Raw genomic sequence first — 60,948 nt, forward strand, 5'->3', positions numbered from 1 at the left:
CTGTCCTTCTCGAATTCTTTCTGAAAGCAATAAAACACAAAGCGAGGTGCTATTCTCTTCTGTCCTCTAGGTAATGCAAACTCCCACACAAACACCAGTGCTAAACACAGCCTCGCAACCGCATTTTCCGTACGAGAGCACAGATCAACCTTACGTAACGCTCAGCAGCTCCGGCTACAGTGACTTCGTATCTTGGAAACATATTTTGACTGCTTATTGGTAATCGGTTTAATCTCTCAGACAGACGTCCACTAATTTCCAAATGTCAAACAACAAGCGCTAGCCACAGGATGGGAAGTGCACCGGGACTGTAATGGCTGGCAGATGGTTTCCACTTAAAGCATGACGTCTCCGCTGATAACCCTTTATCAGAGCTCATTTCTGGCAGCAAACATCATAAACCAGCAGAGAAAGAGGAACCGGCTCTCCAACCGAAACTGGGGGGCGGAAGACAACTTAGATTAGCCTTCTGTTCCAGAGCGGCACAACTGCCCAACTGTCTCCGGTTTCAAACACTGCAACTGTGTGTGTGTGTGTGTTGTAAGGGGTTAGTTTTAGGGGTGGTAAGTGTGTATGGGCGTGGAGGAAGGGGGTTGTTACCCTGTGCTGAGAAATCGGTAACACTTTCCAACTTTATTTATGTTTTTAATACTGTCTTAACTAATATTAGTTAAGGGTGATACAATATATTGTTATAGAAATATATCGTATAATATAATTTGGTCTTATCATTACTGAAACTTCCTATAACTTGCCGCCCAGTTTGACTTGGAAAGATCCTGCTTCATTACTCCACATTGTGGCACTATATTTAAATGAATAGGGTAACGTGCAGTAAAGAATATTTGTTGTTAAATTTTATGAAACTGATACCTGACATAGTTTGTAGATCAAGCCTTTAATTATAACTTTTTCTATTTTGATGCTATATTTGTGATAAACAATATTACTGGGGCTCTCCGTGGTCCATGGGTCTAAATTGCTGCCACAAAGAACGGGAGATTGCTGGTTCGAATCCCGATTATGCAGTTTGCCATCAGCTGCTGGAGCCCTGAGAGAGCAATATTGCGCTTGCTCTTTCTGGGAGGGTAGATGGCGCTCTTCCCCTCATCACTCCAAAGGGTGATGTGGATCAGCACAAGGCTGCGTCTGTGAGCTGATGTATCAGAACCAAGTCGCTGCGCTTTCCTCCAAGCGTTAGCGCTCTGATGCTACAGTTCAAAAAGATCTTCACATGTATCAGAGGAGGCATGTGCTAGTTATCACTCTCCTTGTGTTGTGGCATCATTTGTGATATGGGATAGACAGCTCACTAGAAGCTGAATGGGTGGCAAAATCGTCCTAGCTAAAAAAAAAAAATTAATCAATAAAAAGACCAAAAAATATATAATCGTAATTTTAAGTAAAGCTTAAGTCAAATATTACGGTAATCAAAATGTGCAGCCTTCCATGGTAGGGTGGACCTTTGCATGCAAATGAAAATAAAAAGTGAATACGCTGGAAAATATGATTTCTTTGTGATCTATCTTATAAATATGATAAATAGTCAAAATAATGAATAATCTTAAGTCATTGATAATGACCTGAATGAAATGACACACACTTCAAACATCTCAGCCCAGCACATTTCCTGTGTTCTTTGAAACCAACACTTATTATTTAATGACTAATCCTCAGCATTACTGTTCAGATCTTTATCTTAATGTTGGTTATTTGATATGTACACATAACCGTAACTGAAAGCTTACTCTAGTACAGTATGTAGTCATGCAGTTCTGAGGATCTGAGGTGGGTTTAAGGGGTTAAATTTCATACAGGCGTATCTTAACAAGTCTCTTGGCTTACCGTCTCTAATGTGGAGTTAAGTGTTTTTCTGCTCGTTTAGTCAGCAGGTGGAGGCTTGAACCCACACCATTAATATGCGTTTGAGGCCAGCAGCTGTCTGCTCCACTCCAACCTCAACCAGACAACCATCAGCAGCGGCAGCAGACCTGCCACTAACAGACAGCATAGAACCGCTTTCATTGAAATGCACATATGAGTGTTTGACAATGACTGTAAACAGACAAATGACTGTAAACAGACTGTAAACATGATCTTTATGTTGTCTAATACAATAGACCTTTTTGGAGCTGATAAACACAAACCTATTGGCACCATGCCTAATGTCAAGTGTGGGCTAGAGGGGTATAAAGTAGTGCTTAAATCGGGCCTAAAAAATCTGTCCCATGTCTGTGCATGTTCTGCCCGAGCCTGAGCCGTCCCGACCCATAACCTGTCATTATAAGCCAGAGCCTGATTTAAACCCCACATTTTTTTACTAAGTAGAGCCTTAAAACTGAGCTTTTGATGAAAAAATCTGAATGAGCAAAATCTGTTCAGAATGATGTTAAATGACTTTGCAACACTGAAGAAGCACAGACCTGTTATTTAAGAACAATGTTTATTAGCAGAACTCCGAAAGATTAAAACACGAACAATGTGAACAATGATCACAGGCCTAAACACCGCTAAATTAGGCTACAAGAATGATGTCTGAATTACTTTCCTCTAACATAATTTCATTTAACATGGTTTTAGAATGTAAACCATTTTTAAATATTTATTTTATATTATTGCTGTGCAAAAAGACAAAAAAACAGACATGTGGCAGTGCACTGCACAATCATTAAACCCTAATAGACCAAGAACAATAATAAATAATAAAGTCAAAGAAAAGCTATTTTTGTACCTGTTGATTAGGAATGGGTTCTGACATGGTCATATACTGTAGACTTATTTGTGCATTTGAAAAGATTTGGGTCTTTTAATTGTGTTTTTTAAATTGTAGGCCTAAATAAAGTTGTAAAGTGTGTGTGTGTGTGAGAGAGAGAGAGAGAGAAATTCATAAAATAAATAAAAAGTAATTTACTTTTCGAACTCAACAGTAAGGGGCACGGTGTTATATCCCTAAATAAATCCATTAATAGGTCACCAGTCTCTAGAAACATTGTCACATGATTAACAAGTTCATTTTTCTTATGATAATTAAAGTTTCCAAATTAGTTGCATGCATTAATGCATCAATGTTGACAGCACTGCAAAATTGCAGGTACACTGCAATTATAACTGCACTAAATTTTGCTTAAACGTGCTGTAGCTCCACCAGAGGTCTATTAAGACATGTTGAGCAGCTCTGGTTTCATGGGCTCAGATTAGTCGATTAGTTACCGATTATTTCTGCTATGTCCTCCATCTCTAAAAATGATAGAAAGAGCTGATTGTGAGACTTAAAAGGCATTTAAATGTAAAGATGTTGTTTAAATACTGAAAGTGCTGAAATATTTAGCAGACATGTATAAAGTAAAAGTACAAGTGCTCAATTAAACAAGCACACTTACTGTTAAGTGGAAGTAATAAGTATTCAACATTTTCTGTACTTAAGTATTGCAAGTAGTTTATTGTAAAATGTAGTACTGAAGTACTGAAAGTAACAGTACAGTACTGTTATGTAGTAATTACAGAAGGCAGGGTGAAAGGTAGAACGGGAGCAGCTAATGCATGGGAACAAGGTGCTTATTCTTGGCCACGATTTATTAAAGTGGGGGAACAGGATCCTAATCCATGGCCACAACTTATTAAAGCGTGGGAACGATTCTAATGCATGTCCTATGCTTCCGTTCTACCTTTCCATCTGCTTTCTGTAGTACTGTTCTTTTACTTTCAGTACTTCAGTACTACGTTTTACAATAAACTACTTGTAGTAGTTAAGTAAAGAAAATGTTGAATACTATAGTACTTCCACTTACGTTTTTTCCGATTGAGCACTTGTACTTTTACTTTAACCTCCTGAGACCCAGACTTTTTCATTTTTAATTTGTCCTTTGATTTTTTGGGATTAGTAGGAAGTATAAAAACTAAACTTAGACTTTATAAAAGAATGTTTTTGCAAAAAAAAACAGTAGTTTATTTAACATGTAAAAATAATAATTTCCGTTTGGCTTCAGCAGGACCCAATCAGTCCAAAAACAACAAAAAATGCTTTCTACAATAAGTAAATAAACTAGTATAAAATTAAATGCATATCTTTACCTGGCCCGTGTTAATGTCTGGACTGGCTGCAGAAACCTTTGACTGGGATTCCTGTCATCATGTGACCAATAGATGGTAGGGGCAGTGTCTCCATATGAGGTCAAAGGCTCAAAGTTTTAAAAAATGAAGTGTCATGGTGCAAAGGAGCAGAAATGTAATGTCCACGTATGAGGACACAGGGTCTCAGGAGCTTAAACATGTCTGATATTTAGTGTTTACATATTTTTGGAGACATAGATTTGAGTGTAAGTTGAGTGTAAACTGTGTGAGCGAGCCATTAACCCAAACCCCTATTGTGCTTCTGTCCCCAGCACTTTGTGTAAATCAGAACTGTGACAAATAAACGATAAGTCGACAATATGTCCTTAATGGTAAAATCTTCATTCAGAATGCAGTGTAGGAGATGTGCTGCAGAGCATTGTTGTTTTAATGCTCTATGCACTACTTCTGATCAGAGGTGGAAAAAGTACAAAAAATTGTAGTTAAGTAAAAGTACCTTTACTTTGCTTAAATTCTACTCAAGTGAAAGTAAAAGAACCCATCTAAAAATCTACTCGAGTAAAGGTAAAAAAGTACTCAATTAAAAATGTACTTTGAGTAAAAGTTACATAGTTACTTTTAATTATATTATGTAAAAAAAGAAAAACACAGAATAATTTGGACCTTTCAGGCAGTATTTATTCAGAGCACCGCATAAAACATTTTCAAGAACAAGTGGCATAGGTTTCTATGATCCATTTTTTTCTTTACTGTTAAAAGGTTATGCTCATATATGTGACTATGACAGCTCTGTGCGGCAGGGCACATTTTGTATTGCATGAGGAAGTAATTGCCTTGTTATTCCATGTGTGAGCATCCGTGCCAATTATTTGTTTATTTATTTTATTTAGACAATTGTTTTTTCCCAGCATTTTATTTTTTTACTTAGTAATTGGGAGTTTTTCAATGTAGCAAAGTAAATTACTTGTGTCAAAATGTACTTGAGTAAAAGTAAAATTTCGTATTTTAAAAACTACTTTAAAAATGACAAATTACTCATAAAATCTACTCAATTACATTAACTTAAGTAAATGTAATTCATTACTTTCCACCTCTGCTTCTGATACAGTGACCCATTTGGGAAAGTTTATTAATCAAAGAGTAATCAAACATAGAGAAAGGCCTTTTTATAAGAACCTGATTATTACCTGCACACTAACAGTGCTGACCTGTGTGTGTCTGACGAACACTGTTTACTCACCTGCTGTGGGATTAATTACAGCTTTAACTGTAGCACTGTTTCCACTGAATCAATACTGCTCCACTAAAACACACTTACTACAATATAATAGACCATGTGTGTGGGTGTGTGTGTGGGTGTGTGTGTGTGTTGATTACACATGTAAGTCCACGTCTATATAACAGAACATTGCAGGATGACGGGAAGTGGTCCAGCTGTCCAGGCTGATTGGGTTTCATGGTGCTGCACTCATACACTATTAAAGGCCCACCTGTCTACAGTCTATTCATTCACAGCGGTTTGGGTTATCGGCTATTTATTACACACTAAATCTAATAAAAACATATTTATTTCCCTAATAAAGTAAAGCAAAACTAGAAGACAGTGCAGTTTCACAGTTTAAATAACTTCCAGGTGGTTGCAAGGGTGTTGATAGACAGTTGCTATGGGGTTGCTAGGCAGTTGCTCAGCTGTTGCTGGTGGTTGTAATGCTGTTGTTCAGCAGTTCCTTTTGAATTGTAGTTGTTTGCCTGTTGGTTTCTGTTACTTAGAAGTGTTTTGCAGTGTGCTGTCAGTGATCAAAATCTTACATTACAATGCTGTTCACAAGTAAATCTATGGAAGCTCATTTTGGCCACTTTTAAAAATAAGGGCCCTCTGTCCTCTGAGTCATAATAATGAGATACTTAATCATAATTATGATATATTAAGTCATAATTATGAGATGTTAAATCATAATAATGAGGTACTCTGTCATAATTATAAAATGCTAAGTAAAAATGTATATATTAAGTCATAAATTAGATACTTAATCATAATAAAAAATAATCTTATAATATACTAAGTCATAATTATGAGATGCTATGAGAGTCATAATAATGATATCTTAAGTCATAAAAATAGGATACCTTGTCATAATAATGAGACATTTAATCATAATTATGATATATTAAGATTATGAGGTGCTAAGTCATAATAATGTCATATTGATCGCATAATAATACTTTGTCATAAAAATTAGAAACTGTGTCATAATAATCAGATACCTTGTCATAATAATTAGATACTTAAACATAATTATGATATACTAAGTCATAATAATGACTTAAGTCATAACAATGAGATACTTTTTCACAAATATGAGATGCAGTGTCATAATAATGAGATACTTTGTCATAATTATGAGATGCAGTGTCATAATAATGAGATACTTCTGCATAATAATGAGATACTTAAACATAATTATGACATACTAAGTCATAATAATTATATACTAGGTCATAATAATGAGATACTTAGTGATAATAACGACAGTGTAAGTCATTAGTATCTCATAATTTTGACTTGCTATTTCTAAATACTGACTAAGTATCTTATCATTATGGCTCAGTATCTCATTATTCCGATTAAGTATCTCATCCTTATGACTTGTTTATCTCATCATTATGACTTATGACCTACTATCTCATAATTATTACTTAGTATATTAATATTATGACCTACTATTTCATGATTATGAATTAGTATCTCCCAATTGTGACTTAGTATCTTAGTAAAAATCTATTGGAATGTATTTCCTGGACAGTAAAGACAGTTACAGTAGTGTTGGCCTGTCTGTGGGTCTTAGTGGGTTAAAAGTTTATTTTGGCTGTAATGTACTGTGTTAGTGTGTGTGTGTGTGCGTGTGTGTGTGTGTGTGTGTGGGTGGGTGGGGGGGCTGACTCTGAAAACCCCTTAAAATGAGACCCACAAGTGTTTCTGTTTCGAGAGAACAGTTGGCATCTTTTTTTAACTCGTCGACATTGACATTGTGATGCGTTTCCTGCCCAATCTCTCCAACACATCCTGTCTGCACATGTGGGCTGTGTATCTGCATCCTCCCTCACTCTCTCTCTCTCTCTCTCTCTCTCTCTCTTTCTCTTTCCTTTTCTTTCTTTCTCTCTTCGTCTCTCTCTTACTTTCTTCTTGTCTTTCTCTCTCTCTCTCCCCACCCACATAAACACATGCCCACTGTTTTGCCACAAACAAACAAAACAGACCCCTCAGCCATGCGAAACGAAACCCACCCGAGGGAGGAATTTTCTGGTTTAGAGCTTTTATTGTTTACTGTTTTCGATTCTCTGCTTCACTCATAAAAGCTGGGGAATAATCAGTTTGCCATGGGTCGAGAAATTACCTTATTACCCAAAAACTCCCTCATGGAAACCCAAACATTAGAGCGGGTAAACACCAGAACCTCAGACCTCGATTCAGAGAAGCACTCTGATCCCAGATGTAGGAAAGGCACTGCTGAGGTCTGGGAAGGCGGCATTATTCCTGAAAGATGGTCGTTTTTTTTCCTGTTTTGAGAAGTTGATCATTAACCTCATGTGGGATGAATATTTGCATTGGATTTCTCATTTATTTAGATCAGTTGCTGTATGGATAGAGGCTCATTCAGTTCAGAGAAACAGATAAGCTGTTGTATAAGACTGAGAGCACCTCAATAAAAGAGGTTTACGGGTACGGATTGGACAATATATCAATATTTACAACTATCATATCGATATGTGGCGTCAAATAGCGATACTGTTACAGATACTGCTTCATTACTCCACATGGTGGCGCTATAATCAAATGAACAACCAGTAAAAAATATTGGTTGTCAAATTATGTGAAACCAACACCAATAAATCCCTGTACACAATTCCTGATATCTTCTTATTTCCTTCATCTGTAACATTATCATTAGATAAGAGACATATAAGACACAGTAAGAGAGGCTTTTTGAAGGACAGTGAGCATATTGTCCTCAGAGATTCAGGAGAGCCTCACTAACCAGATTTATCAGATTCAATATGGCTGACCTGAACATCAACAGTACTAAAAGCATTAGTATTATACAGTGTATTACCTCTTCTATCTATTATTATCATCTATTATCTACTGCCTCACTTCTATCTGTGGACATGTAGTTGACATTGTAATTAACTGGTTGAAAGTGGGACAAAATCATTTTAAGCTTGCCACAAAACACTGGTAAATAATTGTTAAATAAGTAGAGCTAAATTCCAACATCTTTAGATATTTTTGTAGAAGGCAATCAAATCTCCTATGCTCCAAAATCTACCAGAAAGCCTTGATTCATTAATTGTAATTTTTTTAGAACTAGATAGATAGATAGATAGATAGATAGATAGATAGATAGATAGATAGATAGATAGATAGATAGATAGAATGCATTCTGACATGAGAATGATTTTCCTTTATAAATCATTGATGTTTGAATCAGCAATTTTAGTTAAACAAATCATATAGCAGACGAACACAGTGATATTTGAGAAGGAAAATTAAGATTATAGGATTTACAGAACGTGTGCAATAATTATTTGAACTAAATTAGGCCGGTGCATAAATTTGGGCACCTCAACAGAAGAATTACATTAATTACATTACTTTGTAGATCCTCCTTTTGCAGGAATAACAGTCTCTAAATGCTTCCTATAGCTTCCAATGAGAGTCTGGCTTCTGGTTGAAGGTATTTTGGACCATTCTTCTTTACAATTAGTGCTAAAGGTATTCAAATCAATAACATGATAAGGGTGCCCAAATGTATGCACCTGCCTAATTTACTTAAAAAAAATTTTGCACACTTTCTGTAAATCCTATAAACTTCTCAAATTTCACTTCTCAAATATCACTTTGTTCTCCTGTTATATAATATATATTTAACTATAATTGCTGATCTGAACAACCAATGATTTATATATTTATGAAGGAAAAACATGGAAATAATGAAGGGTGACCAAACTTTTTCATACTATTGTATATATAATATATATTATATGTTTGAGTACAATGAAGATTGTTGTTTTATTCTATAAACTACGGACAACATTTATAATTTTAGGACCATATCATCCACCCCTAGTGTCAATCCAATACAGGATGTACATTATTGTCTGTTTGTTTGTTTGATTGTGTGTGTTTGTTTGTTTGTTTGTTGTTTACCTCATAAACAGAGGCCCACTGTACACCAGTTGCCATTTTAACCTCACCTTCCTGTATAAAAAGTGATGTCTTAGCTTAGCATCTGCCTAAAGTAAGTCAGTGAGTGCACCCACTTCTTTCACTTCCTGTGAGGCTGATCCTCTATCAGTACTGCTGCTCTGGAGGCAGCATGTTCTACTGCATGTCTAAATTCTTACCATTAAATACTCCCTCAAAAACTGACCTCAGGTCAGTGTGGAACGCCTGCATCTAAAAGAGGAAGGCATGAGGGGAAAACGTGGTGCAATAGAAATGGCACAATGTGCACGGTCTGGCACGTATTGTCTTGTCACTTGCGTGTTTAAACCGTGTTTCCTTTCTTTCAAGTGAATTTAAGATTTATTGCTGTTATGTTTGTATGTTTGTATAATTTCCTAATACAGCTGGAGTATAAACTAGCACACATGGTTGTCTTTAAAACAGCCTTCAAACATTCCTGAAATAAATCCTCTCTGAAGTAAAAGCAGATTTATTGAACCAAACTTGTTGAGAAAGAAATGCAAATGGCAGAAATCCCACAAGCACTTGACCTACAAATCCATTCATTCATTGCAACTGTGAAGCAGGTGGACAAGATTTACACAAAGTAAAATAAAAGTTCTTTTATTTCTCAAATTTATTTACAATAATTTGTGGAAAGAAAAAAATTTAATATTAAATTAAGGTTTACAGGTTCATACTTACAGTAGTAGAGACTTAGAAAAAGTAATAAATAAATAACATTTGGTGTTCCTAGCTCATTGTTTTTGTACATTAAGCTACGTTAAGCTGTTCTCACGATAAGTGCTTTAAACTCTTCCTTTATTATATGACTAAAAATCTCTTTTATTCTCTTCTATTAATAAACTTTTATTAAAAAGCCCACAGTGGGCGCTGAGTGGTCCAGCAGTCTAAAGCGCTGCCACTATGAGTGGGAGGTCACAGGTTCGAACCCGCACTCATGTAGCTTTGCCATCAAGCTGCCGGCGCTCAGAGGCAGCACAATTGGCCCTGCTCCCTCCGGGTGGGTAGATGTCGCTCTCTCCCCACATCACTCCTGCGGTGTTGTCTGCAGCACAGGGCGTCTGTGAGCTGATGTACCGGAGTGGTGGCTGACTTCACATGTATCGGAGGAAGCATGTGCTAGTCTTCATCCTCCTGGTGTGTTGGGGGGGGCATTACTAGTGATAGGGGGAGTCCTAGTGAGTGGATTGGGTAATTGGCCGTGTAAATTGGGGAGAAAATGGGAAAAATTAGAAAAAAATAATAATAATAAAAAGCCCACAGCAGTTGCTGAGAAAGTGCGCTGCAAGAAGTAACATTTTTAAATTTCAAAATAATAAATAAATTATTTTCTCTAAGATTTTATGTCTTAGCTAAGCATTGTGTAAAAGTGATATTATTTTGCTTATTTTAGGAATAAAGCTCTAGATGAGTCTTACTTAGAATTTTCACCTTATTTAAAGTACTTTGACTCAAAATAAGAACAAAAAGTCACTGGTCAAGTTCTGAGTCTTGTTTCCAAATTTAAGCTTAGTTATTTTTACCCCGTTGGCATAATATATACATATACAGTACTAGTCAAAATTTGGACACACCTTCTCATTTCGTTTTATTTCATTTATTTTCTACATTGTAGATTAATATTACATGAAACATGAAAAAACATAAAAAAAGAAACTTTAAGTGATAAATATGGAATTACATAGTAAACAATAAAAAAAAAGTTGATGATGGTGAGATGGTGATTTGAGGTGATTTAATTGGGATGAGCTGGAGCTTCACAGCGTGAAGGAAAAGCAGCATCTATTGTTCAGCACCTCCAGGAACTCCTTCCTTTAAGATGCTGAGAAAACTATTCCAGGTGACTCTCCCTCATGAAGACACTGAGATTAAAATCATTAAAAACCAAGAGTGTACAGATCTGTCCTCAAATATAAATGTGCTACTTGGAAGAATCTAAAGTATAAAACATATTCTGGTTTGTTTAACACTTTTTGTTTAGAGAATAATTCTGCATGTGTTACTGTATAGCTTTAATACAGTCTTCAATATTACATTTACAATGTATAAATAATCTATATATATTTTCTTTATATTTTGTGGGCAGAGCATGAATAGGTGAGTTTTCTTTGGTGATTTGGATCCCTGTCCAGGCCGTCTATGAAATTCCTCTCTGAAAGTGACATCAGGATCTCAGTATGACTGCACTGCTGAGCGCTGAGAACCAGTGACCCATGTTTAGGTTGAGCGTGTTCCTGTTTAGAGAAGTGAGAGCAGAATCTCCATAGCGATGCAGCAACAATGCTGAGGAACTGAAAGAACACATTCTTCACATTTGTAGAGAGAATCTGCACGCACATTTGCATATCAGTCGTTTTATCAGTCAACCGAGCCAAGCTGAAATGCAAAAATGCCTCAGGAATCTTATAATGAGAAAAGCAAAAAATGCTCACTTCTTATTCATACTCTTCTTGTGAAATTACAAGGACACGTGTACATAACCTACTCATCTTGGGGTTGTTCTTTAATTGTTTAAGCAATAATACACTCGAGGCACTGCTGTGCCAATATTACACACTATAGCACGAACCTCGAGTGTATTATTGCGACTATACCACAGTTTCATTATTGCTGTTTATTGAAAGATTTTGAGTTAAAGAGGAAGAGAAAATAGTTTGGTTATAAACACTCCACCAGTTAAAAGAGTTCCATTGCTGCTCTGTTTGTAGCTGCACTGTTTGGCTTGTAAGCACTGCATCGTTGCTAGGTTACCTGTATGAGGCGCAGTAACACATAGAGAGCTTCAGTTATGCTGCATTACCAGCTGATAACGGTACTCATAGAACTATAGAACGGTTAGTGCATTATAGGACTCTGTGCCGGGGCCTAAACTTTTGTTTTTAAATGCATTTTTTTTCCCTTACATTACTTTCACTTTAATATTTTAGGTAGTTTTGAAACCAGTACTTTTACTTAAAGAGTAAAAAGCTTGAGTTGATGCTTCAACTTCTACAGAAGTATTTTAAAGCTCTAATTCCATCTTTTTCATTCATTTTCAAAATGTCTAGTCAGACTGTCAGTGTAGTTATCAATGCCGCAGATTCCCCTCCCTTCCCGCAGCATTGATAACTTTTCTTTCAGCTAAACTAACGCTACTAACTCTTACCTCAGACTTTGTTATTTGGTTCTTGGGGAGTTTCACCACATCGAAGCCCCAGAGTTCGCTCTATATCATAAATCATTTTTATATTAATTTTTATATTCATAAATTAGTACCTGTTATATTAGCCATAGTTCACATTTATTCTCTGTACTGTTGTTTTGTTCTGTTATTTGTTTGTTGTTTGTTTGTACTGAGCGGGTCAACCCGAGTAGGATGGGTTCCTCGGACTGAGTCTTGGTTCCTTCCAAGGTTTCTTCCTCTTAAAGGGAGTTTTTCTTGCCACTGTGTCTCCATAAAATTGGCATCTCTGTGGTGCTGCTCATAAGAGGCGTGGACCTGTTTTTCCTGTAAAGCTGCTTTGTGACAACCTTTGTTGTAAAAAGTGCTATAGAAATAAAATTGAATTGAATTTAATTGAATTTAACAAAATCTGATGCGAACAGGACCCGCTTTGACCAGTGTTCTGTCGAGTTGTGCTACCTCGTCAAACCGTACTTCCCTAGTGTATAATTAAGGTCTTGGTAAAACTTGGAATCAACCGGAGATCTGATTTAAACCTACAGTTACGCACCACAGATAGCTAACGCTAACTAGCTCTGTAAACAGATTAAACAAAGTTTTAAGCTCCTCCTTAGCTATAGCTCCTTCTGCTGCAGCCTGAGTTTAGCTCTGCCTGTGAAGTCACTGGTTAATGTAGACTTCTGACTCTTTCCTGATCAACTCGTTTTTCTGAGGCTTTTCTTCTACTAGCTACTACAGACAGTGGAGGCTGAGGGACAGTTTCATATATGTGCAGCATCTTATACAACTCAGAGAAGTTATGGAATGGACCTTTAAACTCTAGCATTTATACTTCTACCTAAAGAGTAATGAATGTGATCACTTTTGACACCTTTGCTTAAAGAAAACTAGAATTCATTCCAGTCCTCTCACTCTCACTGTATGGTATAATTAGGAGCACACTCTTAGACAGAGAGTGTTTGTGAAAAAGTGGGAGGCGGTGGCTAAGAACTCTAGTAACTCTGTATTAACACCGGCCAAGTCCCTGCTGCTGCCTGGACTTCCTCCTCAGCCCTGCCCTCCAGAGATTGTGACACAAAGACAAAGGCCTTTGTGCACAGTGGACAGAACAAGGCCCCACAGCCCCGATTTCCTCTTTATACTGTTACACTGCCTCACTCTGTTACAGGGAACTTTGCGTTTCTCTCCGCCTGTGCTGATCTGTGCACAGTCCGGCCACTGCATGACTGTTTAGCTGCAGTTTGCTGAGTCTGAAAGCTATATCAAGGATTCAAGGATCCAAGGAGATTTTATTGTCATTCGCATCACATGTGGTACATGAGGTGGAACGAAATTGTGATCTCACGATCCAGTTTTACACCCAAAGAGCTGTTATTAATAGATATATAGATAAAAAAAAGAATACAATAAAAGAAATAGAATATACAAAATAGATAGATAAATATCCCAAAGAATAAAAAAAAATAAATAGAGAGTAGAAGGTTCAGCAACATGAAGTCCAGAGTGCAAGTGTGCTATAGCAGCATGATAATGTGAATTAGAGCAGTGGAGATAAAGTGTCTCAGTCCAAGTAAAGTGACCATGTTGGTAAACAGTAAACAGTAAATTGTCCTTGGTGTCAGTGCAGTGTGTTGTTAAGTGGAGTTTAAGAGTCTTACAGCTTCCGGAATGAAGCTGTTTCTGAGTCTTGTTGTTTTGTACTTAATGCTCCGCAGCCTCCGGCCTGAGGGGAGTGAGACAAAAAGTGCGTGTGCTGGGTGGGTGGGATCCTTCCTGATGCAGGTGGCCCTTTTCCTGCACCTGGAGGTGTAAATGTCTGTGGTGCTGGGGAAGCTAACTCCAACAATCCTCTGTGCAGCCTTCACCACCCTCTGCAGTGCTTTCCTGTCTGCAGCAGAGCAGCTTCCATGCCACACATTGATGCTGGAGCACACGACGCTCTCCACCACACATCTGTAGAAGGAGGTGAGGACTACGCTCCCGAGTCCAGCTCGTCTCAGCCTCCTGAGGAAGTAGAGCCGCTGATGTGCCTTCCTGACCAGAGTGGAAGTATTGTTGCTCCAGGTGAGGTTGCTGGTCAGGTGCATACCCAAGTACCTGTAGCTGTCAACCACTTCCACCGCAGATCCTCCAATGTGCAGGGGGAGGTGGGCATGCTTGCCCCTTCTGAAGTCCACAATCATCTCCTTTGTCTTTTTTACATTGATGCAGAGGTTGTTTTCTCTGCACCAATCCTCCAGGTGTTCCACCTCCTGCCTGTAGCTGGACTCATCTCTGTTCGTGATGCATCCAATCACTGCCGTGTCGTCCGCAAACTTCACAATATGACACCCTGGATGGAGAGGTGAGCAGTCATATGTGAGCAGTGTGAACAGGAGGGGGCTCAGCACACAGCCCTGAGGGGAGCCAGTGCTGAGGATTATGGAGGGGGAGGAGATGTTGTGAATCCTCACAGACTGCGGCCTGTTGGTCAGGAAGTCTAGGACCAAGTCTAGCAACCACACGCCTACAGAAGACCCACACCGACGTATTAACAAGCGCACATTAACGCTCACACCCTGCTATAAATAAGAATCAGAAGAGGCCTTAGTTTCATCATGCTTCTAACTCCCCCACACTCACGCTGTTTATGAGCCTGCGCTAATTAGCCGGCCGTCGATTGCCTGCCCATTGTCCAGCTCAGCCTTTTAAAGCACTGTTCACATTCTCTCTTCAGATCTACAGCACTCTCGTTATGCATTCAGCTCGTTTAACAGCCCAGCTCACTCCAAACACTCTTAACGACCCAAACACAAGCATCGCTTACGTCAGCCGCCAATTTACCCCCCTGTGTCTCCGCCACTCACACAGACAAAGGGGCAACAAATCACAGGCGGCTGGGTGACATGTCTGCAGGCCAGAGTTGGGAGAGGGAGTTCTTTAAATTTACTTGATTTCTCTGTAATTATATAAATCTATACTTAAATACACAGTATTTGTAAATAAAATATTCTCAGTAAAAATGAAAAATGTGTCTAAACTTTTGGCTGGTATTGTAAATTTGTTAAATTTTTTACTGAATCAAAAATGGTTCTTCTATATCATCACACCAAGAAGCATCTTCATTTTTAAGAGCTTAGACACCAAAGTAAAGTGTGGCCTGTGAAGATGTTCAAGTTGGCCCATCAGAAAGTTTCCCCAAATCCGTTTTAAAACTACCCACCATTTCTGAACCTCAGCCTTAACCTTTTTTTGTTACTAGAGCATTTAACATGTCAAGCTTTCTGGATATTCTTAGAACTTTTTCTCACTGGAACTTTTTGGCACTAGTTCATGTAATTGATTGTTCGTGCGGCTTTACACTTACTAAGGATTCCAAGATCCAGATGTGAAGACCTCCACCAGAGAACCATTCATGTAGTGAATGGTTTTGTAGCTGTAAACAACATTTGAAGTGGTCAAATTTATTTTACAAGCCATTACGTGGCGACCACAAAAAAAAATTCTGTTTTGAAAAATGAAATGTAATGGGATGGAGTTCTACAGACTAGTAGCTACTAGTAGAACTAGTAGAGCTGGTAGAACTAGTAGAACCCAATTGCAGAATAGTTGATATCAAAGCAGGTAAAGCCAAGAAGAAAGGAAAAAATAAATTAATTAACACACCGCTGCTCACGTGGGATCAAACCCATGTTGTCATGGTCCAATACACTATCGCTGACCCAGATAGTAAAAAACGGCCTTATAAGGAGATAGGGAGCCCAAAAACAAGTGGAAAAAGAGAACAGGCAGAAACTAAAGTCTTGTCAAGCGCAAGCATTTTATTATTTTTTTTTTCATTGTCATTCTTTATAGTTCAAACAACCTCACGGGCCAGATGTTTCATACCTATTGCCGACCCTTGCCCTATAGTAAAGTGCGGCCTGTGAAAATGTTCAAGTGGGCCCATCAGAAAGTTACCCCAAATGCATGTGAAAACTACCCACCATTTCTGAACCTCAGCCCACCATAGACATTACACTGCCAACAGATTTGCCATGTGTGAAAAGCCTTTTTAGAGTTTAGAGAACTAACACTTGCACCCTTTACAGGGACACCACAGAACTACCACTTCTGTTTCCCCAAAGAAAAGCATGTTTGAAACTGAGCTTGTGAAATCTGAATAGATAGTGTGAAGCTTCTGCAGCCTCTCAATGATTATTTTAAGAATAATAAATGCTGAAATCACTTTCACATAATGTTGAACTTTTGGTGGCATTTTAGGAACTCTTCTTTGACTCAATTCTAGATCTTAGATCTTTTCATTGTATCTCATTTACAGAAGTGGTCCAACTAACTGACAGTTGAAAGGTTTTGTTGGGGAAGCAAAAGTGTTTTTTTAGGTTCAGTACTGACTTGAGAAGTCTTTCTATAGCATTTAGATTCTAAAATGTAGGCTAGATCTTCTCGCTTGCTGGTGCACAAAAATGTTTGCAAAGGATTCTTTCCACGATTTCTAAATCGTAGAACTTGGATATTCTCACTCACATCTTACTTAGAAAAAAAAACTTTTTTTTTTTCTGTGATTTTGGAACACAGTCATAATGTGAAGCTTTGGTGACAAATTTTACATAGAGTGTGGGTCAACACACTTCAGCCAATGGCCATCCACAGAGGCCCTGACGTACTGGGCACCGGCTGTGGGCAGAAACAATGCAGGAACGACGTAAAGCTGGAAAAAGGGACTGTCATTGAGGGGAATTAGGTGACCCCAGAGGTCAGGCCTGACACTGAGGCGAAAGCCCTCCTGATGAAGCCCTCTGTATCTTCTTAAAGCACCAGGGGGACGTGTTATTGTGTGTCTGTGGAGGCCGAGGGTTCAGCTGTGGCCTGGAGGAGGAGAATAGAGGAGGAATCTGGGGGTCACTCTTTTATCCACACATTCCTATGCATATTCACAGCAGCCATTCAGGGAACGCTCCCTGGAACAGCCTCAGTTTCCCTCTCTGTCGGAACACCTCCAGCCCTAAAACTCAACTCTAACAGAGGAATGCAATCAGCCGTTCCATCTCAAGCAAGGGGGCGGGGGGACAAACACCCGCCCCGAGGTAATTAGATGTTTTTTGAGGGAACGAAGGTTATGAAAGCACAAAGAGGGCGCATTGTTTCAGACCACCAGCTTTTATAGTAATAGTGTCTGAGAAATATTTAGAAAAATATTTTTCTGCACAATAAAAGCATTGATGCAGCAGCCAGAGTAAGCTATTTGAGGAATTCTGTGTGAAATGCTTATTGGGTATCAGAAAACCACGAACAACAACCATAATCAGCACCGGTGGCAGCCGAACTGGGAGTAGGTCACGATAAACACGATAAGGTTTTTGAACAAAAAAAAACTTTGTTTAATTATTGTTATAATAATTATGATAATACACCGATCAAGCACAACCCCCTTGTTTCTACACACATTATCAATTTTAGCAGCTCCATTGAACATATAAGAGCACTTTTAGGGCACTATGAAATTGTTTTTATTTTTTGGCTAATTGTTTTATTTATCTTTTTTTTTTTTCTTCACATTTTGAATTTCTAGGATTTTAATAGTGCTGTTAGGCTACAATAAATATTAAAATTAATTACATGTGCTGTGCTTAATGAATCGTCACTGCATTTAATTATATTCATCGTCAGAGAATTTTAAACTATTCAATTTTATTGAATTTTAGCTAAGGAGCAAATAATTTAATAAATGAATAGACCTAAAATAGATCTACAAGGTCCCTAAATATTGTATATCTCTTACAAGACTAGACCAATTTATTATAGCTGCAGTTTTATTTACCTGAAAATTACAAAACTATTATAGAAGACAAATTTAAATATTTGACCATATTTTTTTCAATCAAACGTTTACCTAGTAAAGTCCAAATTAGGGGTTGGTGATATGGCCCTAAAATAATATCATGATATTTCATGGTATTTTTTTGCGTTAATGATATGCTTGGAGATATGACAAAACATAAAAAAAAAACAATGTAAAACAATATTTTAAGAATACTCTACTGCAAAAAAATACAATTATTTTATTGCATACAATATAATAAGGCACACCTCTAACTGAGATATTAAAAATACAAGAAGTTGATCAGATTTGTGACAGAAGTCAATAATCCAGAATGTCATGATACTAATAATAACGCACTCCAAATATCTCCATATATCCAAGATTGAAGTTAAATAAATTATACTGGATACTTGTAGATATCTAATGGGAAATGATAACAGTGTGATTTTTTCTTTTTGCTGAAAACAGCTAACAAAAACAAGTAGTACCCTGATGTGATCATTAGAGGTGGGTGATGGGGCAAGATATTTCAAGGTATAATATAGTTCACAATATAAAAAAATGTTGGCGATATTAATGCATATGATACGATATGGCACACGCCTACTACAAATAAAATAAAATAGTTGATGTTACTAATTGTTTTAGTACGTGTTAATGTTATTTGCCATTGGGACTTTTAATATGAAGCCCAAAACAGCAGATTATCGATTAATGACTAACAGCTTACTGGCGATGCCAGCTGATTTCTGAGCCGGCTGATGTTTGATTACAGATGGATGGTGCTGTGCTGCTAGATAAGGCAGGTTCTGCTGTTTGATATAATATGTGTAAGATGTCTGTACATGATTCTGGCCTTCGGTTAGCGTAAACATAGCTCAGTAGCTAGCGTGCTAGCATAACATATCTAGAAAGATAAGCTAATAGCTTAGTAGCTAGCGCTAGCATAGCTCAATATATAGGCATAGCATAGCTAAAAAGCTAATGCGCTAGCCTAGCTAAGTAAACAGTAAGCTAGTGCTAGCATAGCTGATTAGCTAGCGCGCTAGCATTGCTAGGTATATAGGAAGCTTGCGCTAGCATAGCTAGTTAAGTAGCTAGCATCCTAGTGCTAACATAGCGCCGTTAAACCGCCAGTCTGTTCTTGGGAAGTTGCATTAGTCAGTTTTTAAAAGCCTCCTGGTTTATATCGTTAAAAAAGAGATATTGTAAGGTGTTTAGTTTAGACAGCATTAATTCATAAGACAGGGACATAAGCTGTTTAAATTAAATAACTTAAGTGCACCAGTACTTAATTGAATATATGAACGGGTGACTATCTAAAGCGACACAAGCAGCTTAGTTAATAGATAGCATATTAAAAACTTAGTCCAAAGGGCGCATTATTTAAACACTCCTACCCGTATTTCCATATTTTATTAATAACAAAAAAGGTGTTATTTTTAAGATGTTACCCAGTTAATGCAAGAGTAAGTCAATTTGTTACCGTCTTTGATAATTGCAGCATCTGTAAAAACTGAATCTGATGAATGTAAACTATATCCTTTGTATTTTTGAATAACCCTCTATTTCATTTAAATGAATAATTTATTATTAATCTTATTATAATACTGGAAAATATTACACGCAGACAGTTAATAACTCTACAAAAAAACTAACATGTTATGTATCTTCTATAAACTCGATATTTAAATATATTTACAAACAATTAACGTTAAGTCAAGGGAACCCCTTTTTGAATAAAAAAACAGTGTGTAGATCCCTAAAAGTTTTGAAGCATGATTTCATTTAAATAAAAAAAAAAAAATATATATATATATATATATATATATATATATATATATATATATATATATATATATATATATATATATATATATATAATTATATAGTTAATAATTTATATAAACAAGCCGCTTAGTTCGCTTCAACAGCACGAGCTTCCGTAGGACAGACGCTGCGCATGCTCAGAAGCTAATTCCTTAAAGGAGAATTGTGGGGGAAAAGGGCGCGAGGTCGGTAAAATGTGGTGTATCTTGATCTATCTGAGTGATTTTCTCAGTATCTGTGTGTTTTATAGTGTAGTTTAAAGCGGATAAGTCAGTGTGTGGTTAGATATTTACGGTTTAAAGTACACAAAGTGAACTCATGACATAATAGCTAGCCAACATGCTTGCAAACTAGCTAGCTAGCGTTAGCTTGCTAACGAAAATACATTAGAATAGCTACTACAGCTGTTATTTGGTATGAAAGCCCATTTCAACCAAAAAAGGGTCATCCACCAAGTCATAATATATTATCATAATTATATACTATGGTATAATAATGATATACTACGTCTGGGGGTATTATGTCATAATTATGACAGTATATCTTTATGGCTTAGTGGCTCATAATAATGACAGTATCTTATTATTAGTAAATATATACTGTCATTAGATAATGACAGTATATCTTTGACCATTTTTTTCAAGTGGGGAAAATGGGCTTTCATACTTACACGTAGGCCTAATGTTTTTTTAAAGTGTAAAGAGTAACAATACAGCTCATATAAAATGTATCCGAGTATAAGTATTGAACTTAATTGAATGTGTAGTAAAGACAATTTGAGGTAGGAGAAAAATAATTCAACTTTATTGTCATTATACTGATACTGGTTTGTACAGTACAACAATCCCTTTGGGTGGAAAAGTACATTAGTTGAGTACTACAGAGAGCAGACAATAAATACAAGGATGTACATGCTGTAAAATATAAATGGTGCAGCTATTACTAACTGTAGAGAACATGTAGTGCAGTGATTTAATTGGACGATGTGTGTATAGTGAATAGTTCAGTTATGAGGTGTAGTGTGAAGAAGTAGACTAGTGTAATCTAAATCAGCTTGTAAACAGAATTAAAAATGAAAGTATGAAAAGGTTGTCATTGTTCAATATTTTGTTTTACAATTGTTTGTAGGTTGAAGCAAAGGTTATACGCATCATTTCTGTCCCTGCAGCAACTAGATTAACACTCTTCCCACCTGAAGAAGTTCTGCAAAGGAAAGGAGGAGCTACTGGGCAAAAAAATCAGGAATACATTTGCAGATGTGCACAAGGTGTGTTTTTCTAACAAATGTGTGTTCATCTAGAACACTTGTGCTAGTTCAGTTTACTTTATGAACTGTTGTGTAGTTATATTACTTCTAACAAAATTTAGTAAAAGTTCTCTTGTTAAAAGAGAACATTTTATTCACACTTACTTGCTTAATTTAAATTTCCTATCATGGTGACTAAACTGTTCCCAAAAAGTTGGGAGCATGATCATGTCCAAAATCTTTTGTACTTTTATTACCTTCATTCGTTTTCATTTAATTATGACCAAGGTTATTGTTGCTTGTTGCACTGTATATAGATGGAATGGATACATTAGGAGACTAGGATGTATCTCTGGTGTGAACTGCAGTACAGTACAGTATAATGTCTAACATTTTACCTGCATTTTTGCTACAGAAAGGTGCCATAAAAAGCAGAAGAGTGTGTATACTGAAGGCACTAATTGTGTTTACCTGACTGAAGACCCAGAAGACACTTGTAAGTATTTTTGCTTCAGCTTTCTACAGAATTCACTCTAGATGTTATGTATTAGGCTTTGGAGTTACACACAGTGCTTGTTAATCCGTTTATCATTAATTATTTTGGTATTCAGTTGAGAATCCAAAATTGGATAATGAAACAAACTATTAACATATTTTTGATTGGATCATAAAATCAAAAGCACAATAAAAAAGCATTTTTTGTGTGTTATAAAAATAAAAAATAAAAAAGTTTTTTTTTCTTCCGAATTTGGATTTTCATTTGAATACCAAAAGAAATATTTTTTTGTTATTAGAATGGTTAATTTGTAAAGTAAAGCTAAAAGACTGGCCTGACATGTCATTTAACCCATCTGTGTTTCCCTCATCACAGACAGAATTTCATGGTAAAATTTATTTTTACTAACTTTGTATACCTTCTGTTATGTTCCGGGTCAATTTGACCTGTTTTAAAGTTTGAAGAGCTATGAAAAATAGTTAAAAGTATTTTTTTTGTATAAAACGTTTTCTGCTTGCTTAAATTAGTGTAATCAACATTTAATATAAAAATGGTTCATCTCAAATATTTGCAACCAACCCCTGCAAAAACTTAAACACCATTGCAATGTTATGTTTCAATCTTATGTAAAACTATTGTTTTATATGTTGGTCTTGAGTAGTGAAACGTTAAAAAAATTGCCTGTTACCTGTTAGAGGTAAGGAACACCATTGCACTAAATATTGATGGAATAATTAGCAATGGATGCTACTGCCAAAACGCACTGCTTGTAAGGATTTTTTTTTTAGTTTCACACATCTTTTGGATTATTAAAACGTGCACCGGGTCAAAAATAGAATTACTATTGCTGTTCCTGACAAATTAACATTATAGGAGGGTTAAATTAATATTTTAAGGCTATTGCCGTTTCATTCCTAAAATATAATGTTGATTGGAAGTGTGTGTGTGTGTTTTTTTTTAATGGTGTGGGTATGTAAGTACATAGTTTGGCTAAAAGTCTGTTTGTTCTGTCTTTAAGGATGTTGAGGACAAGCAGGAGATGGAGCAGAAGATTCTGGGAGTTTTTGCTGTGAAGCAGGAAGGTGCAGAACCTGCAGATGACCTGGAAGATGCCGATCATCTAAGGCGTGGAATTACTTTTTATTTGGCCTCTGCTGGTTAGATGAGGTAAGTTATGCTGTTTGTTACGTGTATAATTGCTTTACATCACTCTGCTCTTCAAGTAGAACTGCAGCACCAGGTTACAGTGCCGTTCACTGCTGTTTTACATAATCTAATTCTGTATATTCCTGATATTTAAGAATATTCAGCCATTGGAAATGGAATATAAAAATGTTAAATTATTCTGCTCATGCATATTAATCAACTGTGTTAAAAAAATGTTTTTTTTGCTTCTCATTAAACAAACTCTATGGGTAATATTAAAGTCAGCAAAATTATATAGGTTATATCCATAGTCTCCTAAATAAATTCATAATGTAATTATCATGAGGCCAAACTAAGTGAGGGTAGAGTGAGGACACAGCAGACAGAACTGATAATAACACACATTTATTTTACAGTTTTCTTTTGGCATCATTTTCAAAGTATAAAAAAAAAAAAAAAAAAAAAAGACACTGATGAAAAACAACCATCAGCCAAAAGTAGGCACTTCTGAAATTTCCTCATCAACTAAATGAGGCTGGAGACTCTAAAAAATTACAAAAGAAAAGTCCTTCACTAAGAAACAAAATAAATAAATAACTTAAAACAACGTTATAGAAACAAAAGTTCTGTACAAATGTTGAGTGCGCGCAGGGCTTACGCCGGGAAGCCCTGCGCGCCCTGTAACAGAGCGTGGAAAAGTGTGGCAGAAATATCTGGACTGAGGATGCACTGAAATAAAAGCTTTTGGCTAAAAATGTAAACTGACAAATGAAACATTCAAGCCCTTCTGAAGAAAAAAAAAAAAGGACAACTTTTTTTACAGTAAAAAAACAAAAATTGATTTATTTAGATTTTCTTCATTTATGAAGGCCCTTAAAATAAAATACTTCACACTATTAAAGAAAATTTGTATATGGTTATTTGTTGGAAGGGTTCATTTAGACAAAGGCCAAATATTAAAGACCCAACACTATTGTTTATTGCATTAATGTAGTATTCTTGTTTTTTACAATATAAATTATTTGTTGCTCATTTAGAACAACATTCAAATGATAAATTTACGTTCAACTAAATTTTTTCCAATGCTAAATATTTGGTGCATTCCTTGTCTTTGGACACATTTATGATTGTTTTAGCTTTTAAATTCTCTGTTGATTTAGGATGTTGTTTATCATTAGTATTGTTACCTGCATAAATGTTATAAACAGATTTGGATCTTACAAATGATCAAAACTGAGTAAACTAACTCAAGAACTTAAGAGCTGAAATTAAACTGACCAGCATAAAATGGTAAAAAAAAAAAAAAAAAGTGGTTGTTAATTATAATAACCCTTAAAGCAGTTTGGGTGAAGCTACACACCCAAAGCACTGCCAGCTTCCGAATTCCAAATACAGATTTAGCATTTTTTCTGTATTTTGTCATTTTTTTGTCCATATTGCTTAAGTGTATATTTGTCTTGCATTTCAAAGAAAATGTCACTGTTCAGTCTAAATTATTCAGCCAAACACAAAGTGCTCTGGTAGAAAGAATTTATGTTCTTAGTTAGTTTAAAAATCTTGTTATTTTACTCCTAAAGTTGGTGTGTTTATTCTATAAGAATTAGTATTATTATTTTCGACATAAATGTTAATTGACAATTGCTTTGAATCTTGCAGATTGTAGAAAAAAAAACAAGCAATGTGAACTAACCCAAGAATTCCGTTTTCTTTCTGATTTGTTGGATAAACAGATGGCATTCCTAGAAGTAGTAAAGACACCAAAGCATTCCCAGCTTCCAAAAGAGTTCCACAGTAACAACTGTTTCTGTAGCAGGGTGTCTGTTTGACCTGTGTCTGAATCTGCTGAATGGCTGCATTCTTCGGGTTGTCCTGGTGTCCACATTTGGTCCGTCCAAGCTGCCAGAAGGTATTTGAGTGTGTGAATGTGTTGAATGCATGTTTCTGGTGTTGAGCCTGCAGTCTTTGGCTGTATGTTGGAGTTTATGTCCCTGAGTGTCTCACAGTTTGCTCTCCTCTTCCTCCAGCGGTCGGTTTAAGCCGGGGATGTACTTCAGCAGCCTCCGTCTGAAGCTCTTTTGTTTGGGCTTCCTCTGCAGCGAGCTGAAGCCTCCACACTGCTGCTTCTCTCCTGCGCCGGGTGCTGAAGACGAGCCCCTCATGTAGCTCCGCGTGCTGGCGCTGCGGGTCAGCGAGGTTTTGGCCGAGGCGAACAGCTCGCTGGCGGGCCGGAGAAGCCGATGGCGCCCCGACTGCAGCCTGTTCTCTGATGCCTCCCCGGGGTTGCTGGACGTGTCGCTGGGGTCTTTGGAGGCGGTGCCGTTTTCTCCCTGGTAGATGCAGGTCTGGTAGAGCGGGTCGTCGTCGCCGGCGACCGAGCTGAGGTGGCTGATGCTGCTGTTGGTGCTGCCTGTTCCCGTGCAGCGGAGGGCTCGCATCACCACGGGGCTTGGAGCGCCCAGGCTGCCGTACACACCGGCCGACTCTAGAGACTCGTACACTGCTGTGTCACTCATCACGATACCTGGAAGAAAGGAGATGACCCATTATACAAACCTGCCCATAACATATTTTCAATCAGTATTTCCCAAACGCTAACAGAACAGAATTTTTTGTGACTCTTAGACTCATGCATACAAGCAAACTATATTCTGATTGGCTGCCCTGTACTTTACCTTGGTTTGCACAGTTAATACATTTTAATTAACCAACCCATGCAAAATTAATTCTTATTGTTTGATACAATGATGAACTGTTGTACCACTTACACCACACACATTTTATATAGGAGGGCATATAGGGAGTATAGGGGATTTTAGGGTAGCGTAGAGATTATAGGGAGTGTAGAATGTATGTGTGAGTATGGGTAGTATACCGAGTGTAGGGTAGTGTAGATTGTAGGGGAGTAGCAAATGTTGAGTATATAGTAGTATTAGTATAGGGAGAATAACAGCTGTATGGGGGAGTATTAAGTAAATGTAGGGTTGTATGGGTTTTAACCCATACATACAACCCTACACTACTTAATACCCCCCTGTAATAAAAATTCTGCTTATACTACCCAATACTACTTGATACTCCCTTAAATTCCCCTATAAGACTTGATATTCTACCTAAATCACCTATACTATACACTTCCCATACTCCCCTAAACTCTACCTTATACTCCCTACATTCATTTCTACTCAACACTACCCTGCACTCTCCAAATTTCCCCTATACACTACCTTACACTCCCCATACTCACCAAACACTCTACACTACCCTATACATCTAATACTCCCCTACACACACCATATGCTACCCTATACTACTATATATATATATATATATATATATATATATATATATATATACCCTACACTCCCCCAATACTTGATACTGCCCTATACCCCTGGTACTGCTTGATAATCCACTATACAACACTTCACTTCTCTACACCTTGCATTATATTAAATAGATGAGCCAATGCTTGTCTTGTATGACGACAGCCTAAAAAATACAGTCAAAAATATAATTCTGCTAAAAGCAGACAGAGGTCTGCAGAGACGTATGTGTATATTAATACTTTAAAAACATCCTGGCAGTGTTTGTCAATTTAAAATAAAGCTATGTTGGGTTTAATTGGATGTAGCCCTTTTAAGCCTTTAATGCACATAAACAGTACAGTGCGTTATTGCAGCATTTGTTTATAAGTGCGTGAGAATAAAGAACTCATCTGAAGGTCTAATGGCAGCAGTAAACACACAGCTGCTAACCAGCAGGCATCTACAAACATAAACCACATGCTAGAGAAACTGAGGTCTATGGTCTATATGAGGTCTGTTCTGACACTTCACACACACGCTACACACTCACGAGTGTAAAGGGGGGACAGAGCATAGCAGACAAGAACAGCACTTAGTAAAGCTTCTAGAAATAGATAAACCTGTGGAGCTCCAATACTGTATATACCTGTATATAAGGTGGAATGGGGAAAAATGTGAACAAGAAACTACAAAATAGCTTGCATTAGGAATTAAAGGTGGATATGCCTGTTACACTTATCATAGAATTTAATCATAAAAATCTCAGTAATTGTTGCTGATTTTAATGAAATAGTTAGTATAGTAATATATTTTATTTATTTAGGATATATTAAAATATTAATAATCCAATATGACCATTAATAATAATCAATAATCCATTTAAGGCCCTTTTAGAGATATGAGGTTTTGGCATGACAGTAACTTTTTACAAGTTTCTGAATCACACAGGCTAAACTCACCGTGAACCAGTCTCTGTTCCTGCACCATCAGGGATCTGTACTCGTCCCACTTCTCGTGCAGCGTTTGCTGGGAAAACAAAATGAGACCGTGTCACACAATGTTGGCTATTCTGTGTCACGGTTAACGACCTTAATCAGAACAAGACAAGCTTTTTAATGAGAAAAAGAGAAGTGGTGACAGTCGCAGTGAACAAAGCAGTGTCTGTTCAGTGTTTATATACATTTCTACTTTTTAAATGTCAGTATATGTTAAGCGTGTTCCAGAAAAACATCATTTATGGTCCACTAGCTTTAACTTAAAGTACTTATCAAACAAATAAAAGTTCAGCAACAATTAAAAAAACAGTAATAAAATATAATGTATATTGATATATACTAACTGAGCAATTTACTAGGAACGTGAACATGCAATTATCCAATAAGCAAATGGAGGCGAATCGCAAGTTGCAGGGCATCTCATGATACAATACTATCCCAATACATTGCCCATGAGCAGTAAGTCATTTCCTAATTTGAGTTTAAGAGAATTTAGAGCGCCTGTGTTCCAGTAACAATATTTGTATTTAATGCCACTTGTTGATAATTCCAAAACGAAAACCAGGCGTTATTTATCTTATTTTTCCAGACACAGAAAAGCTACTCTACCAGTTGCTGCAGCAGCATTTTCAGTGTTCACACACTGCGGTCTAGACGTGTTCTTAAGCAACAGCTCTGCTGAGAACAGGCCTCAGGCTTGCGCAGTTGTGATGGTGTTAAAAGCCACTTCTGCTTTAGCCGCTCTGCCAGAAGGCCCGCTGTTCCGCTGAGAGGAATGTGCGGCTGAGTGGAGGTTCAGCTCGAATCTGCTCCTTCAGCTGTGTGCTGGTATGCTGGGGGGATTAGGAGAGGGCACAGGCACGGCGACAGGTGGGGTGAAGGAGGCTAGGTGGGGTGAAGGAGGCTGGGTGGGGCGGCGGGATCAGGCCGGCCGCAGTCGCACCGCAAGCTCTGAGCTGCTGTGTTCATTACGACAGTTTGACACAACATGCTGGAGCAGGGCTGAAAAACCTGGCCGGGCCTAAGTTGAGCTAGCCCAGCCTAGCCGGCCGTGTCTGATCAGATCAGACATGTATAAAAGTACCAGAGAGCCAGATATGAGTAAAAGCACCAGTGCTCCATCAAAAAAGTGACTTGAGAAGTTGAAGTGTTCTTTAAGCTTCACACTAAAGTGGAATACTAAACTAGTTTATTGTAAAATGTAGTTCTGAAGTACTGAAAGTAAAAGTACAGTACTGTGTTAAATAGTAATTAGCAGCAAGGTCTTCTTACAAGATCAGCTTGACCTCTTGATTCACTCAAGTACAGTATCTACTGGAGTATAATTTGTAATTCACTACTGTAGTTTAGTACTGAAATACTTTCTGTATCTACTGCATCTATTAGAGCATCTACTCCAGTAGATACAGCTACAGCGTTTTAGTACTTAAGCACAGTAGGGAAGTAAAAATAATACTCCAGTAGATGCAGATACAGCATTTTAGTACTTAATTACAATAGTAAAGTAAAATAATACTCCAGTAGATACAGCTACAGCATTTTAGTACTTAAATACAGTATCTACTGGAGAATTAGTTTTACTTTACTACTGTACTTCAGTAGGAAAAGGCTGTATCTGTATCTACTGGAGAATTAGTTTTACTTTACTACTGTACTTCAGTAGGAAAAGGCTGTATCTAATTGGAGTAATATTTTTACTTCACTGCTGTACTTAAGTACTAAAATGCTGTATCTACTGGAGTATTATTTTTACTTCACTAGATACAGTTTTTTAGTACTTAAGTACAGTAGAAGTAAAATAATACTCCAGTAGATACAGCTACAGCATTTTAGTACTTAAGTACAGTAGTGAAGTAAAAATAATACTCCAGTAGATACAGCAGTTTAGTACTTAAGTACATTAGTACAGAAATAGTTCTTCTTCGTTACTGTACGTCCCTGGGTCTGATGTGGGCTGTGTGATGTACTGGGCGTTAGTATAATGTGTGTGTGTATATTGTACGTGTGTATATTGCGTGTGTTGAGAAAGATGCTTACCTTTAAATACTGTAGGCGCGCCTCAAGTTCTGCTTTCCTTATAGTATCACTGTATACAGTTTCTAACCTGGAAATGACACAGAAAGCAGCACAATTAACCAACTGTGACACACAGTTTCCTGAGTTTCACTACAAAGTTGATTCAACTCAGTAGAACTCGCTTGTTTATCCACCCACAAAGCTTCAACAAATTACAACGACCTGCAGTGAAGTTTAAAGAATAATTGAGTGTTTAGCTTCATCTGTATCTGAATGTGTTGTACAGTACAGCGTGAACATACAATAATCAATAAAACAATGATCTAATCAGAACGTATTATTGCAATCAAAATTTTGGACAGGCCACTGAACTAGATTTGTTCAAAATATGAATTCAATATGTTTACAGGTGCCACACAGCTATATTTGGAGTGACCCCTAAAGAGCTTTATTTGAGGAAATCTGGCCCAAAAGTAGTAGCTTTTACCACATTAGCAGCAATACAGGTTATATTATTGAAATGGAAAGAGAAAAAACTTAACTTTTAAAAATTAGGGAATGACAATGCAGTTTTTGGTTTTAGTAAAAAATGTATACACTTTGGCAGGCTGTATTAGTGATTTTTCATAATATTTGGCAACCTCTTGTGACTTACATAAACAATATGGACTCTGGATTAGTCGGCTGATAACTGCCCAGTTTAAAAACGAATTTAATGTCTAAAATCATGAAGAGATTTAAATTTGTCTATTTATTTACCTTTTTCCTTTATTTTGAACAAATGTAGGCGCTTATATAATCTTGGTCATATTTGTATAATAATATTCGTTTATTTAGTGAAGAGACAAGTTCAAGATTGATGCGGTGGGGCAGGAGGGGCGGTTAATAGAGCTGGTGACCTCGTTTTTTCTCTTTCCTTTTTTCCTTCTACCTTTTTTTGTGTTCTTTTAAGTTATTTTTTATACTATGCAAATAGCAATAAACAGGTTTGGCACACCTCACTTAAAGTGTTTTCTTTCTTTTTATGATTTTTTAAATTACATTGTAAATTTCATATTAAAGATACTAAAGCTATATAAAGTAAAAAGTGTTAAACTAGAATATGTTTTATACTTTCTCAGTCCTCAGCCATATGATTAAGCTGCTGCAGACGAAACAGGAGTATTTATTTAAGAGCCGTCTCACAGCCCTGTGTAAACTAGTCCTTTAAAATTAGACCCCAGACAACAAACGAGTCTGGGTTCGAGCTCGGTCGTTTACAGGCCCGACTCCCCCACACGGGTCTGATTTCAGCAGTGGGTAACTTCAGACACGCATCTGAAGGGGAAGTGTTTTAATAGGCTGATAACTCTCTCATTTACAGCAGCGCCTTGTGCTCTGAACACTGCAGCAAATTGTGCTAAAGGCCGCGAAGAGAGGAAAGCCATGCCCCGCTCTGCGTTCATGTGCTTCACATAACCCCCGCCCCCCTCCCTCCAGTTTATAAACGGAGCTTCATTTACGCAGCCTTTTATCTTTTATTAGTCCAGAGAGAGCGAGAGTGTGGTTCCAATCAAGCCTCGACCCGGCTAATTCTTCACACTAATAAAAAAAGGGGGATATGGAGTGACTTAGAGTGGACCGGCAGATGAAGCAGATCCGTATCTGACTTGACGTCAACAAATGTTGGAAATTTGAAGAAGCTGCTCCAAATAAAGAACATGATTAAGGCCAAGTTCAGTTTTCCAGCCTATATCTGATTTTAGATTGGTTTTTGATCGTCTAGACAAACATAAACTACATAATATTTAAAAGAAATCTGATTTTCAGAATATTTAGATTGTATCCATTTGATTTTTGATAGTTTAAAACCAAATGAAATCAAATTTTAAGCATGTCTAGATTGTATTCAGATATTCAGTTTTATAGAGTCTACAGCCAGAAACCATGTGAAACCCAACCTTAAGCATATCTAAATTGCATTCCAATTGATTTTTGATTGTCTCTACAGCCAGAACCTACTTTAAATACAATTTTTGGCACATCTAGATTGTGTCCAGATTAATTTTTGATAGTTTGGACAGACGAAAACACATAAAATATTTTTTTTTGGCATATCTAGACCTAGATTGTATCTGGAAACCACATGGAATCTGATTTTGAGCATCTATGATCAGATTGTGAGTCTGGACGCTCTGAACGCTCAAATCTGATTTCATTGTCTCATTTTAAGTTACTGACACTGACCACCATACCACAGCAACCCATGCAGATATTTTTGTGATGACCAGACAGGCAAATCCAATCTGATCACTCACAAATAACAGTGTGGACCGTCATCTCAAAAGATCTGATTTGAGAAACAGTCTGAATTTAGCCTAAATGTAATGTATTTAATGAATATGCTCACCTAATGGTGTTGCCGGACGATCTGATGAGCTGGACGATGTCTTTGTGTCGAAACCCTTCAACTGATGCATCATTAACGCTGGCGATGGTGTCTCCTGAAGATAAAAAGGAGAAGAACCTTGTTAAACATGGAGGATGAAGCAGGAAAACACTCCAAGTGTAATTCTTTGGTGGAGGATTCACTGCAGTGGGTCTGGGTTTTGGTTTTATTCCATAAATCTCCAAAGTGGACTCTATTTATGCATATATACGGAACTTTTACTGCTCTAATATAGAGTATTTAGGAAAGTATCTAGATGCTAGTATGTGCTGGAGTGTGTGTGGCCTTAATTCCTAGTTTTTCTCTGTGTGGTTTGATGGCACCAGGCACCAGCACAAGATTTTCCGACTTGCTTGACAAACCCAATAATGTTTTGGTACAGAAAACATAAAGAGGCAGTTTTACAGCAGCTCTGAGTCTGGCTTAGCCTGAGCTTTTCCACAAAAAGACGTCTAAACTCTGGAGCACGTTCAGGTTTGAACCCGGACTCATAATGTCACTTTCCTTCACACGGCTGAGATCTTTTTTAGGGGTCTGATGAGGTCATGCGTCTCTGAAGCTCAGGCCAACGAGGACAATGGAGAAAACCATGCAGAGAATGTAGGAAGTGAAACTAGCTGCCACGCCACAGTACGCCGCACTCACAGCCAATCAGAGATCAGTGCATATTAAACAAACAGGACAGATCGTACACGGAACAGTACATTTTTCCTCTTAGATGATGCGACAGAAAGCCATGGAGTCCTCAGATATCATATTTCACCCTTTAGCAGCAGCAGAGTGTTTTATTACTGCACATATATCAGATCAAAAAACACTAAATCATGTTTATGGAAAAAATAGAAGACAGCCAGTGGGTTACATAATCAGAAATGGTTTGATATTTAGTGTAAATTTACTGCTGCTTGATTCTTATGCAAGATAGGATGTCAAGCACTGAACATTGTAACTGAATTACACTAGGAGCAGAAAACTGCACATAACTGTCTTAATGAAAACAGCTAGAGCAATTCAGGTCTTAAATTACCATAAATGTTTAGCTGATCATAAAGGCAAAGTAAATAATAAAGATTAGGAAATGTTTGCCAAATCAAACAATGTTTTTTTCTTTGGTAATCAATTTTATTTTTCCCCAAACATTGTAAATGAATACTGAAGTCATCCAAACAACAAATAAAAAGAACACATAAGGAATCATGTAGTAACTTAAAAGTATTAAACAAACCATTAAGGTGCTTTTATCTGGAGAGCTGTTAACATGTGGTTTCTAAGTCTAGTAACTGTAATGATCTTGTCCTCTGCAACGGCGGGAACTCTTGCTCTTCCTTTCCTGTGGTGGTCCTGATGAGTGCCAGTTTCATCATAACGTTTTTGATGGTCTATGTGACTGCATCTGAAATGTTTCAGATTGACTGACCTTAATTTTTTTCTTTACTTTTTTCTTTACTTAGTTGAGTAAGAAGGATTAGAGCATTACTCAAATATTCACTATTCTCTGTATACCTGTAACTCTACCTCTTCACTACTTTACAAATGATGCTCTCAAACACTTTATTAAGAGACAATAAATTCGATTGATTAACTCTTGATGAGTTCAGCACAGCTGTTAAATGAAAGCTGAACATTCCAGGTGACTCTACCTCATAAAGCTGACTGAGAAAATCCAACAAAGATGTGCAAAACTGTCTAATCTAATATAAAATATAAAACATTTTTTGGTTTGTTTAACACTTTTTGTTTAAAGAATAATTCTGGATGTATTCCTGTATAGCTTTAATACAGTCTTCAATATTAAATTTACAAAGAAAGTAAGAAAAAACATTGAATGAGAAGAGGTGTGTCGAGATTTTGGACTGGTAGTGCATGATAAGGCTGAAAATTCCTGACAAATACAGAAAAGCTGCTGTGATAAACAGGACTAGAGGAAGCAGCACAATGTTCAGAGCAAGACTTTGAGAGATTAAAATAGGATGTGTGTGTGTGTGTGTGTGTGTGTGTGTGTGTGTGTGTGTGTGTGTGTGTGTGTGTGTGTGAGAATGTGCAGGAACTGAGATCAGGTTTTCTGAGAGTTTTTTTCTGGAGTTAGAGAGGTGTATCTGTGGAGGAGAGTCCCGGGCTCTGAGAGCTGATACTGCTGGAGGGAACGCCTGAGAGCAGGTAGACACCCTGGTGATGTTTACACTTTCCTCAACAGAAGGCCGACGCTGATCTGTCTCAGTGTTGACACAGTGAAGCGACAGAAGGCCTGCAGGTCACTAAACAAGCCGGGCAGGGCGGAGCAGACGCACAACCCAGCACTATTACCAAACAGCAGAGTTTTTAATAGTTCTGGTGCTTTCCCAGAAGGAGCGCCGCCATCGTTTACGTCAGATATGGAAATCCTTGTGTGTCAAAATCATAAAATAATAACTGGAAAGAGGAAACTGGTCTGTACAGTATAGAACCACAATAACGTCTCATGTCTGAGAGACTCCTGATTGGTCAGATCTGTCCTCGGAGATCACAGATAATTGGTGTGAAACCCTGGTCATAATAAAATGGATCAGTGTGTGGAACTGGAGCTTGTGTTTGTGAGGTTTGTGTAATGTGCTGCCTCGCATGCTGTTGAATTGGATGCACAGGGACAGTTAATTAATTTAATAATTATATATAAATGCTTACCAAAAATTTTACTTTAACATTTTATCTTTAAACTACTGATAAACATTCTCTTATATTCTAAACAAAAATATTATCATTTAGAGAATTTACTTGTAGAAAATGGGAAATGATCAAAATAAGGAAAAATATGCAGATCTTTCAGTAGTTCATATTCAATTTCATTTAGAAACAACAATACTAATATTTTAAGTGTTCAGAAATAAATGTGGTCAGTAGTTTATTGAATAAAACAATGCTAATTTTACTTAAACATATATCTATGAACAGTAAATTCTGAGAAATTGATCATTTTGATATATAATTCAGTAATTCAGGTCATCTTTTAACTTTATTCTAGTTTCGATTCAGACTTTAGACACGTTTATCTATTTATTAATGATTTAGGGATGTATTAAAGTATATTCTATGAAAAGCTTTCATGTTTGATAAGGAACATTACAAAAAAAAACGTAACTGTAATAGAAAGAATAGAAAAGTTTTTAAGTAAATCTGTCAAAATATAATGAATAAAATCATAAAATTTGCTCTTTCCTGAACTCCATTTTAAAATCTGAATTTTCCTGAATACAAATCAACAAGCAGTTCATGTCTCCAAACCTTTAGTTTCTTTATGTTTATCTAGTTTAAACCTGCAGAATTTGGGTTAATTCCTGTTCCTGATCTGGAATCATTAAGTAAAGTAGAGAGAAAACAGGTAGCTTTCCCAAGTGTCCTGTAGGAGATTTCAAAGCTCTTATTTTACTGCAGAGAATCAGAGTTTTGCATCACCTACACCTGTAGATCGTATACGGGTCAAGGCATTTTAATAAGTTAAAATGTGCCACAAAATGTAGCTTTCCTCTAATTGAATAGGTCCTTCTATTCTAGCCTGTGTGCCAAATGCCAGTTTAGAAAGATGCCGCCTATTCAAACACAGCAGCTGAAGTGTGAATGTACTTTACACTCACTTACCGACTTTAAGACCGGCCGTCTTGGCGGGACTGTCCTCGTGAACTCTGCAGACGAAGGTGCACATCTCCACAGAGTTCTCATCCTGGTGGTGCAGCCCGTACGTCTGCAAGAAACAAACAGAGAGATGAGGTAAACAGAGAGAACGGGGCGAGACGGGCTCGCGTGCGGAGGGTGTGGGCTCGCGTGCGGAGGGGTGAGTGTACACTGGGATCAGGTGCAGAAACAATGAGTCAGATCGGCTCTGTTCGGTTCCATTCTTCAGTTTGTGACCCACTTGGGCCTGCAACTGTTAGAATGTATTCATTCAGACTAGATCCACGCTTACACAATGTGTAAATATAGTTAAATACACTGTGGGATTGTTTCCCAGACGGGGATTTAGCCTAGTCACAGAGTACGTTTTCCTTTTACCGGAAATCTTCATTCAAAATGCTGTGCAGCCCAAGACTAGGCTAAGTCCATGTCCAGGAAACTGCTCCTATATGTTTAAATATTTGTGGACACCCCTTCTAACTAAACAGCACTCATTTCTGACAGATTAATAAACCTATTGGCACCATGACTGATGCCTGGTGTGGGCTAAAGGGGTATAAAGCCCTCCAAATCTCTTATTGATCTGTGGAGCAGCGGAAAGTTTTGATGGAATGAGTTGGGGTGCTGATCATCTATCCAGCATCCTAACCTTATTAATATACTCTTGTGGCTGAACCTGTGGCAATCATTAGACGGATATAAATGTGGGTTGAAAATTAAAGTTAAAGTCTTCATACAACTCTGTATAAAAATTAAGAGACCACTTCAGTTTCTGAATAAGTTTCTCCGGTTTTGCTATTTATAGGTTTATTTTTGTGTAAAAAGAAAATTGCTATTTTATTCTATAAACTACAGACAACATTTCTCCCACATTCCAAATAAAAATATTGTAATTTACAGCATTTATTTGCAGAAAATGAGAAATGGCTGAAATAACAAAAAAGATGCAGAGCTTTCAGACCTCAAATAATGCAAAGAAAACAAGTTCATATTCATAAAGTTTTAAAAGTTCAGAAATCAATATTTGGTGGAATAACCCTGGTTTTTAATCACAGTTTTCATGTATCTTGTCATCATGTTCTCCTCCACCAGTCTTACACACTGCTTTTGGATAACTTTATGCCTTTACACCTGGTGCAAAAATTCAAGCAGTTCAGCTTGGTTTGATTGCTTGTGGTCTCTTATTTATTTCAGCGCTGTATATGTCCAAATCCAATATTGGGTTGACATCAAACTTCAACATTGTACAGATGTTAAAGCACTGATTGAAAAACAAAGTCTCAAGTTCTTCAGAAATCAACGTTGGACTGACATAAAGCTCCGTTAGCTAGATTTTGAAATTTTGGATAGAAATCACTCACATATTTGTCCAAATCAACAGTGATTTCCAACCAAAATTGTTCGTCCACCAAACGTTGGAGCTGTATATGAAACCAAAGTCACATATTCTTTAAAAAAAAAAAACACATTGGGTTGAAATGAAGCTGCAACATTAGACAAATGTTGAAATTTTGTTTGGAAATCATTCATGTTTGTTGAAATCAACACTGGTTTCGTATGAAGCTCCAGCGTTTGATGGACGTGCAATTTTGGTTGGAAATCAGTCACGTTTTTTAAAAACTAATATCGGGGTGAAATCAAGCAGCAACATCAGACAGATGTTAAAGATTTTGTTGGAAATCACTCACATTTGTCACAATCAACACTGATTTCCAACCAAAGTCACCCTCTAAAAACCAACATTGGATTAAAATGAAGCTCCAATGTTAGACAGATGTTACATTTTGATTATTTAACATAGTGCTGGACGATATGGCCAAAATTTATATCACGACATATTCCTTAAATTTCGGTCGATACGATATAATTTCGATATTGATATAAATACTTTGAAGGCCTCAGAAAACTGCTAAGAAGCCCTGCAATCCCTGCAGCACTGTGAATTTAAATTATTATATAACTGTGTATTTACATTAGATAAATGTAGATGTATTAACATTACCGCTGCTGCTCGGCTGCACTCTCCGGCACAATTTGCAGCAAAGTGGCAAGGGAGCGGACCCGCGAGCGTTCCCGCGGTGGGCCTCGAGGATCCGGGGCCGACCGAATAGAGTCTACCTTAGCCTTGGATCCGCTCGTCCCGGCTCCGTTTGGCTCCGGCGCGAGACATATGTGCTGCGTAGCGAAGCGGACCCGAGCCTAGCCATTTTAACCTAGCCTTGCCTAGCCTAGCCTATTTGGCTACGTGCCTGTGTGGTTACGTCATCACGCACTGACGTAGCCCAGCTACGGGGGCTGAATGTGTTGAGCTCTGCGGCGAGCTGACGCCAGTAAAAAACGCCTGTCCGTGATTCTAATACATATCGATATACCACAAAACTGATATCACCGTTATTGAAACATTTCTTATCGCGATAAATACCGATATCGAATTATTGTCCAGGCCTAAATTTAACACCATGATTTTAAACCAAATACATTCTGTATCAAAGCCTAATGATGTTAAAACTTCACATTAGGCATGAACAAAATGACCTTTAGCAGATGTTGGGTTTTAGTCATCATACCTCACAACTAAACATTGCTATTTTATGCCAAGAGGATTTTCAGCACCTGATACGGATGCCCGATGTCGGCTAGGACACTCTCTCACATGAACAATTTTTAGTTATTACATTTAATATAAAAATGTTTAGCTAGTCACAACTCCCTTTTTGTATTAGCCCTTTTTGTGATCTCTTTAGTAAAACTCTGAATTACTTAACATCAGAACACTCGAGTCTGGTCAGCTGATATCACAAAATGTTGTTAATAATAACTACATCCGTCAACGCTGGTGGCTGGATGGGTGTGTTCCAACAAAGTGTTTTTCTAGTACTGAGAATAATCACACTTTACTTTCATACCTCTGTATATACTAGTGCATATTATAAAATTAGAATATCGCTGAGAAGCAAATATTATATAAATGTATTACACACAGAATTATTTATTTTAAGTGTTTATTTCTTTTATTGTTGATGATTTTGGCTTAAAGCCAATGAAAACCCAACAATCAGTATCACAGAAAATTTGATTATTATATAAGACCAATTGGTACTTTTGGCAGTGTGCTTGAATGATCAGGAAAGATTGCCTCAGGCCAAGTTAATCCACACTCTGCTGAAGCTACTCTCAGCATTGTCTAGCCCAAGTAGCTCACATTAGCTGCTAACTGAGTCATTCAGGCTACTGTAGAACAACCTGTTCTCCCTCATGCCTCAAAAGCAGAAACACTAAAGGAGTTTCAGAGGGCCAAGTTTCATTTTGACTTGTTTAAATAAGGATGTTTCACACGTGACCGGTTACTGTTGGTCACTCCCTAACTGCTGACGGTTAAAACTGGTGCGGAGAGTAACCAGCTGAAGTGTGCACACTGTGGCCAAAAAGTCACCCCAGGGCATGATTAAGGGTTGGTTGGATGATATCCTGATTTCCTGTCTCTAGTACATGTCCCAGACACCAGACTATTCAGTTTTAGATGGTTGGGTTTAGAGTGTCAGAATTTTGACTTTGATACTGATATACTAGTGCATCTCAAAAAAATACAATAAAAAACTTTTAAGGAGGTGCAGATTTCATTTTCCAGCAGGACTTGGCACACTGCCCAAAGTACCATTGGTCTTATATAAAATTCAAATTTTCTGAGACACTGATTTTTGGGTTTTCATTGGCTGTGAGCCATCAAAAAAAAAAAAACCAATAAAGAAAATAAACCCTCGAAATAGATCACGCTGTGTGTAATACATCTATTTAATATATGAGTTTCACATTTTAAACTTAATTAATGAAATAAAGTAACTTTAGATATTTAAATTTTTTGAGATGCACCCATAGTGTGAGAACATGAATCATGTGCTGGGAACTTTAAACACTGCGATTTAGCCATAAAGTCTGAGCTGGAGCTGAGTTAAGCAATAAAAAACAACTAACAACACAATGTGGTTTACAGTAAGTGTGTAATGATTAAGACAATTTGAGAAATGTAGCATTAGCGACATTTCATATGTATTTCAGTAGATTCTCTGCACATGCAGGAAGTTAACCGGACTCTCTGACCCGCAGAGATAAAACTCACAGTCCCGGAAGAAGAAGACGGGCACCATCAGATTGCCGGGAGAGCTTTTTCACATGCAAACCAGCTACGGTAACTTACTTCCCACTACAGAGCTAATGAGTAGCTATGTGGGCTGATCTGCTTTACACAGAGCTTCATACAGCACACAGCAGTCATGTCAGTGCTCAGTAAACTGTTACACTCATTTGCGTATTGCCGGCGATACTTTGCGTGTACGGAGGTGGAGTCAAATGAGCAATGCAGCGTGTAAAACTGATATACAGCTTGGATATCTCAACAACTGCCTACTTATGCTACACTAAACTGATATATTCAACATTTTTTCTTCATATTGTTGGAGTAACTGTCTCTACTGTCGAAGAAAGCCTTTATACTACATTTCTGATCATTGCTATGAGAATCTGATTGAATTTAGCAGCAGACTGGCATTAGAAAGGTCAGGATGTTGGACGATCACCACCCCCCATCCCTACTCTAACTCAACTCTTAAGCTTATCCAATTTGAAGGTACTGGATGGAAGCACAATCATTCCAGAGGACTTAGTTCCACTGATCCACAGCTCAATGCTGAAATGCTGAGGGGAGAATTTATTTTACTTAATTCATCTTAATCTTTTGGCAATACTGACAAATTCAGTATAATTCAATTATATTAAACACTGGCCAGAGTGCTCATGGCAAAGCAATTTTAATTCTAAGACAACAATGTGAGTTTTACAATTGAACAATCCTCAAACCACAAAGTACGTGTATACCTGGAATACATCAATAGAAACATTACCACCCACAGTGGAGAGTGCAGTGGGTGGTAATGATTGTGATCGGCAGCATCTGGCTAGAATTGTCTGTGTGAAGACAGAAATCACATCCACATTAGATGTTAATGCATCTGTGGGACATGGCAATATCTATATTGGTGTATATCTATATTGGAATATATCAAATGACATTTACATCAGATGTAATCACAGAACCAAGTAATCTAATTGGCTGGCTTGGTCTGTCTTGTTGGTCCTGTTGGCGAAGTGAATGGCAACACTATAAACAAACAGTGTTGTTATTCACTACACTAACCACAACTCCTACTGCAAAACTACAAAAGGTAGTAGAGGAATTGGAGTGCATTAGTCTCAACTCAAGTCAGAAATGACCCCTGTGACTACAGCACTTACTAAAAACAAAAGAATTGAGGTTTTAGCAGAGTTGAGAGTGTGAGTAGTAGGCCTGATGTGTTTGAGGTTAACACGTGTGGTACCCGAGCACGTCTTGAAAGTTGAGAGTCAGTCACAGAAAGAGGTAAAACTGACTAATCGCTGGCGTGCTTCCTCTTCTCACTCTCTGTGACGAAAGCAAGCACGCCACGAGGTAGGAATTCAAGCGTCTTCACTAACCACCACATGCCCGATACATTAAAATCGAAAGACCAAAAAAAAAAAAGTGTCCCCTATTGAGAGTTCTGATAGCTGATGCAATATTCCACAAAAATTCTAAAGCTCATGAGGTTCAAAACGTGCTGATTAACATTAAGACCCAATTTACAGCACAAATATTTATTTTAACAGCACAAACAAACAAATGCAGCACTAAAGCAGCACTTAATTTCCTAATATTTCAGGGGGCCAGCTTTACTGAGGTCTAAAAATACTCAAGAGAATCACAAAGTTCAATTCAGCAGATACATAGAGAAATTGTGGCAATATCAGTGTTGGTAACTAGATTGTAAGAAAAGCTTATATAAAAATGATACAAAAAAAAAGAAAAAAGTTTAAACTTTGAACCACATCATTTCATGAAATAAATTCAAACACATTAGAAAGTAAGCAGCTTATTTAAAAACATGACTAAATATGCCAAAAACTTTAAAAGGTCTCATTTCATTGTTTTCATTCATTTAAAAAATATCTAGTTGTGGTCACTAGTATGAATAAATGCCATATGAGCCGTTTTTTGTGAAAACAGTGCTCGGGTGTTTCTGTATAACCCTGCTTTAGATCACTGAATTAGTGGTCTCTGAGGACAGACAGGATTTTGGCTCTTGCTCATTAATATTCATACACGCAAGTCACCCACAGTCAGTTTTACAGCTCTAAAACTCAAACGACAAAATGTTTTCAGAGGTACAGCCTTAGTTATAAAGATATAGCACTGAGTACTAAGTAAGGTTAACCCTTAAACTTCACTTAACATCAGACATGTTAACATTTCTGAGCCAAGGTGGGCGAGGCCACACCATGCTTTTCTTGATTGACTCATTTTTCTGAGGCTTTTCTTTTATTAGCTACTGCAGACAATGGAGGTTGAGGAAGAGTTTCATGTGCAGCATGCTTATACAACTCAGACAGACTGAGACCTTTAAACACAACCAAACCATCAAAATCGTAAAACTAAAATTCTTCCCTACTGAAAGTTTAATGGCTAATAGAGTATCCCAAAAATCCTGGAGCTCACGCTGCATAAAGACGTTCAAAACCTGGCGATTATTAATCAAGTTCAGCACGAAATTCCACTCAGGCTTTAAAGCACTTCCAAATGTTTGGAATCCTCCACTTCCCATGTTTCCCGTGCCCTCCCAAACTTTCCAAACGCCTGGATGGGTCTCAAGAGGTGCTGCGAAATACCATTGTGTTTACAGAGCTCACACACCATGTGGAGTCAGCCCTTAGGACCGTACAAATACAGTCGACAACTGCACAATCAACAAACAACAGAGCTGAGTTCATTCCTTGTGTGTGTATTTATTGAGTTTTTGTATTGTAGGGTGATACTGTACTAATATAATAGGATTAAATCATGTGGAATTCAGAACTTGTAGATCTGAACTTCAGGATCGGAACTGAATCAGGCCTGCAGTTGTTGGGAGAGAGTGAAAGCTGGACGTGGCTAAAGCTGGACATCCTGAGGACACTCGTTTCAGACTCAGAGACGGACTGTCCCTCACTCTATCAGAGGATGTCACATCCTGCACTAGAAGGCCATGCCGGAAAGGAGGGGTTCACTGGGATTCCTACAATGTTAAGGCCGTCCAGTACTAAATATAAACCTGCTGTCTGGCATTATGGCCTAGATTTTTGTAGGTAATACTGATACTGAGTTAACAGTAGAGGTAGAACAATATATTGATATTGTATGGAATCCAGGTTTTTTGGGATAATCAATTAGCCATCAAACTCTCAGTGGAGGAGAATTTTAGTTTAGCGATTTTGGTGGTTTGGTTGTGTTTTTAAAGTTCTTGGCATATTTAGTCATGTTAAATTCATATTTATATTGATATTGTAATGTATCGCATTAAATCGATATTTTATTGAAACATAGGTGCTCTAAAATCCCTAAGACGCGCCCTCAATTAGAAATACTGAAGTCAAACAAACAGGTTGTAAAAATCTGTGAAACTAATAAAATAACCAATAGATCTGTAATAATAATTCCTGGTATTTACTTATTTACAAGTATTTCATCCTCCTCAGTAACACAGATGCTGTCAAGTGTCGTAGAAAATTGTCTTGTGATAAATTGAGTATCACAGAATCACAGTATCATGATATAATCACCATCTAGGGCAAGGTATTGTGATTATATTGCATTATGAGATGCCTTGTGATTTCCACCCCTTGTTTAACAGATATTCCAAAGAATTGTACTCAACTACACCTAAATATATATAATTTTTATGATCATTTTAACACACAATTTAAATGAATTTGCTCAATTTAACATACTGGTGTAAACTTGAACTTACAGCATATTACAGCATGAATGTACCACAATCTTTTTAATGACACAGACAATGCAATAAGTCATGGAACAGGAGCAAGCACCATGTCTTATGACTTTTGTCATAGCCTAAAAAAGCTAAAGAATGCTGCATGGAGCACTGAATGAATTAAATATGGGTTTGATTCTGCCACACAAGCATCACTTATCTATTCACATGGACAGTTTTAGACAGTGGTCACAATCAATACCATCAACTACCTGATGTTTTTTTTTGTTTGTAGATGTTCTGGCTCTTCCTGCCCATTTTGCTAATCACTTCACCTGTCAGTGGTTTTAATGTTATGGCTGATCAGTGTAAAAAAAAACAAAAAAAAAAAAAAACACCAGTAATAACACCACAGCCCCTCACAAAGTGAGCATTGTGAGCGAGATATCCACAGATGGTTATTCCACCAAGGACAGGGGGTCAGCAATGCCCGCCTGCAGGGAATTGTGTGGGTTCAAGGCTAAAAAAAAAAAAAAAAAGGATTTTTTTTTTTTTTAAACCATAGAGCATCTTCAGAACACATACCACCACTCAGACTGCCTCAAACAGCAGCTGCACACTGAGAAAATACAATAATAATAATAATCCTTTTAAACATGATTCTCAATATTATCATCTCTTCAATCTCTCCAGGGTGTTTATTTTTAACACATTTATCTGCCTTACTTAAAAAAATAGGATCATATTAACATATTCGAGTGTTACAGCAGCTCTTAAATCCTATTAAAGACAACACCATATTTAATAACCTAAGTGACCCAAGCACTTAATCCTGTACAGCTTCTCAAGGTGCTAAATTAGTTTATTTAAAAGCTTCACAGACAACAGGGAAAAAAAGTACATTTTCTGGATTAATCCATTTTAAATGAGCGCCAATGTGAATCAATCCTCTTACCTGAATCTCAAAGCCAAACGATTCGTCCTCCTTCTTCTCCAGGACCACCACCTTTCTGCAACACACATGAACAGAGAAAATGTTTAGTATATTAGATACTGTAAGTATGGAGAACCTGAATGTACTGATATTTGCTAATGCTTATACTGATACACAGATTTCCATCCGTTCATTTTTTTAAATATTTCCATCCCAAACGAAGCAAGCATGCTAACCCTAAGAGACACTTTGTGTGTTGCGAGTGGAGATCTGCGCAAGATCAGTCCGGCCTTTCATGATAATTTTTGACCTTAAATAACTGCGAGGCGATTTCGCAAAAATGGGTACTGAGTGTTCTGATTCTCCTATGAAGAAGCTGCTTTTATTTAGGGTATAGTTTAGTGTGTGCATGGTTATTTAAAACATGACTCAGCCACTTTATTATTTATGTGAGCTGTATAGTAATCTGAATGCTGAAGTCATGTGACCTGCTCAGTGTTGACATTCTTCAGTACTGACTGTACAACAATAACAGCAAGTTTCTGCACACGTTTCCTATTGTTAATTCAGGTCCAGTCACTGCAGTTCCTCCTCATTCTGACAGAGCACTGATCCTACTAACAGTATCACCGAAAAACAAACAAACAATTCCACAGTGTTTTGTGCAACACGAAGGTGAACCCAGTCGGAAAACCGCTGAATGAAACAAACAAAAACAAGGGCGAGGGGTTTGTCTCAGAAATATCTGCTCTAATAACAGAACAATCATGGGTGTGGCATTATGAAAGTCCTGCTCACCTCATCAAAACACATTCCTGACCTTCAAAAGCTTTAAAAGGCCTGCGAGGGAAGCTAATCTGAAGCTGCTGCTGCTGCTAATGAGGATAATATCAGGGTCAAGATCAATATAATGCGCATTCTGTGTCCACAGCATCACTGTTTCTATATAAATTATTTTCTATATAAAACTAACAATACATTTCAACATTTCTTGATAATACATTACACATTCATATTAAATATTTTTTGCATTTAGTGTTATTCTATCATAATTTTCTCTAATTTGTTTTTAACTTTTATATTTTATTAGTGTTCATTTTAATTGATTTAATTGATTGATGTCTTGCTTGCGTATGCTATTTCTTACTTTTTTTGTCCCTATGTAAAGCGCTTTAGGCTGCATTTTTATGTATGAAAAGTGCTAGATAAATAAAGTTTAAAGTTTATTATAATTATTATTATTAATAACAGTTTTTTTGTGATTAATGTGAGTTTTTTTGTTTGCCATATCTGCACTCCTACTTGGTTAACCAATGAACCCTAAGTTTTATTATTAAGTTAATAACCCTAATGCGGAAACTATGATCAATTATGCATTAACCAATTGGTTTAGCACATATTGTGGAGTGCCACAGGGCTCTGTTTTGGGGCCTATTACACTGATGTTAATTAAGACTGGTATGTGGTTATCAGAGAGACAAATTGCAGTGAGGGCTTATATACAGGGCCTAAAAAGTTAAGTTAGTTAATTTAGGCATCTCTCGCTTCTCTTGGTATAAACCCACACACCTTTAAGAAACTAACATTTGACCTCAGTGACATCACAATTTGTATACTGTTTTATATTTAAGGGACTGAAGACACTTGCTGTTGCATATTCAGCAATCTCCATATGTTGCTTAAAGAGGTAAGGCTTAAGCTATCTACCCTATCACAGTAAAATATGTCTTTAATATGTCACTGTCCTTAAAATCATTTTCTGTATAATAAATAAAAATCTAAAAAGTTATCTTTAAAACAGAACAAGAACAGCCATCATGAACGATTCAACATGTCTGCATTTTCCCTATACCAACTATGTTTATCAAACATAGTTAATACAAAGTGAAAAAGCTGTTAAATATGATTCCTATAAAATCTATATTATCTATAGTCTTATTAATATAAAGTATGAGATATATAGTCAAAATAATTCAAAAATCATACTTTTTCTAAGTTACAAGACTCTATATGCTTAGTATTGTGATAATGATCAATTAAGTTATGCTATAGACAGAAATGGATGTTTAATGGCTGACCTTTGATCAGAATTAATTGCTACAAATGTATGTTAATGACCTCAAATAAAGCGACGCCAGCAATTCTGGATTTCCGATTCAGTTAGATCACTCATTCTGAAACGTTCACACAATGTTCAGGGAAGCTGGTTTTCACCAATGATGTAAAACATCAAAGAATGTGTTTGCCTGGATCTATGAGGTCATAATAATGTTAACATGCGTAATCTGCATAATCTGGAGAATCAAAGAGTGTTTGATCATTGTTGTGTGTAGTTGGGATTCTGTGATGAGTATAAAGCCATCAGGTGATATAGTTAGATAGTTATGAGCGCTGTATGACGCTATATCGAGTGACGGCGTGACGTTAGGGTAAATACAGTACAGGGAAATAACAGTGACACATCCTGACCCTCACACACTCCTCCACCACTCACTTACAGTGAAACAGTGGGAGGGGAAGATCAGAGAGAAGCTGTAGTCTTACCGTTCTGGTTCTGGAGGCAGCGTGAGGGGCTTCCACTTCTGTAGACCACCATTCTAAAAAGAGACAGAGAGAGGTTGATCAGTACTGATGAATGAATATCATTCTCATTACAGTCCAGATAATAAGCAATAAGGATATTTTAAATATGAATATACAAAAAAGAGAAACAAAAGAGTAAGAGGAGAACAGAAAGGGGAAAAAACAAGAAAAAGAAATTAAAGAGGAGAAGCATAAACAAATAATAAGATTATGGTGATTAAAAAGAGAATACAGAAAGGATGAGAACATGACGGGTAAAATAAAGAGAAGAGATGGAGAGAGAATACATAAAGAAGAAAGGAGGAAGACAGATAAAAAGGGTGAAATAGATGAGGAAAAAATTAGAAATATTATGAAAGAGTGAATATACAATAAATAAATATAATTTGTGTGTTTTAAATATGAATAAAAAGGAAAAATATATGAGCCAGTCCATGTGAACAAGAAAGAAAATTAAAAAGTAGCGCTGCACAATAAAAATATGGCTTAATTATATGGCTAGAGGGGTGAAAATGGAGCTGTGTTTTTTGGCATGATGGCGCTCCATCCAATACTTTTGATCCTGATCTCACTGACACTTTAATATATAGTCGAATGCAAATAAATGATTGAAGCAATTCTCCCAAATCTAGTGGAAAGCCTTTTTTGGACAGCAGAGAGACTTTTTAACACCCTTATATCAGAAGAAGAAATGAATGAGCAGGTGTCCCAATACTTTTGTCCATATATTGTGTGTGTGCTCATGCGTGTGTGTTTGTTTTGGTTTGTAAAGTCTGCATGCGCCTTCTGATGACACTGCAGATAAAACCTGAAATGCCTGTTTGTCCACTCCCCCCTCCCCTGCCTCAGAGTCACAGGACAAAGGACAGTACCATCACTTTCCTGATGCTATCGGATTACGACTGATGCTGTCCGATGAGTGTCTGCACCCTGCCTTGAGTTTCAGGAGCTCACAATCTGCTCAGAACTGTTGCTCTGACTGTACAGCGAGGGTATTTCAGATTAAATTCATATTAAATCTGTTTTTTTTCTCTCTATTGACAAAACACTGGAAAATTTCCATTCATAGTAACTAAAAAATGTGTTTTTGTGTGGACAGGAGGCCAAAACATGGGGAAGAAAGTTTGTAAAAATATCTGAATAATCGTGGACAGGGCCTTATGCATGTTTTCCAATGTTTTATGGCTTTACTGAGATTGTCAGACATTCTTTCCTCAGTTTCTGAACAGTGGAAGAGTTGACTCTCGTTCTTCCTCAGAGTCACAGGACAAAGGACAGTCCTATACATTTTTCTGATGCCATCATATGGTGTCTGATGAGTCTGATAGCCCCATTTTCAAAAATCTCCATTTATAGTAGCCAAAACAAAATGGTGTTTGTGTGAACAGGAGGTGAAAACATAGGGACAGGCATTTTTTTAAATATCTACATATCTGTGAACAGGGACTTTAAGTTCTGTCACTTTACTGACGCTATCAGATTGTGTCTAATGGCATCTGATGAGTCTCTTATTAGTTTCTGTACTGTCCCATGAGTTTCAGGAACTCACAGATTGTCAAAAAACGCTGCTCTGACTGTGCAAAACGCATATCTTAAGATATCACTGTTTTTTTTTATACTCCATAAGGTTTTTAAGTGGACAGGGGGTCAAAACATGGGGAAGGAAGTTTGTAAAAATATCTGAATAATCGTGGACAGGACCTTATGCATGTTTTCCAATGTTTTAGGGCTTTACTGAGATTGTCAGCTATTCTTTCCTCAGTTTTTGAACAGTGGAAGAGTTGACTCTTCTTCTTCCTCAAAGTCACAGGACAAAGGACAGTCCCGTCAATTTTCCTGATGCTATCATATTAGTGCTGGGCGATATAACGATATCGATTTGTTTCGCGATAATTTTTCCCTCGATGACGATGATAAGCCTGTGCAATAGAATTCGATAAACATTCATTTCCATTTCCGTCTAAGTGGCGCGGCAAACAACGAAAACACAACGTGTAATCAATCCAGAAGACGCTGGAGCAAATTAATAAATAGTTAAGAAAATTGTAATAGTTATTCTCATGCATGCAACAAAAAACCCTAAAGAATAGTGGAGTATGGCCCGACACACGCAAACAACCATAGTGTTTGGACTTTGGGAATAAACGGCCGCACTGTTCAGCACGTTTTAAATAAATTTTAAGTAAATTTTAAGCACTAAATGTAATTAATTCAATTTATATTAGGACCTCGGGGCAGGTGCTGCAAAAATGTGTATGTGGGGCGCGGATTAAAGGAAGAGGTTTTTTTGCGGAGCGGTAACAGGACAAAAACACCTTAAGAATGATGTCTAAATGACTTTCCTCTAATCTAATATAATTTAACATGGTTTAAGGATATAAAATAATTTCTAAACAAACGAACTTTTTAATATTGAGCTTATGGCCCAAGTGCAAAAACACAAAATCATTTATCATTTAGATTATCTGCCTGAACGCGAGCCCGAACCCGAGCTTGAACGCCAGCCTGACTCAGGCGCTGCATGAACTCGGGCCGGTCGAGAACACCGCTTTCCTCTCAGATTAGGCGGAAGAAAATGGTCTTTTTTTTAATGTAACAAATCACACTGTGATTTTTGTGATATTTCCCCAATTACAGCTCAGCTGCGCGTTTAAAGCTCAACGCATGAATTAATCGGTGCGCTGTGCGCCGCGCGTGCTCGCGGGGGATTTGACGCGTCTGTCAAGCAAGTTAATGGACCATTTTGGGGGCAGAGATTAAGAAGTACAGCAGGTACATCTCAGATTTGTAGTTTAATGCTCTACTAAATTACTGGCTTTAAAACTGGCTCATGATATGGTCGGTTCTGGCTGGATTTTTTCCTGCCTACAGGCTGCATTTGACGGAAAGCAGCTCCTCAGTCAGACAACAGTGTCAGCATACAAATCGTGTGCGTTTCCTACAGGACAAACCATTTAAAAGTGCAGATAAACTCATTAAAAAATCACACAGTGTCTGTCTGGCTTAAAATACTTTTAATAAGGTACAGCTTTTAAATTAATAAATCAACATTCATTAAAAATCCGTGAGAAGTTCTGTATGCTAAATGACAAGCTAAGCTAATAAGCTAATAACATTTAATAATAACAGAAAAATAGATATGAATTTGGAAAATAACTAACTAAAGTGAGCTCAAAATACAATAATAAATATAATCTAACGAATTTCAAAATATAAATTAGAAATATTGAACTTCAATATTAAATTCAACTTCAACTACAAAAAACGCAAGGACCGATAGAACATAACGAACAGAAAAAAATAAATTTGAAATTGGAAAAAAAGTTCAAAATGCTAAAAGAAATAAAACCTAACGAATTTCAGAATATAAAATCTAAATATTGCACTGCAGCAGTACAAAAGCCTAAGTGCTTAAACAAACAAACCAAAAAACAGCCTATCACAAATCATTTTTTGAGCCCGACCCAGCTGAGGAAAAGGTGGGAAATCTTTTTTTTTCGGCTGGGTCTTGGAAAACTTTGTGGTGAATTAAAGGGGCCGAGTTGCAATTTTTGTTTTACTTTAATCAGTTTTTAATCCGTCTTTTTAAAAACAAATATTCCAATATTGGCTGCCAATCAGTGCCCAATATTCTGAGCTCAAAAAACGCTATTCGGGCCAGCCCTACTAATCTAATATAATTTAACATGGTTTAAGAATATAAAATAATTTCTAAACAAACGAAATATTTAATATTGAGCTTATAGCCCAAGTTTTTTTTTCAGTCATGGAAAATTGGAAAAAATTGGAAAAAAGCCCGAGTTCATGCAGCGCCTGAGTCAGGCTGACGTTCAAGCTCGGGTTCTGGCTCGTGTTCATGATTAATTTGTTTTTTTTTAAAAACTAATATTGGAATATTCGCTACCAATTACTGCCAAATATCCGGAGCTCAAAAAATGCTATTCGGGCCAGCCCTAATAATTATGGAGATACAGAAAAAAATATTGTGATAAAACTTCCATCACTCCCTTATTCTCTCACTAATAAAAACAAACCTTTAAGTGTGACACAAAGTGATTTGATTTATATCGTGATACATATCGATATCGACTGATATGGAAAACTATATCGTGATAAGATTTTTTCCCATATCGCCCAGCTCTATATCATATGGTGTCTGATGAGCCTCTGATAGCCCCATTTTCAAAACTCTCCATTTATAGTAACCAAAAATGGTGTTTGTGTGAACAGGAGTTAATAAAAAACGTGGGGAAGAACTTTTTTTTTTTTTTTTTTTTAATATCTACATATCCGTGAACAGGGACTTTTACATTCCGTGACTTTACTGATGCCATCAGATAGCATCTGATGAGTCTCTTATTAGTTTCTGTACTGTGCCATGAGTTTCACAAGCCCACAGTTTGCCCAGAACTGCTGCTCAGACTGTAAAAAACACATGCCTTGTGATTTCACTTTTTTTATACTCTATGGTGTTTTTTGTGGACAGGAGGCCAAAATATGGGGAAGAAAGTTTGCAAAAATATCTGAATAATCGTGGAAAGGGCATTATGCATGTTTTCCAATGTTTTAGGGCTTTACTGAGATGGTCAGCTATTCTTTCCTCAGATTCTGAACAGTGGAAGAGTTGACAGTCCTGCACATTTTTCTGATGCCACCATATTGTGTCTGATGAGTCTCAGATAGCCCCATTTTCAAAAATCTCCATTTATAGTAACCAAAAAATGCCGTTTGTGTGGAAAGGAAGAAAAAGCATGGAGAAGAAAGATATATATTTATGGACTTCTCAGTTAATGTTTTTCAGCTGATGGTTTTTTATACTCCATGGTGTTTGTGTGGACAGAAGGCCAAAATATGGGGAAGAACATTTTTTTAAAATACCTAGATACTCAAGGACAGGGACTTTTGATTACAGTCACCTTACTAACACTATCAGATTGCATCTGAAGTCATCTGATGAGTCTCTGATGCGTGTCTGCACTCTGCTGTGAGTTCCAGGAACCCAGGATCTGCTGTAAACTGCTGCTTCTACTGAGGCCACGTCTACTGGAAGCCCCGAGTCCGACCAATCCATCACTCTAACACACACCTCAGTTTACACACAGAGCCGAGTGTAGGCAAACACAGGTCCGGAGTTGCTGCCGCCTCCTCACAATGCCTTCATTGATGTAAAAGCCAAATCTAGGCGAGACCCCACCCAGTCTCCACCGGCCGAAGGGGCTGGGAGTGCACCCCGCGTTATGTCTGTTTTGACTGAAGTCAATTCACCCGTTTCTACCTCAATGGGCCGGAGTGTTGTTGCAGTCAAAGTGCACTTTGTACCAGAAGCCCTTCTGCTCCAGTAAAATGCTGCCTTTCTTTATTTTCCAGCACTTCCACAATCGTCCTGGGGTCTCTTCAATGACTTCATTTATTTCCAAGTACCCCCGAGGCTCCCTTGGGGGTGGTAGTATTGAGGAGGGTGGCTGTAATGGGGGGGCAGAATTCGTTAGCTACACAATAATACCCTGTTGTGGTCAGGGGGCTGGTTTGGGTGTGGGAGGTGGGATACAGGAGGCTCTTCATAAATCGCCCAACCAGTGTCCAGTAACGGGTGTCCAGCAAAATTTACTGTAAAGTCATACGTACCCGTCAAATGTTTGGACACACCTTCTCATTCAAAGTTTTTCAGTGTAGATTAATATTTAAGACATGAAAACAATTAAGGGAGACATATAGAATTACGTATTAAACATTTAAAAAAATATATATATGTTTTTCCTCCACAATCCCCTGATCTAAACCTGATAAACTGAGATGGTGATTTGAGGTGGTGTGGGATGAGCTGGAGCTTCACAGCGACTATTGTTCAGCACCTCCACGAACTCCTTCAAGACGCTGAGAAAACTATTCCAGGTGACTCTACCTCATGAAGACATGAACCTCATGATGTTTATAGTCATAAAACCCACATTATACTCAGATCATAGCTTATTTATCTCAATACAAATCACTTTTTGTCTAGGTCGGCCACAATAACTACAATATCGATTTATTGTACAATATTTGAGTTAACATTTTACCAATATTTTACCAGTAGCATAGTGACCAATACAGCAATAATTGAGCCTCCATACACACAGAGTGAGGAAAAAAGTATAAATCTCTCATCCCACAAACTATCATGAATTAAATTAAGTAAATGCATTATGCTATTATATTGTCATTTCATATCAGTGGCTTTAAATTGGTTTAACCCTTTAACTTCACCTCAACAGTTCGATATTGTACCTTTGAGTCAATGTATATCTAAATAATGAAGATGTTGAACTGAGCTCAGTTTATATTATTACTGTAAACAACATATTTTTATTAGAACAAGGACATTTAAGGGTTTAAATGGCAAAAATTGTTTATCGCAATAATTTCTGAGACAATACAGCATCCAAACAAAAAAAAAAGTATCGGTAACAGGCCTATTTTTGACAAATCGTGAATCTGAGAAACTTTCAAACCATTGCGTCCAAATTTCAATAGAAATGGACCAATAGAAATGCTCTAAAATCACCTGGAATTGAATGTATTTACATTGACTTCCTTTGAAAGATAAGAAGCTCTTCAGCTTCTACTGTAAAGTCGCCGTTTTGGAGATACGAGTTATAAGATATGTAGTATCTCTACCTAAGAACATATTTCAATGCCACTGCATGTTTGAGCAACATTTTGTATGCAGTTGTCTGTTATCAGAAGTAGCATCAAGGCTGTGAGTCGGCCGCAGACACACACCGGCTGTTTATATCATCAAAGCTGTGATGCTACTCACGATAGCATGACCTTAAACTCTCTTCTGGGTTTATACGACCTTTTGCAATACAATTATTTTTGTATACTGTTCCAAATATAATCAGATAAATTCCTCCGCCAAAAAAAGTAGTCCCAACTTTTACCAGTAATTTTGTGGTTGCATGTGAATCACTATCATTAATATAAAATCTAAAAACAAAGATTGGTCAAATTATGGACACATATTTTCACGGCCACAAAATTCTTGTATCTCCATTTTTGTAGTTTTTCTACTTTTTAACCACCTAAATCTGACTGTTATTCTTTATATTGCATCCCCATTTTATTATGGACCAAGGTACCAATAGATATTCTTCAAAATGAAATTATTTTTCTTTGGTTGGAAACTGGAAACACTGATATATCCAATGTCCTGACCTCTGATGTTCCTGTTACACTAAATGAAATAAAATCTCCACAGCAATGCCCTAAAATCGATTTTAAAAAAAGCCTTCCATGGACAGGAGAGACAGTAACTCCAACAAAAACAGGATATAAACCTTTTTTTAAACCCTTCATATCAGACCAAAACAATTAAATAAGCAGGTGTCCCACTGCATTCAGACTCAGAATACGGCTCTAAACTGCAAAGAAGGTACACTCTCCGTTCTTCTCTCTTCTATCTGAGCTACTTAGGCATCTCCATTGGTCACAGTGGCCCGGATCACTCAGCACAATAAGCCACGCTGAATTCAGACTCTTTCAAGAAGTTACACTCCAGTTATCAGACAGAACGAATGGGACAAAGTGGTTTGTTTGAGCTTTGGACACTTATCCCCTCACTGAACAAGCCACAGGAATGACCACCCTGACCCACGGTCAGTGCAATGACGAGCCAAACCCTTCTAATGACGCCAACAAAGCAAATCCACACCATATAACGCACAGTACAGCGCTGTACTCCGCACAGGGGGGCCCATTGTAATGTGCAGGATCCGACTGACCACTTACAGTGCGTCAGACCAGCCCAGGGTCAGAGTCTCTGGTCAAGAGCAGAGTGTGTGGGTGGTCTAGACCCCATAACGCCATCAGTGACCATGAACGTCCTTCAAGATGTGTGGACCCAGGAGAAAAGAAGAGAAGAGAAGAGAGAACAGTGAGTAAGTGACCATGTGTGCTGTAACAGTGCTGGAAATTACACCACTATTTCCCAGAGAACACCACCCAGCTCAGCACGGCTCAGGAGATGAATGGCTCCTGTGAGTGAAGTGCTTCGTGTTGTGAAACTGGAGGCCTCCAGAGACACAATACAGGGGTTATAACTCAATATATTGTGATATAATTATATAATGCAATGTATATTACTCAAATCCAGTTGTAGATAAACTGCCATAGTATAAATACTATTTTTTTTTATTTATAAAAGCTGAAAGAAAGAAACTTTTATAACAGTGAAATCTGAGTACATCACTGGCGCTGCTATTCTAGTGGGCAGGATTTAAACACATGTGTTGCGTTTAAATCCTGCCCACTAGAATAGCAGCAAACCACTTCTGACACCAATCGTCCGTGTAATAAATAACAATAAATACTGTGTTTTAGAGAACCAATATAATTTAGAACTGCAACTCATAATACTGTGATACTTTGTTGCATCTATATTAACATACACCCCTACAGCACATTTAGGACTTGTTTTTTGATTATAGAAGTATGACAATATGCATGTATACCATTAAATTCACGTATAAAATCATAAATAAGCACAGAAAAAAGACATTGTATCATTATATCATTGGAGCATTTCTTTTGGCCAATTCATCACAAACTCTTCACAAAATTTACAAAGAAATTTTGGGCATTTTTAAGTATGATAATTATCAACAACAAACTCTGGAATCACTTTCAGCAAGGGGGCAGATGAAGCAGCAATTAATTAATATTGTCTATTTCCTAATTCTTCTGTGAGGGGTAGCTGAATTAAGTTTTCAATGGGTTTTATTTGATTTTATTTTTCCGTTCCACCTTAATTAATGCCTCCTCTGTTCCATTTAAGGTGGAATAGAAGAGTTAGCTAGGTTAGCTAGCTACTGAGACGAACTACTGACCATCTTTTATGCTTGTTATGAAGTAAATTGGAGTTCTCACCTTTAAACTGAGGACCAGAGTAAGGTACCATCAAACACATATCAAAAAGCTGTGAACATACCACATCTAATCAGCACCGCCGCTGAGCTGTTAGCACCGCTGCTAAGCTAGCGGTTAGCACCGCCGCTTAGCCAGGTTAGCTGTCAGCAGCATCGCTTAGCTAGCTGTTCGCAACGCCGTTTAGCAACGCCGCTTAGCTAGCTGTTACCAGCGTCGCTTAGCTAGCTGTTAGCAACGCCGCTTAGCCAGCTGTTAGTCAATACAATTCTAATCCGCCGTTTTGAGCTTCAAATTAAAAGCCCCACAGCAAGTCACATTGAAATATACTTAAATAATAAAAGCTATTACTGTAACTAAAATATATTATGGAGTGTAGGTATTCCTTTAAAAAATAACGTGTGGCAGGTGTGATTATGATTACATATTTTATAATAGTTCTGTAATTTTAGGTGAATAAATGTGCAGCTATGAAATTTAGTCTGTGAGATATACAATATATACAGCATGTGTTAACGAATGATGTCCATTACAGGGAGCTTTTATGTCTATGCCAGTTATTCATTCATTCATTTAATACCTAGATAAAGAGCTTGATATTTTATACAGAAACTGATTTAAGTTACCACACACACGCACAGTGTTTGTTCACTCAGAATGAAATACATTATTATACCTACTTTGAGTGGGCAGTTAGTGGTAAGCAGGTCTCGTGCAGTGCTCCTAACGTATGTAAATATCAGACCAGGTGTGAGCAGGTGTAAAAAAGCTCGCGGAAGCTCGCAGGTGAGAAACGATTCACATGCCACGCGCCGTTTACAACTAGCCAACTGCGACCGTGTCCAAACGCACGTGCTGACTCCGCTGCTGCATTCACCAGCAGCCGCGTGCAGCAGCCACATCACCACCGACCACTGTTTCTAATCAACCTTAATTAATCACAGCACTTCAGCAGTGCTGTTTATAGAAGCTTAACAAGAACAGAGTTCACTTCAGCTTCTCTCGCAGTAGGGGGTAATTTTAGACAATTAATCTGAAGATTAAAATGTCACATAACATTATTTTGGTCATAGATGATCTGCATGTGCCAGTTTATTAGAAAGTCTGGTGGAACTTAATTGATAATCAGTAATATGACAATTATAGCGGTATTTAAAGCCAGTATCCCAATATGATTTCAAAGCAATGGTCCCAACCATGGCTCTGCCTTGCACATTTTAGTGGGTTCCTGTTCAAACAATCCAATTTCTACTCTGGAAGAGTCTGTTGTTTACAAATTCTTCCGGGGGCTTATTTATAAGCTTGCCCAAATTTCTAGTTTTTCAATTCTGCCCCTCAAAATGCAAATAAAAAAAAATAAAGCTTTACTCAATTTTGCGATATTCATCTTGTAACAAAAGTAGGTTGGATTATATCATCAGATGGGGAAATAAAATATTTCTTGAAATTCAGATTGTGATAGAGATAAATGAAAACTAGAAAATTGTGGGAAAAAAAACAAATTTTTACACCACCACATTTTCTAAAATATATCACAGACCATTGGAAACCACGGTTATAAAGAGAACAAGAAAATAATGGTCCTCAAATTATAAGATGGTAAGGGGTGTTGGGGGCAGGGTAAACTCCAAATTGAGTTGGGATCCACTGATTTAAAGAGTCTAGAAATAGTGCTACCTCAAGTTTTAAAAGAAGCTACCACCCCCAGCAATGAGAGGAACCAATGGCCTTCAAAATATAAGAAGCCCACAGGTGCTGGGAGCAAAGCAAACACTTGGACCACCAAGAACAGGCTTGGGAACCACTGATCTGAAAGAAAGAAAAAAAACATTGAAATGTATATGACAAGAGGTATTCCATAACCAGACTTGAAACCAGAGCAACTTTATCCACACCCAAATCCACTTGTTTAATCAGTTAGTCAGTAGTGAGAGAATCAAAGTTGGAAACAAGTGGGGGAACAAGTGATCTTAAAGAGTCTACGACAGGTGCTTACCAAAGGCTTAAAAATAAGCTACTACCCTCAGAAGAGAGAAGAACCAATGGTCTTCAAAAGCAAGGAGATCAGGAGTGTTGGGGGCAGGGTAAACATTAGGCACTAGGCATGGGAACCACGGACCAGAAGAGCCTTTAAACAGAGTTGTCTGAAGTTGTAAAAGAAGCTACTACACGCAGCAGAGAAAAGAAACAATGGCCTTCAAAATGTAAGAAGACCATGGGTGCTGGGAGCATGCAGGACCTACAATCCCAAAGTTTGTTTTCTAATGCATAGAGCAGATCCAACATTCTTTGTATAAATGGAGGTCTTTCAGAATTATGGCTAGAAACGAATGACCTAAAGAGTCTAGAAAAAGTGTTAAAGTGTTTTTAAATAATCCACTACCTTGTGTAACAAAAAGCACCAATGGCTATTAATATAAAAGAAGACTGTGTGTGTTGGAAACAGGGTAAATACAAAAGAACAACCAAGACTAGGCACAGGAATCTAGAAGTCTAGAAATCACAGGAGTCTAGAAATGCTGTATAAGCTTCAATATACTGTATATGAAGACCAAGGCGTGAGAGCAGGGTAAACAAAGCAGGACCACAAGTACCAATGTTGGGAAGCACTTATGTGAGAAGTCTACAGAATGTGTTATCTTAAGTTGTAAAAGAAGCTGCTACCCTCAGCAGAGAGAAGAACCAACAGACTTCAAAATATAAGACCATGGGTGTTGAGAGCAGGGTGAACACAGCAGGACCACAAGCACCTCTAACGTGAGGAGTCTGCAAAATGTGTTATCTGAAACTGTACAAGAAGCTGCTACGCTTGGCTACCCTCCTTAAAATGGAGAAGATCATGGGTGTTGGAAACAGAGTAAATATTAAAGGACCACCATAAGCAAGCTTGTGAACCACAAAGCTAAAGGGTCTAAAGTAGTAAAAAAAAAAAAAAAAAAAAAAAAACAATGGCACTCATAGGTCTGGAGCTTCTTCAGAACCAAAGATGCTGGGAACCACTGATCTTAAAGTAGTAGGTTTAAAAGAAGCTGCTATCATCAAGAGCAGAACCAACCAATGATATTTAATTTGTAAGAAGATCATGAGTGTTGATCAGAATAAATTCTAAAGAATCACAAGGACAAGGCATGGGGACCACTGCACTGAAGAGTCTAAAGCTGCGACCCTTAGCATGAGAGAAGAACCAATAGATTTCAAAATCCTCTATGACAGTTTTATTTTTCTACTTTTTAAAAGTGATTAATTCTGATCATTTAAAGAATTTATATTAATTATGATATGAAATAACACACATGATTTAGTTCTTTAAACAGGTTTTAAAGAACACAACAGCTTTAAAAGAGCAGAACCAATGGCTTTCAACATGTGAGAAGACCATGGGAGTTGGAAGACCAAGACTCTCAAAATTAAGGTGTGATCATGAGCAGGTGTGTTGGGAACTGTAAAAAAAAAAAAAAAAGGAAAAACAATAATTGCAAACCAATGTTCCTCATGGGACTGGAGAATATTCAGAACCATTGATGCTGGGAACCACGGATCTTAGGTTTAAAAGAAGCTGCTATCCTCAACCAAGAGCAGAACCAATGGGTTTTAATTTGTAAGAAGATCATGAGTGTTGTTCATGCTAAATACTAAAGCTCCACTAGGACCAGGCACAGGGACCACTGCACTGAAGAACTTGAAGCTGCTACCTAAAGTATTACAACAAGCCATTTAAGTGAACACTTAAATGTGCAGGAGAAGGAGTTCATCCAGAACTTGGGTTGGGAACCAATGGTCTTAAAGTCTTTAAAGAACACAACAGCTTCAAAATAAAGCTAGCTACTGCCACCATCCCAGAGAAGAACCAATGTCCTTCAACATGTGAGAAGACCATGGGTGATCAACGTGTGTGTTGGGAAGAGTACAAAAAAAAGATATCAAAGAAATGCAAACCAATGGTCCTCAAAGGACTGGAGGATATTCTGAACCAGAGTTGCTGGGAAACACCGATCCACTTAAAGTAGTAGCTTTTAGATTTTAAAGAAGCTGCAACCTACAGCCCAGAGCAAAAACCCATGGTCTCCAGAGCGTGAGAAATAAGCTGAGCTTCCAGAAAATAGAGTTTCTTACCTTTTTGAAGTTCCTGGGCAGGGTTCCTCCAGAGTAAGCGAGGGTCTTGTAGTTGTAGATGTCTGAGGAGCTGGCTGGTCTCTCCATGTTCCTGCAGCTGTCTGATTTGGAGGAGGAGAAGTAGATATCTCCACTGCCCGGGCAGGAGCCTCCGTCCGGCTCGCTGGAGTTCAGCTTCTTGATCCGCCTGAAAGTCATATTCTTCATGATCTGATCAAACACACACACACACACACTGCCGCGCGAGTGATGATCACTCCAATCCCCCGTTTAATCTTCCCTCTATCACTCTTTTATCACTCTGCACTCCGCTCTCTCCGCTGAACACTCCTCACCTCTGCGACTGCTCCCCTCACACTACTGCTCTAACTTTAGGACCAGGGCCATGTGGAGGGGGCGGAGCCACTACAACAGAGGCGGGTTCACTGAGGGGGCGTGGCTTGTGAGCTGAGTGAGCGATATGATTGGCCGGTGGGTGGAGCATCATTGTTTTTGTTTTCTTTTGTTTCACTGAATTTTGGACACGTTCATTGTTTTCAGATCAAAATAAAGCACTGGGAAGAGTCACGTGTGCTTTAAAATTCTATCAGTTTTCTTTGAAAGTAAAAAAAGTTGTTAAAATAGTGTTAAAATGAATATATATATATTTTTTGAGAATATATTTCGATAATTATGATAAGAATTATTAGTAGCCTGCAGCCTCTAAAGATTGAAGATTCAGTACAGGTGTACATGTGAGTGAAAAACGTGGGTGCAGATTCCCACTAATGTGCAGAGAACAATATTTACAAGAAGAATAATAAAATAAAATATAATATAAAATAAGATATACAGATAGCTTTACAGTATAAAAATATACACGATACACTCAATAACAATACATAGTCCAGTAGGTGACAGAATAACTATGAGTTATTCTATAAATAACACATATGATTCAGTTACAGACACTAAACTATATGTATACTATAAGATTATAGCATGACAATATGTATTATTTTAGTATGTAGTAATATTAGACTTTTGTTAATGCGCTAGTTTGATAAAAGCCTGAAAATACATTTTGATAATTATGATAAGAATTATTAGTAGCTTGCAGCCTTTAATTAACACACATGATTTAGTTACAGACACTAAACTCTAAACTATATATATATATATATATTATAAGCTTGACCATATGTATTATTTTAGTACTTAAT

The 60,948-nt window shown here is 37.4% G+C and overlaps 1 protein-coding gene and 1 long non-coding RNA gene across 3 annotated transcripts; one reads left to right on the top strand and one right to left on the bottom strand.

The window, feature by feature from the left end:
• The first annotated feature begins 20,203 nt into the window (after positions 1-20,203).
• On the top strand, positions 20,204-24,826 carry LOC107197023 (uncharacterized). Its single transcript, XR_002650853.2, has 5 exons — positions 20,204-20,303; positions 21,247-21,385; positions 21,780-21,860; positions 22,879-23,027; positions 24,737-24,826. It is a non-coding gene; the product is annotated as an uncharacterized LOC107197023 (long non-coding RNA).
• Positions 23,396-60,129, bottom strand: tamalin (trafficking regulator and scaffold protein tamalin). Of its 2 annotated transcripts, none has more exons than XM_007235728.4 (8): positions 59,747-60,129; positions 46,691-46,743; positions 44,168-44,222; positions 35,363-35,465; positions 31,712-31,805; positions 29,344-29,410; positions 27,271-27,337; positions 23,396-25,527 (listed from the first exon to the last, which is right to left on the bottom strand). In XM_007235728.4, exons 1-8 carry the CDS (start codon positions 59,951-59,953, stop codon positions 25,004-25,006), a joined length of 1,170 nt encoding a protein of 389 aa, XP_007235790.3. In that variant the 5' UTR covers positions 59,954-60,129; the 3' UTR covers positions 23,396-25,003. The 2 variants fall into 2 exon arrangements, with proteins under 2 accessions (XP_007235790.3, XP_022532552.2); XM_022676831.2 differs by lacking the exon at positions 59,747-60,129 and adding an exon at positions 56,314-56,574.
• Between the last annotated feature and the right edge of the window lie 819 nt (positions 60,130-60,948).

Source organism: Astyanax mexicanus, chromosome 13, assembly GCF_023375975.1.
Source record: "Astyanax mexicanus isolate ESR-SI-001 chromosome 13, AstMex3_surface, whole genome shotgun sequence".
Lineage (NCBI taxonomy): Eukaryota > Metazoa > Chordata > Actinopteri > Characiformes > Acestrorhamphidae > Astyanax > Astyanax mexicanus.

What these genes read in the sequence shown, in the direction of transcription:
- tamalin (XM_022676831.2), bottom strand. Translation starts at nt 56,535, where the DNA reads ATGTGGCTGCTGCACGCGGCTGCTGGTGAATGCAGCAGCGGAGTCAGC. An exon ending in CTGCCTCCAGAACCAGAACG is followed by an intron (nt 44,223 to 46,690) that starts GTAAGACTACAG and finishes TGTGTGTTGCAG; the next exon opens with AAAGGTGGTGGTCCTGGAGA. An exon ending in CGCGCCTACAGTATTTAAAG is followed by an intron (nt 27,338 to 29,343) that starts GTAAGCATCTTT and finishes TTGTTTTCCCAG; the next exon opens with CAAACGCTGCACGAGAAGTG.